At 35.2% G+C, this 72,089-nt stretch overlaps 2 protein-coding genes across 2 annotated transcripts; one reads left to right on the top strand and one right to left on the bottom strand.

The window, feature by feature from the left end:
* The first annotated feature begins 15,492 nt into the window (after nt 1-15,492).
* LOC120081280 (probable protein arginine N-methyltransferase 3) lies at nt 15,493-28,713 on the top strand. The gene is made up of 7 exons (XM_039036017.1): nt 15,493-15,989; nt 16,178-16,660; nt 16,776-16,873; nt 17,128-17,206; nt 17,297-17,557; nt 17,643-17,810; nt 27,948-28,713. The coding sequence occupies exons 1-7, from the start codon at nt 15,672-15,674 to the stop codon at nt 28,404-28,406; spliced, it is 1,866 nt and encodes a 621-aa protein (XP_038891945.1). The 5' UTR covers nt 15,493-15,671; the 3' UTR covers nt 28,407-28,713.
* Nucleotides 28,714-43,369: 14,656 nt separating this feature from the next.
* LOC120081890 (retinoblastoma-related protein) lies at nt 43,370-50,943 on the bottom strand. The gene is made up of 19 exons (XM_039037066.1): nt 50,653-50,943; nt 50,088-50,200; nt 49,857-49,961; nt 49,624-49,766; nt 49,424-49,520; nt 49,265-49,311; nt 48,926-49,124; nt 48,621-48,687; nt 48,371-48,550; nt 48,087-48,280; nt 47,101-47,980; nt 46,672-46,834; nt 46,505-46,577; nt 45,829-46,005; nt 45,625-45,744; nt 45,371-45,515; nt 45,147-45,259; nt 44,161-44,276; nt 43,370-43,786 (listed from the first exon to the last, which is right to left on the bottom strand). Exons 2-19 carry the CDS (start codon nt 50,184-50,186, stop codon nt 43,636-43,638), a joined length of 3,069 nt encoding a protein of 1,022 aa, XP_038892994.1. The 5' UTR covers nt 50,187-50,200; nt 50,653-50,943; the 3' UTR covers nt 43,370-43,635.
* Nucleotides 50,944-72,089: the final 21,146 nt, after the last annotated feature.

Below are 72,089 nucleotides of genomic sequence, written 5' to 3'. Positions count from 1 at the left end.
CACTGTCATAAACATTGGAAAGACAATAATTCAAGTATTTTAACTTGTATCGAGGATCAATCACCATAGCCACAAACATCAATTTATTCATTTTTTCAAGCGAACCCCAATACTTATCAAACTTTGTCTCATATTCATAGCCATCATACTTAGAATAAAGTTGGTATTGTTGCTTCATTTGTTTAAAGCAAACTGAATTTTATTAATTTCCTTATAACCAACATTAGAATTCACATATGAAGATCTACTTATCGTTGTGCTAGTTTCATAAAACCTTTTTAAAAACTTAATAAACACACCTACAGTCAGCCAAACAAATGTACTTGGGGGCCCCAATCTTTTATTTCCACGATCATCTTCCTTGAAGTAATCAACAAAATCTGAGTCATCTTTCTCCTCCTCTAAAGTTCTAAAAGCTTTCTTAAATTTAATTGCATGTTCAAGCATTAAATAAGTAGAATTCCACCTAGTTGCCACATCAACAAACAAGAGCCTTACACTGAATTTTTTCTTGTTTTACACAAGCTTTAAATTTTTTCATTCTCCTAGGTGATGATCGAACATATCTCACAGCATTACGAACACTGGCAATAGAATCATGCATATCTTTTAGTCTGTCATTCACAATAAGATTAATAATGTGGGCACAACACCTCATGTGTAATTGTTCTCCATCTAAAACGACTAATTTTCAACTTTTATGTCTTTTCTTAACATAAGAAATAGCCACATCATTAGAACTTGCATTGTCAACGGTGATGGGAAAAAAAAATCAATCCCCCATTCCAACAAAAAACTCTCAATCATCTTTCCAATAGCCTCCCCCTTTTGATTAGCAACTTGACAAAAACTCGAAATCTTCTTATGCAAAACCCATTAAGAATCAATAAAATGTGCAGTGATGATAATGTAGTTCACATTTTGTAGCGAAGTCTATGTGTCGGTAATAAGACAAACTCTTTGAGAGCTCTTAATAAGAAATGATTTCAACTTTTTTTCTCCTCAAGATAAAGTTGATGTTCTCTAACGATTGTGACTCTCGATCAAACATCAAACTTAGGACACGAAACACTACAAAAGTATCTAAAAGCCTCCATCTCAACAAATTTGAACGACAACTCATTCATAATTATCGTCTTAGCACATGCTAGTCTACACGCTTGTTGGCTAAACAATGTTGTCACAAAATTACAAGTATTGACTTCTTTCCCATCATTCGAAGGTATGAGAGTTAGGGTGGTTTGTCCTTTTTCTTCTTCTTTATATGGGTACTTTTTACATCGATTTCTTAAGTGCTTCCATAAAGTACTAGTTCCACAAGTATTACTATTATATGCGTAATCTTTACCACAATAGTTACACTTGCACCTAGCTCCATCATTAGCACTCGCTTCCATTTTTGTGAAATGATCCCACATAGATGAAGTTAGTTTATTAGGTCTCTTTCTATTGGACTTGGGAGGTAAGGGTGGTATATTTTTAGGAGTTTGACTAACATAGGAGGGCGGGAGGGAGGAGAAGAGGAAATTCATTATTACCGATTCCACTTGCATTACCATTACTGTTGTCCATCTATAAAATAAATGAAACTAGTAAACAACTAATTACACCTACCTATACAATTAAAAAAAAAAAAACACACACACTAGTTTCTCAATTAACTCATAACAACTCATGTATAAAGATCAATCATCAATTACACATAAACAGTAATGTACACAATAAAAATTAAATTATTTTACTCATGATAAAGTTTGAAAATGGTGATTCGGCCATGTCTGATTCCATGTCCGTCGTGACGACTTTGAAGAATCTAACTATTCTCGAGATACTGCGAAGTTGAACAAAAATTAATTTATTAATCAATCTACGTTTGAATGGAATAACGTTTTGTTCGACTAAGGCAAGTTGCTAAAATGCTAACATTTGTGAAATGTTAGTCCCTTATCAATAGCATGTTTAAACAAACTTCATAACACCTCAATAAAAAAAACTTGGATAGCAAAAGAAATGAAACCTCTAATAACATTGCAAATGTTTGACATCGCAAAAAGTTTTCCAAATCTTGTCACAACACAATAATCTATACACCAAATGTCTAAGCAAATTTTAATAGTTTTAACTTCCTTTTTCTAGAATTACCATTTTCTTTACAAAGCAAAGGAATATAAAGACACAAGATCTAACAAAGCAGAAGATTGTTGGACAAAAGAAAAATGCATACCTTCATTGGAAGAAACAGAATCACAAATCCCAAATAAAACACTCAAAATTAAATAGAGAAGCAAAAGTACCCAAAAGAGAGGAAAAGTACTCAAAAGATTATAGATTAAAGAAAGGAAAAGGGGGAATTAAGTGATATTGTGAAGTTAGTTTTTTATTTCAAAAGTACCCAAAAGAGAAAACGTAAATGAAAAGAAAAAACTCCATACCGGAACCGAAAGTGTGAGGCGTGGGCCGGATCGACGAGGGTTTATTGTTTAGACGGCGACTGTGATGGGAGGGAGGGACGAGCACAAGGGGATCGACGAAAGGATTAAGGGAAGGCCAGCAACTGCGAGGGTTCGGACGACTCATGACTGAACGAGCGAGCAGCGAGTGCGGCGACTGACTGAGAATTTTGCGCGAGAGTTACTGCGAGGCTCAATATTCACGAGGGTTTTGGCCTTTCAAGCTTTCTTTGTTTATATATATATATATATGCACAATCGGATGGCGAAGAAAGGATACAACTTTTATATATATATTCGGATCGGGTCAACCCAACCCTAAATGTGAGTAACCCGAGACCTGACCCGAAATTTAAATTTTTAATAATTTTTAACCCAACCCAATGCAAAATAAAATCTAACCCATCCCAACTCTTACGATTTGGGTTGGGTAGTCCGGGTTGGTCGAGTTATCAGGTTTTTTGAACACCCTAGAGAGGGTGGGGCCCTTATTCAAGACTCAGAGTCAGCACTTAAGGAAACAACCTCTTTACTATCCCTGAAAGCGAGTAGGAGTAAATTCTATCTTGTGCCCTATTGCTGGGGGTGATGCCTTAAACTCTCGTTGGGTCCTATAGTTTGTAAACACAATTTTGAACAGACACTTGTGATGTAACAATATATTATATTTTCTTCACTTTTGTCTATGAACATTGGATGTTTTAATTGCTCCACCACAAACCAATAAACTAAGATCCCTGGTTGTCGTTTGTAACTTAAGCATGTATGTGGAGACATACAGGTGGATCATGTCTTAAATGATAAACAAAATGGTCTGCAGTATATGGATATAGAAGGAAAACTTTATCCTGGTCACGCTGCGAATGCGGCCCGCTTTGTAGAATAGTTACAAGTGTTGTGACTTGCTACAGATGGTCTGAACCTAATCATTCATTTGGAGACATGCGAGCGGGGGCGTCCTATACAAAAGAGTTTGTTTAAGACCGGACCACGAAGTGTTATAGTCTTGTTATATAACGCCGTTCATGACAGAGACTAGTCTCGTTATATAACGTCGTTCATGATAGAGACTTCACTTCACTAGGATGACCATAGTAACATGACCTCAATCTTGAGTGAGTTGGGAACTCCTGCCTTTGAAGGCGGTCCTTTGATTTGCATGGGTACGAGTGGCCAAATCGCCGACTCAAACCTACCACTACAAGATTTTGTCTAATTTGGGAGCTGGGATTTCAACTACACAAGATGAAATTCACTCCTTCCCCGAAGCAGGGGTAAGTAGATAGATTACTCCCTTAAGGGTTGATTTCAGGGCTTGAATGATATGGCGCCACATACCTTCTCATGGCCCAGAGGTGTCCAAACATAATAGGACTATGTTGTATTGTTCATTAGAGGGATCAGTGGTATATAAAGAGTTAGATATAACTACAGGGGAAAAAGGGTAAATTGACCCAACTGTATTTACGAGCATCTGTGAAGGGTTATCGTACTGTTGATTAGTTATATCCGATGGACACGGAAATATATCTGTGGTGAGAAGAGTGCAACATTCGTTCTTTAGTGAAATGTTTGGCAATTAACGGATGGTGGATCTCGTGGCTAAAGAGTTTAGTTAGCTATTCACCTACCGTTGGAGCTTCGAGCCATAGACCCATAAAGTCCTCTTGGTAGCTCAATGGATTCAAGTTGAGTATCAGTTTTTGGGTCAGTTTGAAGTGTTAAAATTGACAAGAGGGAGTTCGATTATATATGATATGATTGAACTGGTTAATTATGTATGATATGATTGACATTATGTATGAGATACATTAATTGGAGGAAAATGATATAAATATGATTTATACCTAGTGGAAGAGAAAAATACTATGGTTCATATGTTGCATTTGATGTGATATTAAAACATAGGTTAATGAATATAATATGATTATATTTATTATTTAATTTTGACAATTATAGGTTAATTGTTGCCCCATTTTTTCTCTATAACCGAATGATAGTGAGAGGTTACATTCAAATTTCATAACTGAAGGATAAAATGAAAATCGTTTTCATTTTAGAAGGAATAGACATTCGCTCACGAGTGGTGTATACTACCTATCGCATAGGAAACCGAGAGCCTACATGATAGCTTTACGTTTCTAAACGATCATATACACGTGCGCAGTTTACTAAACAATCGCATATGATTTGCTAAACGATCGTCTAGCTTTTTCCTAAATGATCGCGTGTCCGAGCGTTTACTGAACGATCGCGTACCTCTACCTAAACTATCAAGCATCGTCTATACGATAGACACCCGAATTCTCCCATTTGCTTGTTCGTGGTATATGATTGTGCTTTTCTCCTTCCCTCTACCAAACCCAACAGAATCCACACCTCCTCGATTCTCACACCGAGAATACCGAAGGTTCTAAGTGGTAGTGTATGCCTTTCTGCCGAGTTCATGTGGAGTCTGCTTGTGGGCAGACGATTTGATGGATGATTGCTTGGACATTTCAACGAGAGCGAGAGGAGCAGTCTCTAGACGAGAATGAGTTTTCAGTGAAGAAGGGTTCTTCATCTGGTATATTTATTATCCTTGTTGTTGCTATAGTTTCAAAGCATGCTTGTAATTTGTTGTATATTGCATAACTAGTTTGTTAGATTGTGAATGCGCGTATTCTGTCACAATGAGTTTGGAATGATCTTGCTTCCACTCAGAGGTACTCTTTGATAAGAGTTCCTTCATTTATGTCCCCAACTATCTACCTGGTCTTACCCCCAGAATGGAGGTTTATTGAGTCGGCGCTGTTGAGCCAACCCTTACCTATGCAAATCTTAGGATAATTGTACTCGTGAATTGATGTTTTAAGCATATATGGATAGGGACAATGACGAATGTGAATCATACAAGCTCATGTTGCCGTAAACTTGTAGACTCGTGAATTAATGGAGATGGAGTGTGGATGTTGTGTTATGTTTATTTACAATTTATGCAATACTACTTCTAAATGTATGCGTTATTAATGAAATGCTTGTAGTATGCTATGCGTTGTCACAAGTTTCCTTGCGCTGAAACCAAGTATAATTCCAACGCAAGTTTCTCAGAGTAATCCAAGGTCGAACACAGGGATTGTTGTCGTTAATGTGTTACATTTGTGATATATGTGACCGGTGTTTTTACAATTAATAAAGATTGTGTGTTTGTATAGGAAATTAATTGTGGTAAGTAAAATTGTCCAGATAAACTAAAGTTGCGTTAATAAAATAAATTGCGCTGAAAATAAACCTAAGCTAACGTGATGCAAGATACAAGATACGTGATATACATGATGCTGAGTTCGAGACTGACTGTGAAGTTTATACAAAGGGTTGTGGTATGCAATGGCACGGCTTTATGGATGAATTAGAAGGAGAAAGAATAATAGTACAAATGTCGCAAGGTTGTTAATTGCATTAAAGATATAACTAAGGTTCCGATTTCCCTTGGCATACACCTCTCGGTGATTGGCCGCGTTCTCATATCTTTATGGTGAAACAGGGATGATTGTGGTGAACGCAAGGTTGCTTCCATCTCTATAAGTACTTATTGCTTTAGTTAACGCATTCTTCCAACCCTCTCTCGATAGGTGAAATGGCATCTTCACTTCTGCTCTCACAGGTGAAGATGCCGTCTAGAATGCCTTAACTAAATTATTTCCTTAACCCAATTAATTTAATTGTTTAATTCTTGCTAATTACCCATGGGATTAAGAAAACGTCATGGAGAAAATGGATTGTGGGTGAACGGAAATAGACATAGAAATGATTATGGAAATGATCATAACATTCAATACTAAGATCAAGCGTCTGATACATAGTGTGAATGATAGAGATTAAGAAGATGAATGCAAGTGATGATAAAGAGATAGAAACAAATACAGAAGAGTGTCAACGTCTTGACACAGATCTGGATGGTGGTTTTGCTTGCTGGCGTGTGGAGTGAATGAAATGAAGAGCTTCCCTCTCAGGCTTGCTTTTCTGGTAGAAGTGACCTCGTACAGAGCTTCAATGGCGGGGATCGGAAGGATTCTTTGCCCGGAGACTCACCTCTCGACCTTGCCTCTTAATTATTCCCGGATTTACTCTGATTAGTCGCCCAACCAGTCTCTCTCTCATATCAGTATATACAATTTTCTCTGTATTCAAGCATATCTTTTCAGTGGAATGGTCGGAGCTATTTATAGGCTCAGCTTTGATTCTTTGCATTGTGGTCCCCACTTTATTGTTAAGGCAGTTCTTGAAATGGTGGAGTGAATATTCCTTCTGTTACGCAATCAATCCTGTCAGAAATGCACAACGGTTAGCTATACATGCGTCAGAATTCTCCGCAATTGCGTTGCTCTTTACATCTTCAATCGTTTCCCACATGCGGTGTTGTTTTTTTATTACCGCATGCAGTTGAGATTGCGTTAATCGCTTAGCTCTTGATTGATTGTTGCATGCACCATCATTGCGTTGATCGTCTATTCATTTCTGAATGATGGGCACAATGCGACGTATATGCGTTGTTCAGTTTATCTTGAGCCATGAACGCATGCGGTGACTTGATTTCCTACAAAACAGATTTGAAATATTCTTTTTTACCATCGCAATGGTGTCAGTGGGTGTATTGACGACAATTTATAATTCTTGCATTTCTTAGCTAATTTCTATACAATTGACGCAACTTTCCTTTCTTTTGGCAGCAATGTCTAAATAAAATAGTATAAATAACTTGTATTTCTACAAGTTATCAATAATCTCGAATAAAGAAGAGTTCATAATTAGCTCACGATTAAGGTCATGTTACCTAGATCATCACTTTGAAATAGTCAGTATTAAATAGTAAACAACGTTATAAAGTAAAATTGACTGATTTCATGGTCTGATCTTGTACAAACCCTTTGCACAGGACGCCCCCACTTCTCATGTTATAACATGTATGAATTAGGATCACATCGTTTGTAGTATTTTACAACTTCTGTCTTATACACATCTAGATGTGTATAAGAGACAGCTACAGAGTGGGCCGCATCCAATAATGTTACCAGAATAAGGCACCTAACCTCATTCATATACTATAGATGATTTTGACTATTTACTCGAACTTGATCTATTTTTATGTCTCCACACAAAGTTCAAGTACTCATGTAATAGACATGGATCTTTTAGTTTCTTGAATTTATTTCTAATACGAAATAAGCAATTCATATATTCAATAATAACTTATTGAATTTTCAGAATAAGTTTTGTTGTTTACAAACCACAAGTTTTAGGACATAAAACCCAACAGTTAACAGGTTTTATGAGCAATACGTGAGCAGTGTGAGGTTTTAAAACTGGTTTATCACCTAGACATCGTAGGTTAAATCCAAATATAAACGTTATAATTTGATAAAAAAAAACCTAGACTTAGGTTGTTTAATTGGCCGGAACAAGCCTAAGGAAATGTATACCCCATTTAACATTAGAACACTTCAGTGGGAGTTTAATAACATATATGTTATGATATTAGAACACTTTAGTGAAAATAAATAACATATATGATATGTTAGAACGCTTCAGTGGGAGATTAATAAACACATATGATATGATTATTTTTAGCTCTCACGATCAAAATTCATGTTTCACTTTGTGTCACCCTGGGAGTGACCTCCATTCGAAAAATGTTTACATGAATCGAGATTTTGGTGAATAAGGAAACTTGTTCACCATAAAATCAAATGTGATGTTTTGATGTTAATTTTCACGTCCCAAGATGTTTACACTGTGAGGTTTATGCGACATTTCGTGTCACCCTGGGAGTGACCTCCATTCGGAAAGAGTTTGCGTGAATCAATATCAAGGTGAACGAGGGGAAGATGTTCAATGGAAAATCAAATATATGATATATTGATTTCAATTCTCACGTCCCTAGAAAATTCCCACTGTGAGATCCTTACAGCACTTTGTGTCACCCTAGGAGTGACCTCCATTCGCAAAGTGTTCGTCGTGAGGTCAAGATCAAAGTGAATGGGGGAAGTAGTTCATAGTAAGTGGGTGAAGGATATGAGTCGACATATCCTACAGGCTATTCTGTTGGTTTTAGACCGTGAGATTCATATGTTGCACCTGCTTGTCATCTTTAAATTGCTAGTCGTTTAAACGGCTATTATCCACTCTGAGGGTTTTGACATAGAATTCGGAACAACTCAAACTCCAAAGATGGATAGGATTTCTAAAGTCGTTTTCAACTTTGACTTTCTAGATTTGGGAACATCTTTGGGGGCGACTTTTGAGGTCTGAAAATAAAGGGTTATACTTACAGAGTTACTAAAGAGTTAGTAATTTCTGACAAAAAATAGTAACTAAATGACTATCATAATATGAGTTAGTCTAGGGATAGTATTTAGTCAAGAATGTCTTGTTCTACTATCGTTGCAAAAATAATTTTGGGTATATTATTACTTTACTAAAACTTGATTGGGTTTAAAAAGCAATTCATTGATAAAATTTATTTATATTTTTCAGAATGACGAGTTCATTAGTACAATTGTTGGCATCTAATAAAATATTGGGGATAATTATGTCACCTGAAAAACAAACCTAAATACTATATTGGTGATAGGTGATCTACGATTTGTTTTAATAGAGGAGTGTCCTCCCATTTATGGCTTAGATGCAAACCGAACTGTTCGGGATGCATACGATATATGGATTAGGGCAAATGACAAAGCTCGTGCCTATATCCTTTTCATCATATCTAATGTCTTGGCGAAGAAACACGAGAGTATGGGTATTGCCAAAGAGATTATGGAATCTCTACATGGGATGTTTGGACAACCGTCCTTCTCCCTGACGCATTGTGCTGTTAAATACGTTTACAACTGCCGTATGAAAGAAGGGCCTCTGTTAGAGAACATGTCCTGGACATGATAGTCCATTTCAATGTAGCTGAAGTAAATAGGGTTGTCGTTGAGGAGAAAAGTCAAGTTGGTTTTATTCTATAATCTCTTTCCAAGAGTTTCCTGCAGTTCGCACGAATACCCTCATGAATAAAATAGAATATAACTTAACCACTGTACTCAATGAGCTACAGGCTTACCAAACTATGATGAAAGCAAAAGGTTTGGAACCAGAAGTAAATGTTACTACCGCTAAGAAGAGAGGAACGTCCTCCAAAAACCTGATATTGCTGCTTCTTCACAAACTAAAAGTATTCCAAGTAAGAAGAACAAAGGGAAAGGGAAGAAGAAACCCGTTGTAGAAGAGGCAAGGCTAACACTGCAGACAAAGGAAAATGTTTCCACTGTAATGAAGAAGGGCACTGAAAGAGAAACTGCCGTCAGTAACTTGTAGAGAAAAGAGTAGAGAAAGCAAAACAGGCAAACTAGTTCTTGAAGATTGCTTGCTATACTTCGGTTGACCAGTGGGAGATGTTGCTGTCTGAAGATGATCTTATCTACTTTTGTTATTGTGATAAAAGTTAGTTTATCTTGTTGTAAATAACAAATTGTATAAATTTTTGTTGTAAATGGAATGTTCATTAGTAAAAGTTATGCTTGTTCTACTGCAAAGCAACTTCTATTAGAAACAACCTAGTTAAAAGTCATTTACAAATATTTACATATTTAAAACGACTAGAAATCAATAAAGACAAGTAGTTATTTAACCTAAGTGATAAGTTTAGAACACTTGAAGAGTTCAATGCGTACAAAATTTGTTAGGTATAATAAAACCGAAATATTTCGATTGGATCAAAGTATAGAAAATTTGAGATTTCTAGGACTATTTGATAGCACATGAAATCCAGTGAAAACTTTCTACACCTAGTTCCCTTAATTATTTTTTTTAACATCGTTCCAATTTTAAGGTATTTCTAAAATCCGTATGAGATATGGAACAACTCATAAAGTTGTTTATGATATGTAAAAGATGTTTACATAGTTCAGAAATCTGAAGAGATCGATATAAGTGTTAATGTCGAACTCTTAAGTGTTGGAATATTGTTTGAGATCACCATGTATTATTTGTTTCCATAAAAGCTTGCATGTTCAAACGAGAGTTATTGACTAAAACTGACACTGTAAACAAAAGGTTGTTCAGACAAGTCAGATGCGTCTTACTCAAAGAGTTGAGAGTACTTCAATGTAGTGGGAGGAATGTATGACTTCCTAGCCATTATTGAGTAACAAGTGTTGTGAAAATAAGATGCATTCCTCATATAGTTTAATAAGAGATCCATTGTATATTAACATGTTTATAGTGATTATCTCGGCTAAAGTGTTTGAGAATCTTCTAGTAAGACTAGGACTACCAAGTATATAACTTAGGGCAAGTGGGAGAAAAATCGGGTATGTGATACCAAATAGTAAACCATAGGTATGTGATGCCCTAGTTTATTGTATTTCTCTGTAAAAACTCAAAAACTCAGTATTATATATTTAGATATATATGTTATCACTGGAGTTTTAGTCCATGTGGGAGTTTGTTGGGTTTCATGTCCTAAAACTCATGGTTTGTAAACAATAAAACTTATTCTGAAAATTCAATAAATTGTTAATTGAATATATGAATTGCTTATTTCGTTTTAGAAATAAATCCAATAAACTAAAAAATCCATGACTACTACATGAGTACTTGAACTTTATGTGGAGACATAAAAGTGGATCATGTTCGAGTAAATAATCAAAATGGTCTATAGTATATGAATAAGGTTGGGTGCCTTATTATGGTAGCACTATTGGATGCAACCCACTATGTAGTTGTTACAAGGAGTTGTATAGTGCTATAGACGAAGTGATCCTAATTCATACATGTCATGACATGAGGAGTGAAGACGTCCCGTACAATGAGTTTGCACAAGATCGAACCACAAAATAAGTCACTCTTACTTTATAATGCTGTTTACTGTTTAAGACTAACTATTTTAAAGAGATAACCTAGGTAACTTGACCTTAATCTTGAGCTAACTATGAACTCTTATTTATTTGGGATTATCCTTAGATTTGCATAGATGAGGGCTGACTCAACAACGCCGGCTTAATGAACCTCCATTTCAGGGGTAAGACCGGGTAGATAGTTGGGGACATAGGTGCAAGATGAAATCCATTCCTACCCGCTTTCAGGGATAGTAAAGAGGTTGTTCTCTTAAGTACTGACTCCAGATCTTGAACAAGAGGCCTCACCCTCTTATTGGCTCGAAAGGGACTCGGTTTGTTGATCAGATCACAAACCAATTGTTCATTAGAGGATCGGTGGGACTTAAGAAACAAAAGGTAATCTCGAGGGTAAGACAACCATTTGACCCAACCGTTATTACGAACAACTTGTGAAAGTTTAACTTATTAATCATGGTTATATCGAGTGGACATAATATATCTACAGTGAGGGGAGTGCAACTTCGGACTTTGGTGGAGTGACCTAGTAGTTAACGAATGAGGTTAATTCAGTGTAAATAGTTTAGCCAATTAATCTCGAATCGTTGGAGCCCATGATCTATAGGTCCATGAGGTTTCTCTACTAGCTCACAAATAGATCAGTCTTAGAATAGCGTGATAAGTTAATTTGAAACATTCAAATTAGAATTAAGGGGATTAGTAATTATATGTGATATAGTTACATGTCTAATTTTAGAATTAAACAAAATTAGAGAATCAATTCGTGAATAGAGATTCATGATGGTGGAATTAGTGTTAAATTAATTTAATATTTGATATTGAATTAATTATAATTAATTAAATTGTTTAATAAATAATTTATTATTAATTTNGAATTAGTGTTAAATTAATTTAATATTTGATATTGAATTAATTATAATTAATTAAATTGTTTAATAAATAATTTATTATTAATTTTATTAGAAAATTAACTAATGAATTGATTTTGTAAAATTAATAAAATTTTCATTTTTGAAAAATTGATTTTAGAAATCAATTGCAAAATCAAAATTAAAAAGAGATGGAACGTGGAAAATCCCAAAAGTGGGATTTTTATTCTTTCAACCAACTTGCTCACACATTCTCCATCATTTTCTTGAGTCAATCTTCCAAGTATGAGGTGCAATTCATACAACAATTCTCTCTGCATGAAAGTCATACAATAAATATATAAGATTGAAGTGGAAATCGGGCATGCAACTGAAAGTTTTTGCTGAAAAACTTGAGGTTGAAGAAGGTCTTCAGCTATGGTGATACAGTAACCTCATCTTCAAATTCCCTTAATCCAGGCTTATTTTGAATCCCACAACTCAATCTAAGGCACCAAGAGGATAGTAGGGAAGGTTTTGAGGTGGTTCACAAGTTGACCTAGAGAAGATTTTCAGTTGAAATTTGAGTTTTAAGTAGTTCTTCAAAGGTATGTCATGAAACCCTCTTATTAGTTTATAAGCATGCTTGGTTTAAAGCTAAAATTAATGAATTAGAATGCTTTTCGATCCATTTAACTTTCGCTTTGTGTTTTCTAACTCTAACAATAAGAGGTTAGATAGGTTTGCGATTTGTTGTCTATAATGAACAGTATTGTTCCCATTGACCAAGGGAAAACTTTATTGAATGTTTGGTTAGACGATGAAAACTAAATATTCCTCATAGCGTAAGCTTTAGAGCATAATGTTGTTAGGTAAATGTGTTTAGTATGGATTCATCTAACATGTTTAACTAATTAGGCATTTAGGACTATTGGTTGGATATCCAATCAGTTGGGCTAGGCATAATTAAGAACCACAAGATTGCATTCGAATAATTCGATGAACAAGATTAATTGAATCATTCTGATATTCATCCTCTGAGCTAGAGCATATTTGTTAATTGCATTTCTATATTTTATTTTTCTTGCAATTCGACTTATTCAAACCACCCCCCTTTCCCCCTTCAATTTTACCACTTTAACCAAAAATGCGCTTCGAGGAACTAATCTTCCGCGCTTCCCTGTGGTTCGATCCCGAACTTGCCGCTTGTACTACTAGTTACTATACGTAGCTTGTTTGGTGATTTATAAATATTATTTTTCTAGTAAGGGTTTATGTGCGACGATAAATTCCGAGCTTAGCAATTTTATAAAACAAAATCTAGAGACCAATACATCCAATTGCTTCTGCTATGGGGAATTCCAATCCCTTCAAATCAATGATATCGATTGCTATTTGATTTCCATTTAATTGTTATTTGATACTGAGTACTTTGTGATTACTATTTGATCATCATGCAACTTCTATTTGATCTCCGAAGCTATAATTGGGATAGTTGATAAAATAATTATTTGATGCAATTTGATATGAGATTTGATAATTGAGGATTTGGAGAATTCGAAAGATTTGAAACTTAGGCATTTAGAATTGAATTGGAAAATTTTAATTCATTGGTTTTAATATGAAATTTGAAGTTTTAAACAATATACATATACATATATATAAAAGAAGAAAAAGGATCAAAGCACACATTTTTAGAATTGTTACACTTAGAATATCGTGCTTATAAAATGAAATACACATGTGTTATTTTAAAATAAGTTACTGATTGAATGTTGATTGATATTAGATATATTGGCGACACATTTGAAATGTTGATTATTGTAAGATATACTATTAATATGTCACATTTTAAGTGAAATACACATGCTTTACTTAAAAATAATATATTAAATGCACATTGATTGTTGTTGGATATACTAAAATTGAGAAAGTGGATAAAAAAGAAATGAAGATTTGCCATCTCCCAAATATGATTTATGTACCAAACATATTGTTATAACATTATTCTTTGGTTTCAGGTACACATGTAAATCTTATTATTATTTTTCTTTCATTTGTTCTCCTAATTGTATATTTAAATTTAAAAATTCACATTATGAAAAAAAGACGATGATCAAAAAAGAGAACAAAATCGCAAGGAATTCAGAGAAAAAGAAAGGGCAAGCCAAATTAAAAATCACACCAAATTGAGAGAAGAGCAAAATACGATTCACACATGATCAGAGGAGAGAAGAGCAAAAATCAAGCGAGAGAAATTCACAATGACAATTAAAAAGAAAAAAGATAAAAAAGAAACCTCACACAAAAGAAATAAAAAATATTCACTCGCAACATTGTAAAAAATAAAAAGAAAAAGAAAATGATAAAAAAAAAGAGAGAAAGATTTATTGAAAAGAAAAAGAAAAACGCAAAAAAGCAACAAAAAGAAAGAGATAAAAAAGAAGAAAATACGCAAGTGATAACAATGAGAAAAAAAATCTGGCTTTTAAAAACCTTTTTTTATTTACTATAGATGCAAAAGTTTAAAAACTCAAGCTATAATTACAATACACGATTATATTTGACTACTCATTACAATCTTCCTGGATCTTTTCCAATTGACTTCTTGACACAAGCTAAAGTCTTGAGAAGGAAGAAATTTACATTGAAATCAAAGAGGTCAAAGTAGTAATTTCATATGATGTTGACATAATCAGAAGCCCAACTCTATAAATTTGAGGCTAACTTTCAGCTGGTTTGCAATTTTCTTGAATACTACTCATGAAAGAAAAACCTCGAGAAATTTGCATGGATGACCCCTGTTTAGGAGTCTACTCGAAATTTGACCTCACTTTTACAAACAAATGAATTTTGACCATTTGTTGACATCATCATGCTGTAAATTTACCACGTTAATATTATTTCTTATCCATCATTTCTTTTGCAACACTTTTATTACTCTTCTTTTATTTCAATTTTCGTTTCCGACGATTTATTTCGTTTACGCTGCCATTTAGGCGATTTTCCTTTTTTTTTCTCCAACGATTTCTATTTATGTCGCCCAATTTTTTTTTTGTTTTTTTCTCTTTATTCTTCTTCATATAATTTTTTCTCGAAGAAAAAAGGTGTTTGATGAAGAATAAGACAAAGGAATGGGGAGCGGGAGCAAGGAAATGAGATGAAGAATCTGAACAAATAAAAAGAAAAATGGGAGAAAATTATTGTTGTGTCTCATGAGAATCAAGACAAAGGAGTTAGAAGCATGAGTGGGAGTGAGAAGCTAGAAATAGGCCCTCGAAGCTAAAAATAGACCCTCAAAATGGATACTTCCATATGTGAATAATGTTAGGTCAAATTTCGAGTGTTTTTAAAAAAATGAATCAAATTTCGAGTGACCCTAAATAGGGTCATCATGCAAATTCCCCAAGAACCCCTGGCGACTCTTCTTGGTTTATAGGGTTTAAGCATCGCCGGCAACTACTGCTCTGTTTACTCTCTCGACATACACCATGGATCAATTTTCCGAAGATCTCGACAAGGAATTCTGCAACACGAAGAAATTTGAGAGAGAAGAAGAAGATGACGACGACGAGGAGCAAGAAGATGGACAAGACGACTGGGACGATTGGAATGCAGACGAGGAAGAAGGAGATGAAGCATTTGATTCGAATTTTCTGTGTCTTTTCTGCAACTCAAACTACAATGACTGTGACACTCTGTTCAACCATTGCAACTCTGTCCACTATTTCGATTTTCACAGCATCAGAAGGGCCCTGGGTTTGGACTTCTATGGTTCCTTCAAAATTATCAACTACATACGATCTCAGGTTAGATATGTTTGTCTGAGGGTTTTTTTTTAAATATATATTTTTTAAAATTATTATAAATTTTGTGAGTATCGCGTTTGTTGGATATTGTTGACAAATGGTCTACGAGGATTTGAAGGTTTTAGTTTACAATTATCGTTTGCTACTGTACAAGCGTTAACTCGTTATTTACCATTTATGGTACTCAGGTAGCAGAGAATAGGTGCTGGAGCTGTGGTCTCTCTTGTAAATCAAACCAGGATTTACAGAATCATTTACACAAAATTTTAAATCTCAATGACATAAAGGTTCTTTGGGATGATGATAAATATCTAAAACCCTTCAGGCAAGATGATCCCCTCCTGTACAGTTTTACAGAAGACGAAGAGGATGATGAAGAAATGACTAGAGAAAATCTTCCAATTCATCCAAACCAAAACAAAGAAAATGGAATGGAAGATTGTAGTTCTACTTCACATGGTTATTTGAATACTCCAAGCAACTTAGAGGCTGAGATTGAGAAAACTGTGAAAACCACGGAGACTTTGGGGTTGAAAGATGAGATGCAGGAAGACAATCAATTTAAAATAGCCAGACGAAATTTTGATAGAAAGGATATAAAAAATGCAAATGAAAATTACTTTGGTTCATATAGCTCTTTTGGCATACACAGAGAGATGTTAAGCGACAAGGTGCTACACTACCTCTCTGTCTGCTTTTGAATTGAACATCATAAACTGATTTATATTATAGAGGGGGATATTTAATTTTTGAAGTAATACATCACCAACATTACCTTTTATGCAGGTCAGAATGGAAGCTTATATGGAGGCTATTTTGCGAAATCCGTCTCTCTTCCACAATGCTACTGTGATGGATGTAGGCTGTGGAACAGGCATACTTAGGTGAGGTGGGAATAAGTTGGCGTAGTTTCATTTGTGCTTTTGCATTTGCTACTCGTTTCTAGAAGATTTCGACGTTTACACTTTAATCAGGTGCAATAACTACAAACAGTTGCTTTAAGCTATTTGTGTGTATAGATATTCATCCCGACCTGTTATGTTTTTCAATCAGGTTTGGTCGATGTTGACAAACCATACACTCTTCATTGTTCATTTAATTACAAGGTTTATGTAATCTTCATCCTCTTCCTTTCTAGTCTCTTTGCTGCAAAAGCGGGTGCATCAAGAGTTATTGCAGTTGAAGCGAGTGAAAAGATGGCAGCAGTGGCCACCCAAGTAGTGAATCAATTTCAGTATAGTCAGTTAGTTTCCTTATTTCTTAGATGATTTGTTTTACGGTAGCTCCTTTACTCAACTTGGCTACAGATTGCAAAAGACAATGGCCTCTGGTGGAACAGGAAACAAACTGGAGATTGTGGTGTGTCAAGTGGGACTATAGAAGTGGTTCATGGTATGGTAGAAGAACTTGATAAGAACATAGAGATCAAGCCTCATAGTGTTGACGTATTATTGAGTGAATGGATGGGCTATTGCTTGTTGTATGAATCAATGCTCAGCTCAGTTCTCTTTGCAAGGGATCGTTGGTTGAAGCCTGGAGGTGCAATCTTACCAGATACTGCGACGATTGTAAGTCTGCATTATTTTGTTTCACCTTGTGGAAGGTCTAATCTTGAAATTACATTTCACTCAATAATTTCTATCTACTTTTCAGCTTGTTGCTGGATGTGGAGTTGGTGGAACTAGTCTTCCATTTTGGGAAAATGTGTATGGTTTCAAAATGTCTTGTGTTGGCAAGGAACTTGTAAAAGATGCTGCCAACGCTCCTATTGTTGACATTGTGGATGCTAATGATTTAGTAACTAGTCCTGCAATCCTCCATGTAAGTACTACCAAACAAAATTTTCATTTATTGTGAATGCATTGTACTCTACTACCACAGTTTGGTGAAAAGTTCTCTCCACGGCTTTTAGAATCACAGGTGTTCTGACCTAAGTATGCTTGGAAAATAACGTGATTACTGGGGCAAAAACATTTTATCGTACTTTTACTACATAGTTTGTGAATACTGTTTTTCTATTTAGGAAGGCTATTTCTTGGATCCTTTATCTTAGAAAATCAGATTAATATTTTAGTTATGCTCACATCACTGCGTACTAGTGCGATTCGTGGTTTTCATTACTAATGTATTTTTGAGAAGATCATTGGGTGGGGGAGAAACCCCTGTGTGGGGCATTTCCTCGGTTATACCATTTGTCCTCGTTTAAAAATCATTTGTGGCCAACTTTCTTGTGTAGATAGGGAGTTCTTGTTCATTTTCCTTAAGGTTCTGTCGTGCTCTTTCCAATAGGGAAACAACGGATGTGGTTGCCCTCCTCTCTCTCCTCGAGAGTCATCCTCATCCCTTTTGTCTTGGGAGGCGAGATGGGAGAGTTTGGAGCCCTAATCCTTTGGATGGGATCTGGTGCAAGTCTTTCTTTCAGTGTTTGGTTAATCCTTCACCTTTGAGTGAGTATGTTTTTTCGTCCTTGTGGAGAATTAAGATCCCTAGAAAGATTAGATTCTTTACTTGGCAGGTTCTTCACGGGTGTATTAGTACTTTGGATAGACTTGTTAGGAATATGCCTTTGTTGGTTGGCCCCTTTTGGTGTATTCTTTGCCGAAAGGTGGAGGAAGACTTGGATCATATTCTTTGGCGCTGTGAGTTTGTGAGCCTTGTTTGAGGCTACTTTTTCCATACTTTCGGTTGGGTGTGTGCTTGTCATAGAGGTTTTAGAGAGTTGATCAAGGAGTTCCTCCTCAATATGCCATTTGGGGAGAGAGGGCGTTTTCTCTGGCTTGCTAGTGTTTGTGCTATTGTTTGGGTTTTGTGGAGCGAGAAGAATAATAGGGTGTTTAAGTGGCTTGAGAGGGATGCTAGGGAGAGTTGATCTCTTGTTTGCTTTCATGTGTCTCACTGAGCTTCGATTTTGAAGGTTTTTTGTAATTATTCGATTGACATGATCTTGTTTAGTTGGAGTCCCTTCTTGTAGTGGGATTTCTCTTTTTTGTGGGCTGGTTTTTTGTATGTCCGTGTATTCTTTCATTTCTTCTCAATGAAAGTTGTTCTTATTAAAAAAAAAATGTAGACTTCTTTTTCAGCTATTTTCAAATTGATCCATTGTGCTATGTTGAAAGGTTTCATAAAGTTTTTGTCCTTGTTTGTTTGATTAAGTTTCCTCTATTTTACTAATGCTCGAAATGCTCGCAAGTCTTGAGCCGTCTCTTCAGTTACTAGACTAGCGTTGATTTTTGTATCATTTTAAGAATATCATATGCATGATTTAGGATGATCTGAGCATATTCTAGGGGCAGACGGGTGAGCAACCTGTAAAGTATTTCCTTACAATGGTATTGATTCAGTAAATGCAAAGTAGCTCGAAGGCAGTTACAAGGTTCTCCCCTTCACTCTCTCTCAAGAATTCAATAAAAAATAGACTAACCTTTAAATAGTAAAAAAAAGAAAAAAAACAGATTAACTTCCTCTACTGACCAACCACTTATTTACATACCCTCGCTCATTACAAAGATCACTATTCTGATCTGTAAATGGTCCCCACTCATAACAACCACACACACTCCCGCTTACATAACATTCCCTGTGCTAACAGACTCACCACCAATTCCCCGCCCCCCACCAACATACTGTAATACAATTGGTGACCTAGCCTTACTCTCTGCTTCTAAATTCACCTTGCTCTTACGGTGAAACTCAGGAAACTACCGTTGAAAGTCATCAAGCTTGTAATGACCCAACTCTCTAATGCTTATTGGAGGGACGTTACTACATGCATGCATAACTTGAAAATAGGTCTTTTGTAAATTTAAGGAAAAGAAACAAAACTCGTTTCATTAAATAAAGCTTTGAAGAGTGAAAACATAAAATCACTGTTCAGGGTACCCCTGAACTCTAATTTAAAATAAATTAAATAAATAATGAAACAGAACAGAACAATCAAAGAATTTTAAATGTCTAACTCCTAAACCAAAACATAGAAATTTGAGAAAACATATGCGAAAGCGGTGCCAAGTCCCAAAGCCTCGGTCACAGATTCTTCATATTATTCGTTGATTTGTTCTTTCCTTTACCTGAAAAACATGTAGAGAAAAGGGAGAGTATAAAAATACTCAGTGAGTGACCCACTATTGCGTCCACTAGGTGATATTGTTAACTTTCCTATCGAGACATAGGTGCACATCATGTATCATAGGCATAAGTATAAGGGTGAACCCGAAGGCACATTTTCATTAGTAGTGATCCCAGGGGTCACAATCATAAGCATAGGTGGCGATCTCATAGGGACGCCGAAATATGAACGTAAGAAGTGGACTCGAAGATTCACAATCAGGAGATGTACACAGCCTGATAGGAGCGCTAACAATCACCATCAGTCTAACATGCAACAAACAATATCCAAATTTCGTATCTAACCATAAACATGTATAGCAACATAACTCAGATTTTCAGAACACCTCAACAGGCCATCCATTAGCAAATCATAGCAAATCACAATAATATCATACTTTCATGTGTATACAAAATCTTAACATCAACTTGGTTAGGGTGCCTAGTTCGTGGGTGAATAGGTAGTAAACCACTTACTTTGATATTAAGCCCAACCAAATAACAATTTAATCTTCGTGAAATCCTTGAATCTTGAGTCAAGCCTATACATAAACCAAGTTTTAAAATTAATAACCAAGGCCAAGTTCCAAACACCTAAACATTGCTACATAACTCCCAAATTCCATCATTTTAAACCATTCCAAAAACTCAAGGCTCAATACTCATCGAAACCGATCTTCTAAACTCTGGACAACCCACTGAGCCCCTCCAACTTTGCCTAAAGTCAAAATAAAGTGGGTAAACAAGTGTAATCCAAATAATTTAATGGGTATATCTCCTCAACCTAAAAGTTCTATTGAAACTCCAACTCACCAATTTGTAACAATTTCCGCCAAACTACGATTGAATCCCTTTAGTGACCTCGAACCAAAATCTCTCGAATTCAACAGTGGTGACTCTCTCCAAAGATGGTCAGTTGACGAAAATCAGATATGAGAAGGAAAGATATCAGTGACAGAAATCGATTAGAGAGGGAGAGACATCGAAGGTGGGAGGAATTGAAGATGAGAGATATCGTTACCCAAAACTGGCGATTGACGACAGTGACTGCCTGGACGTAAAACCCCTCCCACGTGCGGCCACTAGCATTTGAACGTCGATTGTCAAACCAAGACGGGCTGGAACGACTGAATAGAAGAGACTTGCCTGCGGTTGGTCGATTGACGACTGACAGCGAGCACTGCGGTAACACGACGGTTGTCAAGGTGGTGGGAGGTGAGAGAGAAGGTTGTTGGTGCTGAAGGTGCACCGAAGAAGAAGAGGAAGATGAAGAAGTCTACTCACGCGTCACGAGGAGAGTAAAAACTAATTATTTTTTCTCTTCTCTCTCTTTTAATCCTCTAAAACCTTAAGCGCACATATATAAATAAGCCCAATTCCTTATTTAACAGGGTAAACCCCAATGCCAATATGCATATTCTTTTCCTTATTTCCTTCCAAAATTTCCTTAAACAAAATCCAAATATTTTAATTATTAACCCAAAATTTCAAATCTCCTCCAAAATTTCTATTCTTTTCTCACTTAAAAAAAATCAATTTGAATTAACTTAACATATTAATTCAATTTTGGCCTCAAAATTCTAAAATCTAACTAAAATAGTTTAAGAAAAAAATTAAATAGGATTTACCTGAAAATTTGGGATGTTGTATTCTACCTTCCTTAAGAAACTTTCGTTATAGAAAGTTCTAATCTTGAAAGAGTTCTAGGTATTGTGTTCTCATCTCGTCTCCTTGTTTCCATGTTGCCTCTTTGAACTGGTGATTCTGCCATAAAACTTTTACTAGTGCTATCTCTTGGTTACGCTGACACTTTCACTTTCATTGTCAAGATTTGAGTAGGTTTCTCCTTATAGCTCAGGTTCTCCTTAAAGGGCTCGCACTTGAAGTCTATCACATGAGACGGATCTGTCACATACCTCCTCAACATCGACACATGAAAAACGTTGTGAACTGCTGAAAGAGATGGTGACAATGTAACTGATAAGCCACAAGGCCAATTCGTTCCAAGACCTCATTAAGTTTATCAGAAGCCAATAACTGAATTAATGTGCAAGTCATTATGAAAATGTAAACAAAATCTATTAGTGAATTGCTTTTAAACCCAATCATAGAGGCCCAATAAAATGTAGACTTAGCTTTCCCTTTCTACCAAACCTTAGAACACCTTTCTTAGATGCCACTTTCAAAATACTTTATCACCCATTTCAAATTCCAAGTCTTTACGCCTAACATCAACGCAACTTTTCTGTCTACTCTGAGCTGTTTGCATTTGCACTCTAATCTTATATGTTGCTTCATTTGTAGCCTGCACTAACTTCGGTCCCAACAATTTTCGCTCACTAACCTCACCCCAACAAACGGGAGACCTGCAACTCTTCCCATATAGGACATCAAACGGCGCCATACCAATAGTAGCCTAATAACTATTATTATAAGCAAACTCCATCAAATGCAAGTGAGAGTCCCAACTCCTTGAAAATTCCAATCTACAAGCATGCAACATATCCTCCAATGTTTGGTTCAAACGCTTCGTTTGACTAGTTTGTGGGTGAAAAGTTGTGCCGAAATCTAACCAAAGTACCCAACACTGTTTAGAGGCTCTTCCAAAAGCTAGATGTAAAGCGGTCGTCTCTGTCAGACACTGGCACTCCATGTAATTTGACCACCTCTTTCATATACAACTACACTGACATATTCACCGAATACGTAAACCTTCTTGGAATAAAGTGCGTTAACTTAGTGAGTCTGTCCACTACAACCCATATCACCGTATAGCTTTTTGTTGTTCTTAGCAAGCCTGGAATGAAATCCATAGACACATTCTCCCACTTCCACTCTGGTACACTCAAGGGCTGCAACAAGCTTACTTGCTTCTATCTCGGGGCCTTCACTTATTGACACACTAAGTACTTATTGACAAACTTAGCTATCTCTCTTTTCATATCATACCACCAGTAATACCGTTTTAGGTCCTGATACATCTTGCTGCCGCGATGATGTATCGAGAATGGGGAGCTATAAGCTTATGTCAATAATTCATTCTTAAGATCATTGTCTGCAGGTACACATAAATGTCCATGGTAATAGAGACCATTATCTGGGGATAATGAGAACTCACTATCCCATTCTGTCTCTACTTGGTGAAATTTCTCAACAAGGTAAGGGTCATCCTTGTGCATCAATAATCTTCTGTTTAAAGGTTAGTTGTACTGTAAACTCTACCAGTTGAGAAGTGACTTCGAACTGCTATTGCAATTTCAGCCCATTCAAAATCCTTGCATAAATGTATCTGTCTGATAATTAAAGCTGCTAAATGGGCTGTCTTTCTACTCAGAGTATCCGCTACCATATTCTCCTTGCCTGGATGATACAAAATTTTACAGTCATAATCTTTCACTAACTCTAGCCATTTGTGCTATCTCATATTTAACTCCTTTTGAGTGAAGAAGTATTTTAAGCTCTTGCGGTCTATGAAAATCTGTATTTTCTCTCCATACAAGTAATGTCTCTCCATACAAGTAATGTCTCCAAATTTTCAAGGCAAAAACCACTGCTGTCAACTCTAAGTCATGAGTAGGATAGTTTTGTTCGTGGTTCTTCAACTGGCGGGAGGCATAAGCAACCACTTTATCGTGTTGCATAAGCACACATCCTAGCCCTTTTTTAGAGGCATCACTGTAAATCATAAAACTTCATGATCCATCTGCCACTGCAAGAATTGGAGCAATAACAAGCTTCTGCTTAAAATCCTGAAAACTGTCCTCACAATCTTTACTCCTCACAAAGGAAGCTCTCTTTCTGGTCAACTAGGTCAAAGGAGAGGCTATGCGAGAGAAGTCCTCTACAAACCGACGATAATAACTTGCTAACCTCGGAAAACTACGCACTTCACTGACTGTCGTGGGACAGGGCCAACTCGTAACCGCCTCAATCTTTGCTGGGTCCACTGAAACTCCATCCTTCAACACCACATGTCTTAGAAAGGACACATGGCGTAGCCAAAATTCACACTTGGAGAATTTGACATACAACTTATTCGACCTCAAAGTCTCCAAAACTTTTCGTAAATTTTTCTCATGTTCAGCCTCTGTCCTAGAATAAACCAAGATGTCATATATAAAAACCATCACAAAAGTGTCAAGCAACTCCTTGAACACTCTATTCATTAGGTCTATAAATATTGCAAGGGCATTAGTCAAGCTAAACGACATTACAATGTACTCATAATGTCCATATCTAGATCGAAAAGCAGTCTTAGGAATGCCATTGTCCTTTATCCTCAGTTGATGATACCCTGAATGTAGATTGATCTTGGAGAAACCTGTAGCCCCCTGTAATTGGTCGAACAAGTCATCAATCCTGAGGAGAGGGTACTTGTACTTGATGGCCACCTTGTTCAAATCTCTATAATCAATGCATAAGCATAATGACTCATCCTTCTTCTTTACAAACAACACTGGTGCACCCCAAGGTGACACGTTTGGTCGTATGAAATCCTTATCGAGCAATTCTTGCAATTGAACCTTGAACTCTTTCAACCTTGTTGGGGCTATTCTATACGGAGCCTTCGAGATTGGAGCTATACCTAGCTCTAACTCATAACGAAGTCTATCTCCTGATATGGTGACAAACCTATAAGATCCTTAAAAAAAGCATTTGTATATTCTCTCAACATTCGGTCTGAAGTCATGGCGACCTTAGCTTCTCTGATGTCAACCACATTGGTCAAAATACTCCAAGTACCTTGGTTAAGCAACTTGTTTGCTTTCATAGCTGAAATTACTTTGGACGAAAGGAAAGAATAGAAGAGAAGACTACCATTGGAGGAGGAAAAGGGGTCGGAGAGCTGCGAGAATTACCATTGTAAAACTCCAAGCTTGGAGTTTCGTTGTTTAACATTACGTCAATATTTCACAACTTGTATGATCATATCGTTTGTTTTTTTAGATTTGGTTGCAATGGACGCGTTGATTGAGCTCAGCGACTTGATTGCATAAAATCCAACTTTGTTCTCTAAAAAACTCTCGTAGACTTGTAGTCGATGTCCTCCATCTGAGGCTATTCTTGCTGGATCTCCTACCATTTTGTGTTCTTAGCTCAATGCAATGCTTGCTGTTGCTCGACTTCAAAAAAAAAAAAAAAAAAAAAATAAAAAATAAATACTTTGGGCGTGATCGTAGTCCCGACCCCTTTAAATTTAAAGCTAGCTTCTATAGGAGGGTTAAAATTCACCTCCTTACGGGAACGGTCTATACTGGCATGGTTGACAGCCAACCAATCCATGGCTCATATAACATCAAAATCACGCATGTCCAAGATTATTAAAGTCACATCTAGTGTATGATTTGCTATTACAATCTGACATGTCCTTATCTTTTCATTTATTATCATAGTTTCTCCAAACATAGTAGAAACTGATAAGACATAATGCAAAGGCTCTACTTCTAACATAACATGCTTCACAAATATTAATGATATGAACGTATGGGATGAGCCAGAATCAAACAATACCAATGCATAATATCCCAAGATTGGGAGTGTACTTGTCACCATTGTGTTAGACTTCCGGCCTCTTGTCGAGTGGTAGAATAAATACGGCCCTGTTGTCGCTGACGGTCTGTACCCTCTGATGGGCGTTCAAGGGCTGGTTTTTGCTACTACTAGATTGAAAACCAGAGAATTGATCGTCGTATGCTCCCCCCACTTGCATCTAGAATAAGTGCCTGCGCCAATCAAATGCCGCCCCCAGGGTTGCCTTCCACATGAATTGCAAACGGGCCTGTCTTTCCAATTTGACATAAAGTTCAACACACAGTACAACTCTTCCATTGATGTAAAGTTCATAAAGTTCCTGCTCATAACTCTTTCACTGACGTAATCCCTTGGCTTCAAATTTAGAAATTCAGCCTACTTGTTGTACTGTGTGTTTGCAGGGAAGTATTTTTCATAGAAACGCTCTTTAAACTAGGCCCCCGTTGGTATCAGTCATCTTTTCCGCTAAACGCCACCATATCTTTACGTTATCTCTCAACATAAAAACTGCGCATTGGAGTTTCTGGTCCTCTAGGCACTTCATGTAATGGAAGATTGTTTTGATGGAGGACAACCACATCTCTGCCTTCGTAGGGTCCTTCAGCTACTCGTCGAAGGTACGAGGGTTGTATTTTCTGAAAAGTGTTTAGCTTCAAGGGACAAATCTTGCACGTTCTGGTTCTGGGGCTGAGTTAGTTGCACCTAAATTGGTGGTATTGGTACCTGATGAATCCGATTAGTTTGAGCTACCTGCTTTGCCACTGCACAGCAGACTAGTTCTTGTATCCTCCCCAACAAAGATGATGTAACCATTTCCTCAATTTGCGCTGCCATTGCCTGGCTCCATCCTCCTACACTCTCGACGCGGAAGGGTCTTGGGCCTGAGGATCCCAAACTTGGGGGTCTTGGACTTGTGGATCCTGAACCCCTCCTCTAACCTTCCTTTTTATTTGAGTTTTGATGCCATATTCTCACATTCACACATAGTCAACTTATATCAAACTCTATCCCAACAGAAAAATGACAAATACAACTGTAAATCAAGCAATACTCTATACGTATAATTCTAGACCCCTTTTTTTTAAAAGGATATGTCTGGCAATGACGAAGAATCCATTAATAGCCAATGAGACAATCTGAATTTTCATAATAAGTCAGTCTACAGAACCTAAAAACTTGGGCGTTGATACCAACTGTAACGACCCAACTCTCTAACACTTACTGGTGGGAGGAATCGAAGATGAGAGAAATCAAATCTAAGAGGGAAAGATATCTGTGGCAGAAATCAATTAGAGAGGGAGACATCAAAGGTGGGAGGAATCGAAGATGAGAGAAATTATTACCCAAAACTGGTGATTGACGACAGCGATTGCCCGGATGCAAAACCCCTCCCACCTGCGGAAGAGACTCACATGCGGTTGGCCAATTGACTATTGACGGTGAGCATTGAGGTGGTGGGAGGTGAGAGAGAAAGCTATCGGTGCTGAAGTTGCACGAAGAAGAGGAAGATGAAGAAGTCTGCACACACATTAGGAGGAAATTAAAACTAATTTATTTTCTCTCTTTTTTCAAATCCTCCAAAACCCTAATTACACATATATAAATAAGCCCAAATCCTTATTTGATTGTCAAAATTCCAATGCCAATATACATATTCGTTTCCTTATTTCCTTCCGAAATTCCCTTAAACAAAATCCAAATCTTTATTAATTAACCCAAAATTTCAAACCTCCAAAATTTCCATTTTTCTCCCACTTTTAAAAAAAATAAAATTGAAAATACTTAACATATCAATTCAATTTTGGCCTGAAAATTCTAAAATAGGATTTACCTGAAAATTTGGGATGTTACAAAGCACCTCTCTATGTGGCCTCATGCTACTGTGCCAACTAATCATCAAAGCTTCCACACCCGTCGCAGTATTCTTTTGATAGGCAAACACCTCCTGTAGAATCGCGATCCATTCATATCGGACAAAGTCTGGAGGCGAAGATTGCACCTCATGTGAGCGGCCCAAAGCATGCTTAAGCTAGGAAGCATGAAACACGGTGTATTGCAGAGCCCTCGGAGTTGTAGCTTATAAGCCATGCGTCCAATTCTCTGTGCCAACAGATTCACCACCAATTCCCTTCTTGCTCCTCCTTTGATATTGTAATATAATTGGTGGCTTAACATTACCCCCTCCCAAGAGAAACTAATAAAGCTGTAGTATATGTGTAATGTAATTGTGAACGTTATCTCACATGCCGTTTTCTTCTTTTTATGTTCTAATTTGGCTTGGCAGTGAATGAAGACATGCCTTCTTTTCTTTTTATTTTTTAGACTTTCGATCTAGCAACTATGCATCCTGATGAAGTAGACTTCACTGCAAGTACCGAGTTGGAACCAAATTCACATGATCCTTCAAACAACTCAAATAGTGTTGAAGTTGAAGCATCTTGGTGTTATGGAGTTGTTCTATGGTTTGAAACTGGTTTTACAAGCAGATTTTGCATGGGATCACCGGCTGTTCTGTCTACATCTCCATATACTCCCAAAACTCACTGGTCTCAGACCATATTAACCTTCAGAGAACCGGTTGCTATAACATCTAGAAAATCGACATCCAACATATCAGCACCAGTAGGTAGCCATGCCTGCCCTGCTGTCAAAGTTCATGTGCGTCTAAGCATTGTCCGTGCGCCTGAACATCGAAGCATTGACATTTCACTAGAGACTACTGGAATCGCTGGTGATGGTAGGAAGCGCCTCTGGCCTGTACAACTTTTCACACTAAGATAGAGTATGCAAACGTAAATGACAGATGCTTGGATCCTGAATCAGCAATTTCAGACAAAAAACTGGTCGTTCCGTTTGTGTTCAGAAGATTCATCTATGGAGTTCGTCAATTTTGACTCTTAATCTTTTATATGTAAGTTATATTAATAGGCATTGAGAATGTAAGCGAGTTAAGCTAGTTAACTTTAGAATGATATTGCTCTCTGTCTCTAATATCATAGTGGTTGTTGAGGCTATTAGTTTTGTTTTTATTGTTGTATTCTATTGTGTGTAGTTTCATAACACAACAATGAATTTGGTTTTTTAGGAATTTACAATTCTGCCTTTACAATTGCGTTGGATAATGGGCCTTGATGCAAGAATTTGATATAATTTTGGATTTTAATGATTTTTTGACTAAAATCCAAGGCTTTTTTGTACGCAATTCGACTAGGCAAGAGGAAAGCAACTAAATATGTTTTGGTTTCTCCATTCTTTTAGGGGGTATTTCTCTTCATTCTTTTAGGGGTGAGACAGAGAATGAAGGTGTCATGGTTTTCATCCATATAAAAAAATTAATACATCATAGAATTGATATTTTTAATTGTGGGATAAAATTGGTGTTTTAGTCATGGGTCACAAACTCCTTGGACCAAACAAGAAGTGAAGTTTACAATTCTACTACTTCAAATTCCAACTCTTTGGATCAAACACCCATGGATAAAAAGGGTAAATGCAATTATGAATGTGGATATTTAAACTTTTTGGGGCGCATAGTAGGTTATTATAATTTGTAGGTAATAAACGGTTTGTTTTTATAGTATGTGTTTGGGGTGCAGACTATTATAGTTTGGTTTATAATAGGTTATTATAGTATGAATTATAACAATTTGTAATTTAAATGAAGATTATTGTAGATCGTGCGTCACTTTTTTTGCTACCATATTTTATAATACTAATAGTTATGCATATAAAGTATCATATTTTGAAAATATAATTAAAATTATATGTTTCACCAATTTATACAAAATTAATTGGATATTAATTTATGTTAAAAGCTAACCATTTTTTTTTTGTCATTTTGGGAGGTACCTTGGTTAATATAAAAAAAAAAAAAAAAAAAAGTATATTACTTTGAGATGTAATTCATATGTTTCATATATAAAGCTTTCTTCTTTGGAGGTACAAAAAAATGTAAGACAAAATAAGTAACTCATGATTCATGATCAAATATGACCAACTAGATTTTATATCAAATTTACTACAAACTTAAATGTATAATTGAAACGAAGTAATTATTGTTCATTATCGAAAAGCAGTCCAAAACACGTGTTGATAAAACATTCTCTTGAAGGAGGAGGTTGCAATAGTCCAACTTCAGGGCTATGAGAATGGATAAGAAGCTCACTATATCTTGCACACTACGGAATATAATTGCATAAGCTCCATCCTCTGTTAGTTATGCAATTCCAGAATATTTTGGAGTTGGCTTACGACTTCCGCACGATGTTCGACCTCGGTTGCATGCTTCTCTTTCGGTCATTCTGCAATCACCTTCAATTGGTCATTTACGAAGTCCATGGCATTTTTAACAATGTCTGACGTTTCAGATTGATTTCCACTTCGCTTTCTCTTACTTCCTCTCAAAGCGTTTCCTCCTTTAGTGCTTCGACCAATATGTATTCCATGCATGTCATCCTATGACATGTTCATTCTCTGACTAGACATCGTGGAGATGTTCGAATCCTGTGATTCACTAATAGGAACACCATCATTCATATGGTTTGGCACATTCAACCGGACATCCGCATAGGTCTCCGATCGTCCTCTAGTAGCCCGATCCTTGTGGAAGACGTAGACCAAATCATCATAGTATGGGAATGACTTGTGTAGAAGCCCCTTTGCTGCAAGATGACTCTACATGATGGGCAAAGTGGATTTTATGATTAGGTCACGAATATTCGTAAATCAATTTAGACAAAATTGCACATTCACCCATCCATCGAATAACTCCCGCTTTGTAGTGATGCATTAGGATTCCTTATTCTAGCTGAATCCACCAAGTCGGTCCTTTCATTTCTGTGTTCGCTTGGTAAGTTTTTTTTTTCTCCAGGATTTGACTCACAATCTATAGTCGGCGATCCTTGGATATTATAGTCGGGCAACTTTTCAACTATCATACATTGTAGTTGTGCCAAGTACCCAGGTCGAAATGTCTCATTGTCTAATCTCCATCCCCCAGTGCGACCAACGCCACCAAGCACTCGACTAGCTTCGCTTCTTCCTCTTTAGTCCAAGTGTACTTTGGGGCTCTAGAGGAACTTGACATTCTAGTATACACATGTACACATTTTAATACAATTAAACAATAAATAAAAGTATGGAACATAACTAATAGGTGAAATGAAGTACAAAATATAGTAAACATAATGATATTAAGAGATTCCAAATGAAGTCATTTCATAACACATGACAAAGGAAATAAGTGTTCTAATTGATTAAAGAAGCATAAAGGCACTACATGTTATGCAACTTCCATTCAATAAACATCCGTTGCACCAATTCATCCCTCCATTGGGTCCATTTATTTGAACTCTTAATGTAATTGATCTCATCCTCCCATTTGTAGCAAAGTTTGAATCCACCTCATCCAAATCCTCGACTAGTTCACTATTAGTCAACTCCCTATTGATTAGATTGTGCAAAAGACAACACGCCATGATGGTTCTGAAGGAACTCTTATTCAAGAGTACCTACAAGCGGAAGCAAATCTTTCCAATTACCACATATACATTCAAACATACTTTCATAATGCTAAAGAGGCCAAGAAATTATACCAAATGAAGATTTCTTCTTCACAACAAGTCTAAAGCCCAATCGTCTACCTCGAACAATCACTACTCGGACAGAAGGAAACGGAGAAGACAACACCACTCAGAGCCCTCAGTATTACTGGAGTGAGAATCCAAAGTGTAGGCTTTGTTCGGATCTGGTAGAGGGAAGGAGGAAGAGAAACCGTATACAACGATCAAGCAAGTGGGAGATGCGGTCATCTATTGCATAGACAAGATGCTTGATCATTTAGGTGAAGTATACGATCGTGTAGGAAAAGTAAGCAATCGTCTAAATGATCGTGTAGCAAAAGGTAAACGATCGTGTAGGAAAAAGGGTGAGCGATTGTCCGAACGATCGCGTAGGAAAAACTAAGCGATCGTCTATACGATCGTTTAGTAAATACTAGGAGCTAAACGATCGTTTAGATAATAGCACGTGACGGTATAATTGATATGCGATCGCTTAGCAATATTGTATATGTAAGCGATCGTACAATCACTATCGTATAGGCATTGATTTTCTAAACGATGACACTATCTTTTCACAATGTTCGCGCACACCGAGATCACACACACCGTCTGCTATTTATAATGCACTCATCCGTTATTTAGAACATAAGAGACGCCTTCCCATTTCCTTTATAACCGTCAAATGAATGTGATCTTATTACATTCATAACATATAAATTAATATCATATATTAATTATAATATTTTCCTCTACTAGATACAAATCATATTTATATCCAGTTTCCTCCAAATTAATGTATCTTATACATAAAGTTAATTATATCATATTTAATTAACTCGTTCAATTATATCATATATAATCGAACTCTCTCTTGTCAATTTGAACATTTCAAACTGACCCAAAAACTGAATCTCAATTTGTATCCAAGCTACCAAGGGGACCTTATGGACTTATGGACTTATGGCTTAAAGCTCCAATGGTACGTGAATAGTTGACTAAACTCTTTAATCATGATATCCACCATCCGTTAACTGCCAGACACTCTACTAAAGACCGACAGTTGAACTTTTCTTGCTATAGATATATTTCTATGTCCATTGGATATAACCAATCATCAGTATGATGACCCTTCACAGATGCTCGTAATTACAGCAGGCCAATTTACCGTTTTGCCCCTGTAATTAAATTTTCCTCCTTAAGTACCACTGATCCCTCTAATGAACAATACAACATAGTCCTACTATGTGTGAACACCTCTCGAGCCATGAAAAGGTACGTGGAGCCACATCGTTCAAGCCCTGGAATAAGCCCTTTAGGGAGCTATCTATCTACTTACCCTTGCCTCGGGGAAGGAGTGAATTCCATCTTGTGTAGCTGAGTTCCCAGCTCCCAAATCAGACGAATCCTCAAAATGGTAAGTTTGAGTCGGCGTTCTGGCCACTCGCACCCATGCAAATCAAAGGACCACCCTTAATGGCAGGAGTTCCCAACTCACTCAGGATTGAGGTCATATTATCTATGGTCATCCTAGTGAAGTGAAGTCTCAGTTATGAACGGTGTTATATAACGAGACATTAACACTTTGTGGTCAGGTCGTATATAAACTCTTTGTATAAGACGCCCCCGCTCGCATGTCCCCTACACGAATGATCGGGATTAGACCATCGTGACAAGTCACAACACTTGTGACCATTCCACAAAGCGGGTCGCATTCGTAGTGTTACCAGGATAAGGTTTCTCTCCTATATCCATATACTACAAACTATTTTAGTTATCTCTCAAAACATAATCCACTTGTATGTCACCACATACATGCTTAAGTTATATACAGATAACCAGGGATATTAAGTTTATTAAAATGAAAAACATCTAAATGTGCAAAGTCAAGTAGTGAAGTAAATATCATTTATATTATACATCACAAGTATTCGTACAAAGTTGTTTACAAACTACTAAACGCGAGACTTTAGGGCACAAACCTCAACAGGTTCGACATTGATTTGCACTAAGTAATATGATTTTCCTCGCAAGATTGCCTATCTACCCTTCAACAACCCGAACGTTCTCTCGATGACATTCTGTGCAGAAGAATGCTTCATGTTAAAGAATTCTCATATAGTTGTTGGTGAATTACCTCCTCCACGCCATTCTGAAGATATCTTTTGTTATATGGCGTAAAGAAACCCTATGCATTTGGGTACCCTGTTGGGGTTGATGCCCTAAATCTCGTAGGGTCCTATAGTTTGTAATTGTAATATACAAGCATTTTATTTATGTAATAAAATATGTGATGATTTATTTTAAAATTAGTTGCATTAACCACAAACTCATAAACTAACATCCAAGATTATCTTGTAGCTTAAACATGTATGTAGAGACATACGGGTGGATCATGTTTATGTGATAACCTAAATGGTCTGTAGTAGATGGATAAGGATGGATACCTTATCCTGGTCACACTATGAGTATGATCTGCTTTATTAGATGTTACAAATGCTGTAAAGTGACATAAATGATTTGATCCTGATCATTCATGTGGAGACATGTGAACAGAAATATTCTATACAAAAGAGTTTGTATAAGATCAGACCATGAAATATTTAGTCTCATTATATAACGCCATTTATAATAGACTTACATTTCACCAGGATGACTATAGGTAACATGACCTGAATCCTGAATGAGTTGTGAACTCCTGCCTATGAGGGCGGTCATTTAATTTGTATGGGTGAGAGTGACCAGATCGCCGATCCAACAAGCCTACCATTCTTCGGATTCGTTTGATTGGGGAGCTGGGAACACAGCTACACAAGAAGGAATTCACTCATTCTCCAATGTCGGGGCAAGTGATAAATTGCTCCCTTAAGGGCTGATTCTGGGGCTTGAACAATGTGGTCCATACACTCTCCTGGTCCGAGAGGGGTTTCATCATAGTTGGATTGTTATTTATTGTTCATTAGAGGGATTAGTGGTACTTAAGGAGTTAGATGTAATCATAGGGGTGAAATGGTAATTTTGGTCCAGCCTTACTTACGAGCAATTTGTGAAGGGTCGTCGTACTGTTGATTGGTTATATTCAATGGACACAGAAATATATATGTAGCGCGAAGAGTGCAACTGTCAGTCTTTAGTAGAGTGCCCGACAGTTAACGGATAGTGAATAATTTAATTAAAGAGTTTAATTAATTATTCACGTACCATTGGAGCTTCAAGCTACAGGTCCATGAGGTCCCCTCAGTAGCTTAATGGGATTAAATGAGAATCATTTTTTGGATTAATTTGAATTGTTCAAATTAATTGAGGGAATTAGTTATATATGATATAATTAATTAAATTTTAATTATATGTGTTATAGTTACTATAATGTATTTGATACATTATATTATCAACTATTTATGAGAGAAAATAAATATTTGAATATGATTCAAATATTAAATATATGAATTAGATTCATATAATTAAATTTAATGTAAATGTGATTTATATTAAAAATCATTGTTGAGAAAAAATTTAAACAATAGGCTATATTGTATTTGATGCAATATAAAAACTGTAGGTTATATGTTATATGTGATATAATATATAGTTATGTATATATGTATAATAAATTAATTATTATACACAAATAGTATATTAATTAATTTAAATTAAAATTATTTTTTAAATTAATTATTTTTGTTTTTTGAATTATTGTGAGGTAATTAACTTCCCTCCCCATTTTTTTCTCCACCCACATATTATGTTGGTGGTTGATAGAGAGGGTGGAGAATTAATTTAATTTTCTTCTTCTTCTTCTTGCAAAAGAGAGAAGTAAGACTACACAAGAACAGTTCTATGAAAACAAAATTCGAATCCTCCTTCATCTCTTCCTCACATTTTTCTCCTTCCCTCACCAAAATCACCATAGCACCACACCTTCTGGATTCTCACAAGAGAATACCGAGGTTTCTTTTTTGATTGTGTCCGGTTGGAGATTTGGATTTCTTTTTTGAAGAACTTCTTCAAAGATAAAAGTTTATGAAACTCAAATTTAATTTATTCTTCTGTAATTTTTTAAGCACACTGTAATTGTTGAAATTAAATGCATAATTGTGAATGTTTCTCTGTAAAAATTGAATTCTGTAAAAATAGGGTTTGGGATGATCCTTTTCTTCCGTTCAAAGACCCTTCAATGGGATCCTTCATACCCGACATCACATAGATAATAATACCCCCTTGAACATCCAACCGTTTCAAACCTTATATTAGAAATACAATGAGTAGGGAGAGATAATATGTGGAGCTAGTTACCCTTCGGAATCTTAAGTCCGTTAGGTCATGATATTGCATCTCTGATAACTCGAGAGTCAACTACAGGTCCTTCCTACCCTGATAAGATGAATATGAAGTCACCATTTGTATTGCAAACACAGAGTACATTTGTTGCAATTTCACCATTCCTCATCCTATACATTTGGCGATAAGTTGTACTAACATTTACCTTGATGTACAAGCCACCTAACACACCCAGAAAATTTTGTGGTGGAACAAAATAAGAAATATTCATGTGCATACATTCACCTAACAAATAAGTCACATCGAACTAATATTATTTTAGTTGAACTGTACCTCGAACCATTTCCATCTCTGATCTGTACATGAGTTTGTGATCGACAAAGGTTTTTTTAACAACACGTCGTGTAATCTTAACACCGCTAATAAAACAGTATTGAAATGCCTAGGAACAGACTCACTAGACTGTACAAATTCTTTTTAAACTATCCGGTTCTTAACGTTGTGGGCTAAGATATGTAAGAACATGACAACCATCTCCTCTTCATCTATGATTTCAGTTTTGACTATTCCGCTAGTTGTCTTAAGTAAATGACATAGAATGACAAAACATCTTCTATCCATTCTTGTACTTCAACGACAACATAAGTCAGATTCATCAATGAGTCTAGTTGCCTAATGCGATGTCTACTGTCGTGTGATGTGTTTTCTATCCTCTTATAGTCATTCAGTAATAACTCTGGTGTTAAAAGTAACTGATGTTGTGATGTTGCGAATGCGGTTAGTATCGTAACTAATTCTTTTGGGTCCATTATGTACTAAAAGCTATGGATCTGGTCCTGAAAGAAAAATTTTAGATCATAAAATAATTAGAATACTGGCTTTTTTATGTTCCTCTTCTTATGTTCTCCCTTTACATTCTTTTAAAAACAAATACACAATAGATTAGTACTCTATTTTTTAATTCACGTCTAGCAAACTGATTTTTTATGTTCTTTTTCAATGCCATATTAAACAACATTGTTTTTTAGGTCTCCGTTTTGAATTTTCTTTTAAGTCTAGCAAACTGATTTTTTTTTTTAAAAAAATTATTCCATAGTAAACAATGGAGACTTACAAAACTGATTTTTTAAGTTTTTTTTTATTCCATAGCAAACTATTCTTTTTATTATATTATTGATTGAGACTCTTTTCTTAAAAAAACTGATCTTTATGTTCTTTTTTAATGCCATATTAAACAACATTGTTTTTTAAAGGCATATTTTTATGTTCTTTTGAGCCTAGCAAACTGATTTTTTGAGTTTTTTTTCGTGGACTTAAAAAACTGACTTTTTAATTTTTTTTTTTATTCCATAGCAAACTATTTTTTTGATACACTATTGATTGAGACTATTTTCTTAAAAAATTGATTTTTTATGTTCTTTTTAAATGCCATATGAAACAAATTATTTTTCAAGTCCCTGTTTTTAGGTTCTTTTGAGTCCAGCAAACTAGTTTTTTAGACTTAAAAAACTGATTTTTAACATCGTTTGTTTTCCATAGCAAATTGTTTTTTTTTTTTTTTTAATTACACTATTGATTAAGACTCTTTTCTTAACAAGCTATTTTTTCATGTTCTTTTTTTTCGTGTTATTCTAGAAATGAATGTGCTATAGATTGGTAATCCTTTTTTAATAAATAATATAGCAATATGATTTTTTATATTACTTTTTCATGTCAAATGAGTACACTACAGGTTGGTAATCTTTTTTAAAAAAATTGGTTTTTTGTGTTCTTTTTTTATGCCGTATTAAACAACACAAATTTTTATGTTCTTTAAAAAAAAAATATTGTCATTCCTCCAAACATAGTAACAAGTATAAAGTCATGTTATTCATCTAGATATGAACAAGAATGAAAAATATTCATCTAACTATAAATTCATCCAAACAATTATAAATACGAAACAAACATATATTATTATTTTCATCATACAAATAACTATAAACAAAAATATATGAATATTCATCAAAATTACTATCGGTTCATGTTAACGAATCTCACGCAATGCTCAATTATGCCAATAGTCCACCCTGACAAGAGCACACAAAAAATAAACAAATATAAGAAAGAAAAATGTGTAACCTATCCTTCGAAAAGAATTACATAAACCATAATAATGACACATAGTTATCATCTTAACAAGATATAGTTGGTAAAAAGTGTTTGATGTGGCTGATTCATAACAAGATCAACCCTAAAACAAGTTACAATAAAGAACATTAGTACTACACGAAAGAAGTTACAACAGGGAGGCACTAGTCAACACCCATGATAAAAAAAAAATGTTGGAGAAAGAGGGAAAAGACATACCATTTGCATTTATAAAGTAGATGGAATGTGTTTGTCCTTATAGTTGAAGGCAAGTGAGACCATAATTATAAAGTGCAAAAAAGAAAAAAGAAAAAAGAGTGGAATAAAGTCTAAACTCAGAGTTCTGAAATTCATTCATTGAAACTTGAATTTCATATGATACCATGAATAATGGTAAATAAGAAATCAACAATGTAGATAAAATAACCAACAATTGATTTTAAATCAGAGACAGACAATGATAAATCATTTCATTCAAGGAAGAAGAATTGAAAATCAAAGAGGAACATTAGAGACAATAGAAATCAAAAGATGTGCAGAAGTTCATTGTAATGTGAAATGAAACACAAGATAAAAAAATATTGGAGGCAAGAGAAATGACATGCCAATTGCATTAAGTAAGTAAATGGAATGAGTTTGGGCCAAAGTTGAAGTGAAGTGAGACCCATATATAATAGTTGTGTGAACTATTGGCCCATGAAATTTTTTAGGTGAGATCCATATATAAATAATAGTCAATGATTTTGATAAAAACCTACCCAAGAAATAGTAATGAACAACCACTGTCAATCAATATACAATAAACCATCCTTAAAAATGGGATATGACAATGATGAATATAATAAACAGTATCCTACAACCGCTGTCAATCAATATATAATAAATCATCCTAAAAATAGAGGATATGACAATGATGAATACAACAAATAGTACCTAACAACCACGGTCAATCAATATACAATAAACAATGGACAAACAGAGGGAAAAGTTTCAAAATGGATGAGCAATGGACAAAAGAGACTGAAATAACAAACAGTGGACAAATAGATATCAAAATTTACGAAAATGGTCAACCAATGGACAAATTAAGACCAAAAGTGATAAACAATTGATAGACAGTGACCAAAATGGACAAATGGTAGACCACTGCATAGAGAAAATCCATCTTCCTTCATCAGTAAAAATCATCAAATATCCTATAGACAACACAGTGATAAGTAAGCAGTAACATTAGAATCAACCCAAGAAGCAGCAGCCCAAAACACATATTTCTCCATTTTGCCATAATTTAGAAAATGGACAAATAATGGACAAACAGAGACGATAATGACAAAACAATGAACTTGAAATGAAATTCGGAGCAAAACAATGAATATGAAACGAAATAATGGACAACAGTAGACAAATATAGAGCATAATTTACAAAATTTTGAGCATTGAAAAAAAAAGGGACCCAAGCTCCAGAACTTGTCCTTCACCCTCTACCACTCTCCAAACGGTAACCTCCACCCCCACCAAGCACAATCGTTCCTCAACCAAACAAATTAGGCTGAAACGACAGAGTGAGAAGATTAAATGATGCAGCAAAGGGAATCAAAGGTTTGGAGCGACAAGGGATAGTATTCATTTGGAACGGCAAAGGTAAGAATGAACGAACACGTTTAGAACGACAATGAGAGGAAGGAAATCAAACAAAACCCCAATCAGAGATGAAGAAACACGAATCCAGATATGTAGATTTATAGATCCGTGAAGGGTCTAGAAGAAAACATGCAAGAAGAGTATCACCATAAACATAGATCTATAGATGTGTGAAGAGCTAGACAAAATAAAGTTAGGGGCTAAGGATCTAGATCTAGTTTTGACATCGATGGAACTGATGGAGATGAAAAAAAAGGAAACTAGATCTGAAGACGACACCAAAACCAGATCTAAAGATGGAGAATAAAGAGAGAAGGAAGAACATCATTGATCTAAGCATTTCGTTCGATCGGAGAAGAAAGAAGACAGAAGAGATGAAGGAGAAGAAAAGGGAGATGTTGTAAATAGTGAAAAGGCACACATCGTGGAGTTGGGAACAGTATTCCCTAGGGTTAATTTTGAACATAATTTTAGGGCTCCAACTAACTGTATTCCCTAAGGTTAATTTTGAACATAATATTGGAGCTCCAGCTAGGGCTATTATAACACACCATGTAGAATTAGTATGGCAACCCTAAAAGGAGTGAATATGGTTGAATCAAACTAATTTAAAACTTTTTACTAATGTGGGCCCCATTAAACAAATTAACAAACTTTCAAGCACCCAAATAATTTAAAACAATAAATTCAACTAGCACAGTAATTAAAACCAATACTTTTAAGCACCCAAATTGATTTGAATAAAAAGATTGGTATGAGATATGTGAAGATCAATTCAACCTACCTAAATAAACTTAAACAATTAATTTAAGGAACAAATATTGCAACTAAATTCATGCAATAAAATATAACAACACATTAATTGAAAAATTAAAGTAGGAGAGGGATAGAGAAATTAACATAAAATTTTTTTATTGTGGTTCGACACAACCGACCTACGTCCACTTCTAAGGTTGGCATCGGGGTTAGTGCGGGCTGGACTCCCCGTTCTCGTGGGGGTGTTTCCCCCATCCCGTTTATATATATTGAAAAAATAAAAATTTAATCGGGGACGAGGACAGGGCGGGGATACCCTCCCCATCCCCAACCCGTTCCCGATCGAGGACCCAATTAGGATCCTTGGTCAAGCTGGGGATTCCGCGCCCTGATCGGGGCGGGGACCCAACCCCGTGGGGATTTTTGCAAACTCTATCCACTTCCCAAGCTCCTCTTGGGTACTTCACTAGAAGTCTTTGACTCTTTCCACGACTTAGAGTCGAACTACTACAACATTCTCTTTTTGGGCGCAAAAACAAACCCGATCTTTTCCACGGTTGAGGATCAAACCGTTACAACGACTCTTTTTCCGGGATCAAGAGCAACCCTTATAAAATGTTTGTAAAAATAAAAAAGCACACTTGACACTCTCTACAAGAGTGGGTTTACAAATTTAGCACTCAATGAATCAATCATCACAACATAAAGTATCTCTTTCAATAAGAAGATGAAAAGAAGAAAATTGAATCTTGGAGAGAGAGCAACAATGGTGGCTTAATGAGTTATGAAGGATTGAAAATAATAAAAATTGTTGTTGTGATTTGGAGAAGATGAGTTTAAATAGAGAGGAAAAATTGTTCCAAAACCACATTTAATATGGACAATTGGATCTTGGAAAAGAAAAATCAATGGTGGAGATTTTAAACTCAACTAATCGTTAGACACAAACAAAATATAATATTAAATTCATTTTCTTTTTTTAAAAATCTAACAAAAAGCAAAAACTTATCATGTGTCCAGAACTAGCTGTTAGTCATAAACATAAAATAATATTATAATAATATATATTTTTTAAAAACATTTCTTTTAAATCCCAACAAAAAAGAAATGTCTACATGTGTCCGAAACTAGCTGTAAGACACAAACATTAAATAATATCAAATTCATTTTCTTTTTAAATCAATTTTCTTCTTAAAACTAATCCAAAAATCAAAAGTCCACCAGTGTCACTTCTCTATTGCTCCAAGTGGCATATTCCAATCGGTTCAATTTGATGAAAAAGATTTGCCACGTCATCAAGTCGAAAATTTTCTTTTAAGCTTTTTTTGGCCATATCTTCTTCGTTTGAACTCCAATTTGAGTGATTCAAATTTCGTTGGAATCATTATTCCGAGCTCTACGCAATAAATACTTCAAATATTCAAATCGTTAATGAATAAAAACAGGTTTGTTATAATCAAAATATTAATTAATTAATTAATTTGAGATTAAGGATAAAAAAAGCCAACACACTCTACCCCACTCCACTCTTGAGCCCAAACAAGCCCTTTATAATATACACACGTACACATACACAAAGAATCCTGATTAAGAATGGATTTGACACAAGTTTTTAAAATAAATTAAAATATTTTATTCATAAACTTGATGAAGTTTATTTTCACAGTAGTAGAACTTTCAATTTTATCATTAGCTTTGATACATGTAATTTTAACTTTCAGTTCACCCACCTCCACTTACTTTAACCAAAAGAACACGTTTTATATTTCTTCGAATAGATTGGGAAAACTATTTTTCTCAATGATTCTTTTAGAAAAAATCAATGTAAAAATGGCTGAACACTTATTCAACTTTTAAGTTTTAGTTCAATGTAGGACGGAGAGATTCAAACATCTAACCTCTTGATCGAAATAACATATTTTATCCTAATCAAACTATGTCATTTTAGCTTCAACTTTGAAGCCAAAGGCCGGCAACAATTATCCAAATATAAAATCCAATTCAATGGAATTGAAAGCTCAGGATAAACATTTTCGACTGACTTGGCTTTGCAAGTTAGAGAATATATGACCTGCTATTGTCCACGCTGTCTAAGACGAACTTGGCTTAGCAAAAACAAGGTCCAAATCTTCATGGTTACGAGAAAATGCATAGTAAATTCAAACATCAATGCAATGTCCGAAGTCTGAATCATCTAAAAACAAAATGTGTTTCTCATGATCAAGGAGGTGAAAAGATAATCGAAGATTTTGACATCAATCAATCTAGACAAGAAAATTTCTAATATTATGAAAATACCATATTTTCTTTATTCACACAATATATATTTATCTTTATAAGTATTAGTGGACCCTATATTAGTGTCAATGGTCACCCTTATTCTAAAACATACTGCCACATAATAAATAAAGAAAATATGAAAAACCTTATTAATAAGAATATAACCCAATCAAAACTGTAACGCGCACTAGAATGACTAAAATATTCCATTTCGTTGAGCACTTTCAAACACCCAGTACCTAATTGAAGAATGCCTCTCAACATTCGAGTTTGTGTTCATTAAAATCTGTATTACGAATGGTTGCTTTAAGACTATGAAACTCTCAGGTGCCATTAATTTTTCTAACCATTTTTTAAGTTTAATATCATTTTAGTTCTTAAACTTTCAACTTCATTCTATTTGATCTTTGAACTTCAATAATAATAGCAATAACAATAGTAATCATTTTGGTCTTATTATATTATTCTGTAATCTAATATCTACTACAAATATTTATCTCATCCTACATGAAACATGCTCACATTAACATGCTATTATACATCCTCTAAACTATGTTATTAATCTGTTGAAGTTAAAAGTAACTATGTTATTAATCTGTTAAAGTTAAAAGTAAAAATAAGAACCAACTTAGTTAATTTTAAAAAATTCGACAAACCATTTATATTTAAAAGGGAAATTTTCATATATTAAAAAAATATCAAACTATTTACATAAATAACAAAAAAAAAAAATACCGATAGACACTGATGGACTTCAATCCGTTTTTATCACTGATAGACACGCACAAACTTCTATCAACCTCTATAAAAAAAATTACAATTTTATTATTTTGTGTAAATAGTTTCCCTCATTTTTCTATTTCTAAAAATCTCTATTTAAAAATTAGGCGACTAAACTATAACAAATCTAAAAGCTCAAAAACTAAAATGAACATTTTAAAAGGCGAATGAAATGAAACTTTAAAAATGACTGACCAAAATGTGATTAAACCCCATTTTTTTCATCCAAAATCATGTTTTATATACAACTTTAAAATAAATAAATAAATAAAAAAGAAGAAACTCCTTGTTACATGATACCTTGCCTAAATCATTGGCACATTTGCTAGCAACTCGTAATAAACTATCACAGCTGCAATAAATTAAATTACTTAAATTGAACACATCTGAAATTGAACTAAACTAATTAATTATAGCCAACTACAAATTTCAGATGGATGCCTAAGACAAGGGGAGTGGTGGCGGCTATTCTACACAATAATTCACCGCTCAATACAATACCCCCGTGGTAATACAACTTTAGAGGCAGAGAGAGAGAGAGAGAATATATATTTAGATATATGTACCAGAGTTTGGGAAATTGTAAATTAAAAATCAGGTTGTTCAGATTTAATAGGTGCACCTGAAGATGATCCACAACTTCCATTTTGTAGGTAAAGGCTGTTAGCCACCAGGGAATCACTGACTAAACCAACGTCCGCGTCGTCAAAATTTAGTGTGCCTCGGAGTTTCCGCGTACTACGTGAAGAAATAAATCAAATTAACATATTAATGATGTCATCTTATTCATGAAAAATCCTTAGTTCTAAGTTCTTTTGATAACCATTTCAATTTTTAGTTCAAAGCTTCTATTGAAAACCATTTCAATTTTAGATTTTTTTTAAAAGAAAAGTTATGTAGGTTTATTTACAATTTCTTTATCGAAGTTCTCATCTTTTTCAAAGAAACACATGAATTAGTCCAATTTCAATAATATTAGAAACAGTGTTTCAAAACTAACTTTCTAGTTTTCAAGAATTGACCAATAGAAAATGGATAACAAAATTAATTTTCAAAATAAAAATCAGAAACTAAAGGCCTAAACTCCTAGACGTGTTTGAATTGAAACATACCCATTCAAACGGTTGTTTATGGCAGTAAGGTCTTTCGAAGGGCTTTGAAACGCATGGGTGCTTTCTCCGACGCAAGCATAGTAGCTTTTTGAGCTATGTGAAATCAATGCATCCATCTGCATACATTTTTCAAAATTTGGTTAAATATTACACAAATATATGGTGCTACTACTCATGGTAACTTATCACCATATGATGTGGCTACAGGGAAAAAAACACAAAAGACGAAATCAAAGATATCGCAGAACTATATCCGGATTAAATGTCTCAAAGATAAACAACTTGTGACAATGACATGCCAATACAGAGTGAAATATGAATAAAGCACCATGCTACGGGTCCACTAAAAAGTCCACACCTTTAAAAACAAGTGCCGACTTTGGACCATTAGTTTAGCATGACTTGCTATATGGGATAGGAATCATCTATCAAACGGACAAGGGTATGACAGGAATGAACAAGTTTTTCTTCAAGTCTTATATCAGAATACAGATTATTGCATGTTATTTTAAGGTTAAAAAAGATGCTACAATAGCCAGTGAAACTAGTAGCATGAACACTGAAAATTATAGCCCAAGTTAATTTTTTTTACTCTTTTTGACATGACCAGGTGGGAGATTGAACCTCAAACCTCGAGGTTGATTATGCAAATTTATGCTAGTCGAACTATGTTCAAGTTGGCATCATGCGTTAAGTTAAAAGAAATAACTACAAAAATAAAGTAAATAATTTTTTAGATTATTTACAGACTCAACTGTACAAGATAGGTAGGACAAGATAAAGTTAAAGAGAACATTTAGATGATATAGTGAGCTGATCTATCCATATGATGAAAAATATATATTCCCATCCCCATTCCTCGTAATGGAGGCATGTGTCATATGCCAATTCAGCCAAGTAGTGAGACCAAAAAGAGACAGACAGAGAGAGACAAATCAACTAGCAGTACAAAGATAAATATATTGAATGTATGATTATACAAATACCTTCGATGATCTTAATGGAGAGACATAGACATTATGTGCTGAAGATACTTTCTTTGGAGACATATCGGGAAGACTTGGAAAAGGAGATATCTTGGGTGATCCAGGACACGGTGCTAATCATTAGACAATAGAAAACCAAAAAGCATATTTAGAAATGATATGCAAGATACTAAACTGCAAATAGGACATCATCATTACAGTTAAATAAACTTGATCAGGTGTACCGTCGCTGTTGTTGTTGACTTGAGGAACCCTATCAGTTTTCATGGTTGATCCAGCCGGGCCAATCTCAACAAGCAAAGGTTTTACAGAAGGAATAAATATTTCATTGTAGAAGGTAATTATATCCACATGATCCTGTCCTGATTTCTGAATCCAGAGCATTCAAGGAGTTAGACTTGCCGTTCCACTATGCATTTATTCATTAAACTCTGTTTAAATATAATAGATCAAAAAATAAAAATAAAAAACAGCCTACCCCATTACGACGTGCTGAAGACCAGTCAACAAACACATTGCGGAAGACTTGTGGTTTACATTGTGGTTGCTTCCTGTAGTTGTATATGATTTCCCTAAACGTGAGGCTCAATTGAGATATCTGCAACATTGTTTGTGTTAAGATAAAATAAATAAAATGAACCGAAAGGCATCAAAATCTCTTCCAACATCCTTTAGAGCAAACCTTTGCAACACCATAGAAACAACAAAGGATGATCTGGTCGATGTGACGATTAAATAATAGTGGTGTCTTCTGACTGAGTATCTGTTGGAAAAGGCAGTAGACATTCTCCCTGATCTGATGAGATAACTGCAACCTTTCCACCATACCGTTGACTCTTACGGCAGCCAACTTGATGATCTAAAAGTAGAAAATAATATGAGGCACTTATTACCAAATGGTTAAAGGAAGACAGGACAAATAATAATAATAATCACAGATAATGGTGATGGGAAGGGGAAACAGAAAAGTAAAAGAAGTTATGAAAGTAATGTTGAAGATGACCATCATAACTTTTGTCACCAGGCTGAGCGATCTCACATTTTCAACATATGAATAACAAATGCAGGTTACACACACACAAGTCATTTACTCCCCAAATTTCAATCACATTGAGTAATAAGTCAAAGTAAGTTGATCGACTCATCATGTTTCTTACATTGTCATCTTACTATTCTTTAGAAATCACGAATTAGAATGTCCTAAAATGTTTTTATTTGCTTTTATTCTCTTTATACCACAGTAGCGAGAAGTACACATCCTTAACCTTCTCACATATTTAAAATATCTTAAACAATCATATATGTTAACGACTGACCACTACATTTCCAATCAAAATCCAGAAGATCATGTTTTATACCTTGCTAAAGAAAATGTTAATTCCAGTTTCAGCACACGTTTCTCCACCACCTCCAGGATTAGGCCGAGTAGGACTGAAAATAAAGTTATAACGCATGGAAATAATAGTTAGGGAGTAGTCAAAAGATTGACATTTAAGCAGTAGCACTTAAAAGATGCTGATTATACCTTGCAAATGCCGACTGTAAAGGAGGTGGCAGAAGCTTGGACTTAATACTACTGAAAGCCACGAGTCGGTCCTTTACTGGAGAAGTAAAGGAATTCCGCTCCACTAGCACACTTCTTAAATCTGTGCACAATCTTTTGGGTGACCTTATATCCCCATTCTGACCTGAAGGATAATCATATAAATCCATGTTCATAACTGAGGGAAAGGAGAGAAACATATTTGATAAATTAAACGCAAGCTTTTGGACTCAGAAAAACTCTGGGCAGTCAAAGACATTTCAATCTATCTAGAATAAAACACAAAATTTGATTATTTCAGTAAACGTTAAAATGACAACTAGATTGTTTTCTGCTAATGCTGGATTTTACTGTTAAATAATTGTATTTTAATGACATAAACCAAATATGAAAACAAGAGTATTCACTTACCCGGCAAACTCTCATGCTTTTGCAAATTAGGCATGGTTGATACACCAATACCAGAAAAGTTAATTTGAACAGCAATGGCATCCAAAGACGGCATGGGTTCAGCTAATAAACCCAGACGATTAATTTCGGCAGCAAGGGCAGGTTTAGCAACAATCAGGGAGTTATACATTGATGAACCTTTTTCCCATACCATGCTCTCTAATAGCCGTTCTTCCAAAGAATTAAGATGTCGCCTCAATTCTCTAGGTAGCGATTCTTCATGTCTAATGAAACTTTCTATCACCTTACTAAGGTCAAAAGCTGTTATGCCAGTTCTTTCCAATACTGCAGGGAACAACATTGTAACAGTTTTATGAGTTGCCAAAACCAATTCGGCAGAACAAGCCAGCATACATCTGTGGAACCTCTCATTAGTCAGCAAAGAGGTCAAATTAGTCACATGCAGCATCTGAGACTCTGCTCTGCACATTGCTTCCAGAACTCTATAATATAACTTCAGTGCTTCTAGTCGTCGCTGTTCTGCCCAGATGTTATCCATGAGGTTTGCACTTGGTAAATTTCCAGCGATACAGCGCTCTCCTAGAGCACTATTTGGAAATATGGCCTCAAGTATAATATGCGCCCTGCGGACTACATCATTAGTTACATCCCTATCACATGAAGCCAAAAAGCGCTCCATTTCTGCTGAAGGTTTTGCGGGAAGTGGGGAAATAACAGTTCTGAGCCACTTTGCCGTTGTCATGGCTGTGCTAACAGGCGTGGCAGCAAGTTTGGCGTTACCACTATTTAGAGTGCCATTGGCATGTGAAGCAGGAGAGCGAAGTGGAGACATTGGACTGGTTATTGTCCTTGCAGGTGAGCACATTGAGTCAAACTTCCTCTGAAGAGATTAGAACCAAAATCATAATCCAATAGGAATAAAAGAAAATAAACACTGATGTCGGTTGCAATGGGGTACAAAAATTTGCAAACTCAAAAGAAAATACCTTGATGCCACCCATTGTAACAGCACCTGCTGACAAGCTACCTGACCCAAGTAAACTGTCCTCGTCATTAACAAATACCCGCTCATCAAGCTCACCTTTATTACAAATTGCATCTTCATAGTCCTTTTCAAGAATTTCTAAACTGGATGAAAGAGATGACTCCTCCATTAAGCCACCAAAGTATATCAAACCCTCTGCATTAAAATGCAAAAGGAAAAAAAATGAAATTTTATGAAGGGCGTAGAGTGCAACTAATTCATCAAATGAAGCACACTGTAACTGACCAGTGTCAATATTCTCCAAGCTTTTACTGTTACACTCAGAAGCCAAACGAGGCTTCTTCTTCAAAATATCTTCTATCAAACTATTTGCCTTCTCCATAACTTCCCTCAGTTCTTCCTCTGAGGTGTCATAGACATTACATAGTGATCCAAGGAGATCCACTCCTTTTACACCTTTCTTAACTGGACAAAATATAAACACGGTAAGCAACTTCAAGAAAATATGAGAAAACAAATACAGATAGAATATTACCAAAGCGTTCAGAGTCAAGAATGCTGAAGTTTCTGAAACGAACTGGAACATGAAGAATTAAAATAGCCTGTAAGAGAGTTTGCTACTTGTAAGGTTGGGCAGACATTTGTACATATATTCAACATTACATTACATAAATCTGATATGATTCTACGGTACCATAATTTTAGCCCCCTAATTATTGTGTACAAGTTTTAACAATGGAAATAACAACTTAAGAACAGCAGTGACCCATTTATGCCAATTAGACCATTCCTTTATCCCTAACTACTATGGTCATAGATTCATAGAGGAACAAAACTCACCAAAATGGAAACCAAACCATTAGTGCAAGTCACCAAGTCCTTAAAACGACTGAAAGCATGTACACGAAGTGCCAAAAACAATAACCATCCAAAACGATGGTAATCAGATAAGTAACCAGCAGGGCAGGATATAGCTGACTGCTTTTCAACATTAGCATCATTGGTGGAGAAGAACTCTCGGTAGACACGCTTATAATACCTTGAAACATAGGTGTGATATAAAAATTTGTACAATGCAAACAAACAAAAAGACGCTATGACCAAAGAACTAATTTAGAGGCCCTAACAAATCTTACAAATCACAGAGAAAAAATAATAATAATAATAATGATAACTAACTTGCTTAAGAGGCTCAAATGCACGAAGTTAGCCTGCAACTCCTTTGCCTGCTTAAATGAACATATACGAGAAAAACCATAAGTGACAACTGAAAGAAAATACATTCTTGATTAAAAAATACATAATGCCCCTCAAAATATATGCCAAAAATTACTGTACCTCTAGTCTATTCTCCCAGTCTGCACCATAGAGATTACTCAATACTGGACCAGCTTTAACAACAAACTGAGGCAGCTCTTTAAAAAATTCTACAATGCTGTATGATAAGCAGGACAAGAATAAATAAATAAATAATAAGGTCTACAAAAATTGAAGCTACTAAGAAGTGAGGAGGGGAAAAAGGATCCATGACAATGTACTTCAGCTTGCAAACTCTCAATATGTGGCATAAAGTGAAGCTGTTGTTCTCAGATCCCTGATGTGAACTCTCTGAATTCTTATCTCTCAGCCTCTTCACAGAATATAAAACAAAGGCAGACCAAAAACGTTCGGCTTCTTCAGGCTGTTAAAGTAAAACTTGATTAGATTTCAGGGAAATTTCATCAAAAAGAAGAAAAAAAAATCATCCTCGAAGTTGCTAAAAGAAATATACAAGTCCACTCCCAATTGCTGATATATTTGCAACCAAAAGGTGCTTCGTCTCTCTAAATAACTTCAATGCTTGATTAAAACAATTCTCATCCAGATGTAGTCCATTCTGCAGCAAACATTGAATTATAATAAAAATTGACGTAAATGAATTGACTTGGATAAATCTACAAATGACGTGATCCTAGAAACACAGATTAATCACGACTAGGAAGACATTTGGGGGAAAAAACACCTGACACAATCCTGAAAATTGAACGTCAGCAGTGTCTGTTCCACCATCTGTATGACAACTATTTGTAGCTGATGGCTTCGTTTTCTCCACGTTTTCCATGAGTAAAGTCCTAGCTGATAAATACAATCCATTCAGTCAATTAAGAAATAAAATTTAAAACCGTAAGAACAGATATTGCGAAGCTAGTAATTTGGGCGCCAATAACAGTTCAAAAATACAAAGACTGCAAGTAAAAACCAATCGTCTAGCACATAAACCCCCCGACATTCATCAAACGAGTAGGCTAATTCACACAAAAAAAGGAACCCCCCCCCCCCCAAAAAAAAAAAAAAGAACACAAACTGATTACTAAACAAGCTATTTCCTACAAAAGTAGAAATACAGGAAGTTCCATGCTCATTTTCTCAGCAAATCCGCAACCAATTTCCCAAATCACCTCTATTTCCTCCAGAACGCCCATAATAAAAGTTTGGAAATTAGTTTATATCAGGACTGACAAGTAACCAAGGAATTCATAGTACGAAAAGCACCACAGCATTCGACAGCAGAGGGAGCATAAGCGCACCTTAAAACCCACGAGAAAAAAAGAGAAGCAAAATTTCTTGCCACGGGCTTCGGAAATTGACAGAAATCGGTCGGATCTCTAATTGAACTTCCACCAACTTGCAGATCCAGTAAAGAAACCCGTCCAGTGGCCGGCTTTCTCCGTGGAAACTGAATCAAATGAGGATTCTTGAAGGGCGAAACTATGAACCCTATCTTCTCACTCTATCGCTTGCTCTCTCAAAATTTCCCTCGTTCCCTTCTCTCTCTAAAATTTTGGGGTTTCTCTCTCTTCCAGGAAAACCCTTTAGAGTGGCCTCGCGCGGGAAAAACAACAACATGTCATGATACCATGCCCGACATACATACATACATATCTACCCAATTAGAGAGCGACGCGTGGAATACGTTAGGTTCTTTTACCGCCAAAAATTCCCACCGTTACGGGATTCGCTGAGAGACACTGGGGTATGAAGAGCCAGGTAAACGCCGTTATGGGCAGACGACCGAATTTACATTTTTGTACTTTTTACATGCGCTAAATTACCAAACTTTGCTACAAATTTTTAGGTTACAAATTTGGTCCAAAGTTATAAGTCCATGTGGTTTTTAGATTAGAATTTCATCTTTATAATTTATAGGTAATTTACTAAAAGTCTTTATGACTTGAGCAAATTCTCATAAATAGTATGATTATTTATAAGAGTTGTATCGAATTCTATTCTTAGAATTTTAGAAATTTAAATTTAAATTTAGAGTTAGATTAGAGCTTTTGTATCAAATTTGATTTTATGGCGTAGTCATACCATTTTTATTTTTATTTTTTTTTTTACAAAGGATGATTTAGTTCAACCTCATAATTCTTTTTCCGTTACTATATTGACATTTTTATTTATGTGATGATGAACTAGTATTTTTTATTTTGTTAATTGTGATAATTAAAGACCGAGTACAAGTATAAATAAATACAACCATTTTGAAGCTTAGGATAGGTCAGAACAAAATTTGAAGTCATAAAAACTAGGGTTCTAACTAGTAACATTTTCTTTTTTAGTCTTACGTATATATATTTTTAATTTAATGTTTGCTTCCTCTCAAATTTTTAATTATAATTTCTACATTTCTTAAATCAATAATTGAGATTGCGAACAAAATACATATATAAAAATCATTGAAATTGTGAATTACCTTAATAACTGATGCATAAAAGGACGACTTAAAAAGTATTTGTTATGTTCGATTTTATTATTTAACCTTTTTTCTTTATACTTAAGTCATTTTACCTCAAGTAAAAGGTAATAAATCAATGGTAATCCAAAAAGTGGGTCTCATTTTAATGCATTTGTAGTTGTTGGTTATCTAAAATGAAATCGTGCAGACTGATTGAGGAATTAAAAGGTGCTCAATCTAATTGGGTTTGAAAATGAAATGAGAGCCACTTTCTGTTTAAAGATAATTTTTAATGACTTCCCAATTTTTGTCCTCACATGTCGTCAATCATGGTTCTATCATTGAGATTGATTGGCAATGGTCAGATATGCCATTTTATCGTTCGTTTATTTTTAAACGATTATCGATCTATCGTTGTATACTGTCGCTAATCATAGTGATAAATTTTGTCTGCCTTATTTTTTTGTCTCTTACTCATCTCCTTACATTATTGCATTGCATTAATTTGTTCAATACGTGTAGGCTTTGGAAAATTTACGTAATAAAAGAGGGAAGAGGTTGACCGAACAAAAAAAAAAACAAAACAAAAAACAAGTACAAGAAGAATAATAAACACTACTCCAAGTCACTGGATATGATCACTAACGCACGTCTAATCCTATTCTCACATTTCTTCGTGTCGTTGGGTCCTTCGACGACACAACGTCTTTTCTGAAGGGATCGATTCCCGCAGCGGAAGCGTCTTGTATGAGATCGTCTTGCATTATGTAATTCGATTTTTATAATAAACAAAATCGTTGTACTAGACGGAATAGATAAGCACGTAAATTAGCATGCTATTAGGGAAAGAATTAGAACAGTTGTTACTTTTGTACATTCTCCAAGTGCCACAAACAATCCTCTCCAAGGTTCCAATGAACGAATCTCCAAACAATCTTGATCACGAACAACTCCTTAAGCAATCTCGAACACTACCACGAAAGTTATCTCGTTATTCTTTAGGATTCCAACAGAGTGATAGGTGGTATCCAATTATTGGGAGAGGGAGAGGAGGAGAAGGTTTTGGAGAGTAGAGATGATTTATGGCTTATAAAAGATTTTGCATAATAATACTAAGGAGTTGTGTATTGTCAAAATTTCTCTGCCAAAGAATTGTGTATTTAGTGGTGTGTATTCCCAAAGGGCCATGGAGAGTTTTTATATAGAGAATGGTCAAACATCTTTCCCAACATATTTCTTTTATATCATTAATTAAATTACGTTTTTAATTATTTAGCTTGTTTAATTAAATAACACTTATTCAATTAATTAGTCTAATTAAATAATACTTATTTAATTTGCACAAATAAATAATACTTATTTAATTTTAATTTACATAATAATTAAATAATTATTTATACATTAAACCAAATTTAATGTATATATTTAATTATCATATACATCCAATATATATGTGCAAAACCTCTCTATTAATTAATTATTTGTGATCTAATTCACTTGAATTAATTAATTTGAGTCTTTTCAAATATTGCTTTCCAATTTGATTATAGATCATATCCATGATTAATTATATATCAATTACGTTAATATATGGTTTCCTCAAATTAATTTAAGCAATTCAAATTATCATTTTTAAGTATCTTCTAGTGAGCTAACGAAGGGATCTGGTGTTGAGAATGTCTTAAAACTCGCAGTTCGTAAATTTCGTGTTAAACATTTTATTTATCAATAAAATATTATTGAGTATTTTATTCAATAAAGTTGTTGATAATACATTCTATTATGAAAATTCAATAAACAAATATGTGGCTATATTATGAATACTTTAACTTTATGTAGTGACAGAAATAGGATCAAGTTATAGTATATATCCTAAATGGTCTATAAATATATGGATGAAAAAATGTATCTCATGCTGGTAACACTATTGGATGCGGCCCATTTTGTATGCTGATACAAATGATGTGATCCACATATCATTCATGTAAAGACACATGAGTGTGGCATCCTATGCAATGAGTTTGCATAAGACTGGACCTCGAAATAGCCATTTTGCTTTATAATGACCGTTTTCTATTAAAACTGACTATTTCATACTAAAATAACCTAGGATAACTCGATCTTAATCCTGAACTAGCTATGAACTCTTGTTTATTCGGGGTTATTCTTTGAACTGCATATGTGAGAGTAGTCCAACAACACTGCTCAATAAGCTTCCCATTTTGGGGATAAGACCAGATAGATAGTTGGGGACATAGCCTTGCAAGATGGAATTCACTCATACCCGTCATAGGGTTAGCAGATAGGTTGTTCTATTAAGTGTTGATTCTTGATCTTGAACAACGGGGCCTCGCCCTCTCTTGATAAAGAGACACATGATTCATAAGTGATATTATGAATCAATATGTTCAAATAGAGGATCAGTGGGAGCTTAAGGAGCAAAATGTATTCACAGGGGTAAAATGGTGATTTTGACTCAGATATAAATACAAACGACCTGTGAAGGATCGACTTACCAATTATGATTAAAATGGACATAAATACATCTACATTGAGAATAGTGTAACTATTGAGCTATAGTGGTATGTCTTGATAATTAACGAATAGTAATCAATTCGGTTTTAAGAGTTTAACCAATTAATTACAAATCGTTGGAGCTCATGATATATAGGTTCATTAGATCCCTCTACTTGCTCATAAATTGGATAAATAAATTGAGTATTGTTGGATGAAATTTGAAGTTTGGGTTATGAATTTGAAATGTTTAAATTCAATTTAGGGGTTTTCAATTGATTGTACACGATACAATTAAAACGTTTAATTTAGTCTAAATTAAACAAAATTAGAGAATTAATTAATATTTAAATTATGATTTAATATCATTTATATGAAATTGAATCATAATTGCTAGAAGGTGTTTTATTAATTTAATATTAAGATATTCAACTACTAATTTAATTATAAAGTTTAATTAAAAAATTGAGATTAGTTTTATTTGAAACTAATATGAATCAATTTATAAAACTAAAATTTAAATAAATAGTTTATTTAAATACAAAGTCATACTTTAATCAAATATGATTAGATTAAGTTTGAGTGGGTTTTCCCCAAATTTTGGAAAAATCCACTTTGTAATTTAATGGTTAATCACCAAATTCCACTTGGATCATATTAAATTGGTGAAGCTAGAGCTGACCTCCATGCGAACACCTTCTCTATGTAGCTTTTCAACTTATAAATTAGAAGTGCATGCAGAGAATTGTGAAAAGAAGTTGTGTTCTTTTACCTGAAATACTGCTGCTGTAGAAACCCTAAAAACCCACCAAAGTTCATCCAAAATTCAACTCAATTTGAGTGTTTCCACCACACAATCCTTATTGAGATTAGTAGAGAAGATCTTGATGGCGGTCTATTTGTAGATTCAAGCTCAAATTCGTGGATATTATGCTGAGTTCATGAAGGGTTCTTCAAAGGTAATGTGTAACTCAAACCTTCTTATAAACTTGTTATGAGTAGCATGTTTTGAACTCAAATTAAAAGTAGTTAGAGTACTTATTAATTATGAATTCTTCCATTGCATGTTATATAACTCCTTCAATTGGTATCAGAGTATGATCTAAGCATTCAATTGTCGTTAATTTGAGTTTGGTGGGTGAATTTCTAAACATGTTTGAGTTTGTGACTTATATGGTATAAATACAACTTTGACATTTTTTTTTCTCTTTGATTTCTTTGTTAAATTTGTAGTTGGCTCTTGTTTGATGATCTTATATGTGTGCTCAAGAGTTTATAATTTATTTGGAGTCATTAGAGTTGAAATTAAGTTGTAATCGAAGAAAGAAGTGAAGAAGGTCGAGCTGCAGAATTATGACATTGAGCTTATGTCTAGGCGCATTGCAATGCTGCTCATATTTTTATCAAGGATTGAGTTTCAATCGAGCGTCGACGAGCGAGTTTCAAACCAGTCGAGCAGCGTGCATCGAGTTTGAACCGGTTTGACGAGTTTTGACCAGCGAGTTTGAACCAGCCAACTGTCGAGCAACGAGTTTTCAACCGAGGACCGAGCGAGGAAGAGTGAGACCAGCCGATTCGACCAGTTTTCCTTAGGATCTATCCGGTTCGGCCTCAAATGATTTTTGGTTGGTCCGATTCAAGCAGTTTGGGTTCGGTGTGGGTCGATTTGAGCGGTTCTTTCCCAAATTTGAAGCTGTTTTTTATACAATTTTATAATAATTTAGTATTTTTGATTACTTAGAATGCCAAAGTTGAACCATATTAGTATTATTTAATTATTTTATGCATGTGATGTGTATTATTTTTTAATTAAACATGTCTGTGCATATCGTATGCCATATAGATTTAAAATCCCATCATAGGTAAATATGTAACATGCATTATTGTATGTTATAATTAGTTATAATATATAATATGCATGTTTTAGGGTTTGTTAAAAATTGATGTAATTGTTATATTAATTTTGAATACTTTTGAAGCATGTTATGGTTTAATAGAGCATGTTTATTTTATAAGTTTGTTATAAAATGGAATTAGACTTTAAAATCCATAACAAAGATAAACAACATGCCCACTTAGGTTAACAACTTGTTTTAATAGTTAAGATAGATTGTTACCTTATAAAATTTGGTTACAGACTCAAAACAATTCATAAACCTGTCTACGGCTGGGGATATTTAGATTGACAGTTTACGTAACACCTCCTACCTGGGGATTATGGCCGAAGTGTTGAGCGTTGTTGACTGATTTTATGAGCTTGCGTGAGCGGTGTGAGGTTTAAAACTAGTTTAAACGCTTAGACATCGTAGGTTAATATCCAAATATAAATGATATACTTGGATAAAAATCACATAGATTTAGGTTGTTTAATGTTAGCCATATTAAACCTAAGTAAATAAATACCCAAATATTTAGAACACTTTAGTGGGAGATTAACAATATATTTGATATATAGCTATTAGCTCTCACGTCCCCAAGAGTTCACGTCGTGAGATCCGTACTCGGCTTTGTGTCGCTTTTACCGCAATTACTCCATTCGGAAAGTGTTTGCATGGATCAATAACAAGGTGAATGGGAGAAGTAGTACATAGTAAGTGGGTGAAGGAAATATGTTAACATTGTTCTACGGTCTCCTCCATTATTTTGAACCGTGAGATTTCTATATTGCGTCTGCTGTCATTTTTAGGTGGCACTAGCTAGTTGTTAACCATGACGATCCCTACGAAGGGTTGTAACATAGGATTCAGAACAACCCAAGCTTCAGAAATGAATAAGGTCTTATAGTTCCGTCTTGGATATCGTCTTCCAACTTGGGGACATATTCATACCATTCTATAAGATTTGAAAATGGTGGGACACACTTACAAGAATTACTAATTGTTAGTAAAGATCTTGACCGAAAACAGTAACCAAATGAAGTATAAGAATAAGAGTTATTTTGGATATAGTATTTGGTTGAGATTGTCTTGCTTCGGTGAAGGAATTTTTTGACTGCCCTGCGGTAGCAACTATTCTAAATCACTAAAGTATTGTTGCAAAATAAATAAAGGAAAATAGGTACTTTATTTCTTTGCTAAAATTAGATTTAGATGCATAAAGTTTAATAGAATTTATTTAAATTTTTTTTTCAGCAATGTCGAATTCAATAATACAACTACTCGCTTCTGATAAGTTTAATGGAGAAGGATATCCAAACTGGAAATCCAATATAAACACGATATTAGTTGTGGATGGTCTGAGGTTTGTGTTAATGGAGGAATGTCCTTCGATTCCTAATTCAATAATGAATTGAAATATTCGGGACATCTATGATCGGTGGGTTAGGGCTAACAAAAAAGTTAGGGCTTATATCTTAACAAGTATATCTGATGTATTTAATAAGAAACATGAAGTAGTGCCGACTGCCCGTGGGATAATGGCATCGCTCTAGAAGATATTCGGGCAACCGTCATCCTCTGTTTGACATGAAGCCATTAAATATGTTTATAATACACACATGAAAGATGGTACCAACATCAGAGAACATGTTCTCGATATGATGGTCCATCTTAATGTTGCTGAGGCTCATAGGGTGACAATAGATGTAATACCCCGCACATTTTTTAGTAATAATATAATTTTAGTAACTTTATTATTTGAAATTTTAGTAATTGTTATTAGTTGGAGGGCATTTTTGGAATTTTGGACTTCAAGTGTAAGTGCGGGAATTTAATTGTTGGCGTGAAATTATTCAAATTGGAAATTAATGGCAGGAATTAATTTTATTTTGAAACGGAAGGGAATTTAATAGTAAAACGGAAAGGAATTAAATGTAATGGAATTTAATAGTAAAATAGAAAGGAATTAAATGTAATTATACTTAATTCCTTTATTATTATTGTTTTTTTTAAAAAAAAAAATCAAACCCCACCTCCCATCTGTTAGTTTTCTCCTTTCAATGAACAACGACAATGCCCACGATCTCCAACCAATGTCCTTTGCTGCCGTAGCATACAACTTCAACTGCCACAACGCTTGCGACTTCTAGCAACTTTAAGCAGCATCTCGCATGATCAAAACACCCTAACAATAACGTTTTTCCCCTTTTTGACAATTGTTCGATAGTTTCCTGTTCTATTTCGACATTAGATTTGAGTTGCCCACTTCTTAATGTTTGTTTGATTCTAAGTTCCATTGGGCAAGGAAGAGGTTGAGCTTTTAGTTTCTAGAGTTTGCGATTAGAGGCAAGTAATCTTACTACTGGAACTGCCCACGGGCCACATAGTAGATGTATACTAGCATGATAAATGAATGATATGGCAGGATGATAGCATGATAGACTGATAGTATAATATGATCAAAATATGTTATGGTACGAGATTTGAATTATTTATTTATGCACATAGACACTTGAATGCTAGCATGAGATGGTATGTGATTCCATATGGTTGTATTTGATATGTTGACGTTGAGGATTGTAAGACTAGTTACAAGGATAATCTTGACTATTCTAAGATTTAATAGACTGTTTAGAAAAGATACATGAGCATGTGATAATATGACTGAAGCACGTTAATGTATGAGCATGATTTAGAATTTTATGAAATATATTAAAAGGACGATTGGGCATGACCCTAAATTATGAGTTAAGCGACACCACTACGGAAATGTTTTAAAGTTAGGTGAAAGTTGGAGCATTTTGTTGATGTGCTTATTGATGTGATTATTATGAAAGTAACGTAAGTTATATGATGTATTATGAAATTTCAAATGTTGATTGTTACATGAGTTAGTGCGTGAAAGTGATGTACTAGAGTGGATCCATTAATACTAGATTAATTACATATGTCGAGGTTAACTAGCCCGACCTTGATCAGGAGATTTTATAGGATTCATGATTAGGTGAATGTTATATGTAATATGAAGTTAGATGCAATCTCTTTTCCTTTCCAGACTATGTGACTGCATGAAAGTGATGCACGTCCAAAGGTGCAAGTACATGAAAGAGATGTATTTGAGCTGGTGTGTACGAAAGTGATACATATCCAGAGGGTACTGGGGTGTACGAAAGAGGTACATACTCAGTGGGTTATGTGTATATGAAAGAGGTGTATGCCTAACCATGTGTACGAAAGAGGTACGCATCCCTACCTTTATAGAAAGGATCTAGGGTGTACGAAAGAGGTACAGAGGATCTAGGGTGTACGAAAGAGGTACAGAGGATCTAGGGTGTACGGAAGAGGTACATATTCAGTGGGTTATATGTATACGAAAGAGGTGTATACATAACTAGATGTACGAAAGAGGTACATATTCAGTGGGTTATGTGTATACGAAAGAGGTGTATACGTAACCATGTGTACGAAAGAAGTACACATTAAGTGGGTTATGTGTATATAAAAAAGGTGTATGCATAACCATGCATATGTAAGAGATTGTGTTTCCTTCGAGATTCATCAGAGGTTGTGGATCCTACGGAACTTACTAGAGGTAGTGGACATAATTAACTACAGTATGATAGAAATAAGTTTTTCATGCATGTATGAGTCCCATGAGGACTAGAACAGTTTATATGTTTCACCAAAGGTGGGTATCTAGAGGACATAGATGCCTAGCCTGACCTCATTAGTGGGGTTACTTACTGAGTATTTTATACTCATTCTTTCTCATGTTGTTGTTTCAAGTAAGGGTAGAGATGCACTGGCGATGGACAAGTGGAATTCGTGATCGAGCCACTGAGACTAGTTTTTACGCTTCTGCATCATGAGATTTAGAGTTCTTTTCATGTCTCTCTTAATTTTTAGTTTTGATGTTTAAAACTTACATTTAAGAATCGTTTTTCAGACTTATTTATTATCCATTATGATTTATGGGTACCATACTATTGATTTAATATTTGAATTTAATGAAAGACTTTTGAACTTACCTTATTTAATTAGCATTTATTTCTCCATAATCGAGTGTCGTTTTGAGTTCCATGCATGCATGTATTTAGTAACGGCCTAACTTAAGTCCTAGGGGGTCGGATCATTATAATAGATGAAACCAGTCAAGTCAGTATGATATTAAAATCTCTTCCGAAGGGTTATCTAACTTTCCAAACTAATGTTGTTATGAATAAGATTAGTTACAATTCGACAACACTGTTGAACGAACTGCAGACTTATCAGTTTATGATGAAACTTAAAGAAAGTGAAGTAAATATTATTTCATGACCTAAAAAGTTTCTCAAGGGTTCTTCGTCTAGAACAAAACCCGCTGATAAAAAGAAGTTTATTCCCTCTTCTTCAAAAGACAAAAAGTGTACAAATGAAGAAGAAGAGTAAAGGGAATAAGAAAACCACTGCAAAGGGAAATGTTTCTTGCGGAGAAGATAGGCACTGGAAACATAACTACCCAAAGTATTTAGCTGAAAAGAAAGTGGAAAAGGCAAACCAAGGTAAATCAGATTTACTAGTAGTTGAAACATGTCTAGTGGAGAATACTCACTTAACCTGGATATTAGATTCGGGTGCCGCTAATCATGTTTGCACTTTTCTACAGGAAACTAGTTCTTGGAAACATCTTTCTAAACAAGAAATGACTTTCAAGGTGGGAACAGGAGAAGTCATTTCGGCTGAAGCAGTGGGAGATGTCAAGCTATTTTTTGGAGAATCTTTCATCTTACTTAAAAATGTGTTTATGTACCTAAGATGAAAAGAAACTTAATCTCCATTTCCTGCCTACTAGAAAATATGTATAGAGTATCTTTTGAATTTAATGAAGTGTTTGTTTTTTCAAGAGGTGTTCATATTTGTTTTGCAAGACTCGAAAATAACTTGTACATATTAAAACCAACTAAAGCAAAGGTCATTCTAAATATAGAGATGTTTAAAACGGTTGAGACTCAAAATAAAAGATGGAAAATTTCTCCTAACACCTATCTTTGGCATCTCGGATTTGGTCACAATAATCTCAACAAGATTGAGAGATTGGTTAAAAACGGTCATATAAATTAGTTAGAAGAAAGTTCTTTACCTCCATGTGAATCATGTTTTGGGGGAAAAATAACGAAAAGATCTTTTTCTGAAAAAGGTCTTCGTGCCAAAGAACCTCTCAAACTTATACCTTCAGACCTCTGTGATCCGATAAATGTAAAAGCATGAGGTGGATATCAGTATTTTGTCAGTTTCATTGATGATTACTCTAGATATGACTACATTTACTTGATAAGTCACAAGTCTAGAATTCTTGAAAAGTTCAAAGAATTTAAGACCGAGACAGAAAACTTGTTAGGTAAAAAAATTAAAACACTTCGATCTGATCTAGGCAGTGAGTATATGGATTTGCAATTCCATAACTATTTAGTAGATCATGGAATTCAATCCCAACTCACAGCAGTTGGAACACCACAATAAAACGGTGTCGCAAAAAGAAGAAATCGAACCTTGTTGGACATGATCCGATCAATGATGAGTTATGCTTAGTTACCTCAATCCTTTTGGGGGTATGCAGTACAAACTGCGGTATATATTGTGAACGCCGTTCCCTAAAAAAGTGTTTTAGAAAAACTGCATGAGTTATGGAAAGAACGCAAAAGTAGTTTATGTCATTTCCGGATCTGGGGATGTCTAACACATGTGTTGGTACAAAATCCTAAGAAACTGGAAACACGTTCGAAATTATGCCTCTTTGTAGGATACCTAAAAGAAACAAAAGGAAGATTGTTATGATCCCTAAGAAGATAATATGTTTGTATTGACAAATTCTACATTATTGGAGGAAGATCATATTAAAAACCATCAATCTCACAGTAAACTAATATTTCAAGAAATGACCAAAGATACTGCAGAAAAATCAACAAAAGTTGTTGATCAAGCTGGTCCATCAACAACTGTTGTCGCCTCGTCAAGTCCTTCTCAAGAGTTGAGTATGCCTCGGCGTAGTGGGAGGGTCATTTAGCAATTTGAATGCTATATGGGTTTGCCAGAAACTCAAAACATCATATATGACGACGGATTAGAGGATCCATTGACCTTTAAATAGGCAATGGAAGATGTTGATAGGGAACATTGGATAAAAGCCATGGACGTAGAAATGGAGTCAATGTACTTCAATTCTGTAGGGGAACTTGTAGATCAACCAAATGGGGTTAACCTATAGGTTGCACATGAACCTACAAAAGAAAACTAGACCAAATTGGCAAGGTGCAAACCTACAAAGGCAGACTTGTGGCAAAAGGTTTTACCTAAAGAGAAGGGGTTGATTATGAAGAAACATTTTCTACTGTTGCCATGATAAAATCTATAAGAATACTTATATCCATTGTCACATATTATGACTTGAAATATGGCAAATGGATGTCAAGACAGCTTTTCTGAATGGTCATCTTGATGAATGTATTTTTATGTCTCAACCAGAAGGGTTCATTGAACAGGGACAGGAACAGAAAGTCTGTAAGTTTAAAAGATCCATTTATGGATTGAAACAAGCTTCAAGATCCTGGAATATAAGATTTGACACTGCGATAAAATCTTATAGCTTTAAACAAAATGTTGATGAACCTTGTGTATACAAGAAAATAGTCAACAAAACTGTAGCATTCTTGGTGCTTTATGTTGATGATATCTTGCTCATTGGGAATGAGACAAGTTTCCTTGCTGACGTAAAGAGATGGTTAGCATCACAGTTCCAAATGAAAGTTTTGGGGGATGCTCAATATGTTCTAGGGATTCAAATTTTTTGAAATCAAAAGACTAGATCCCTAGCACTATCACAAGCATCTTATATTGACAAGTTGTTGTCAAGATATAATATGCAAAATTCCAAAAAAGGTATGTTACCTTTTAGACATGGAATTTATTTGTCAAAGGAACAATGTCCTAAGACGCCTTAAGAAGTTGAGGAGATGAAAAGAATTCCATATGCATATGTAGTTGGGAGTTTGATGTACGCAATGTTATGTACATGTCCTGACATATGCTTTGTAGTTAGAATCGTCGTAGGTTCCAATCCGATCCAAGACACAGTCATCGGAATGCTATAAAAAACATCCTCAAGTATCTAGGGAGAACGAGCGATTATGCGCTTATGTATGGACCTAAGGATTTGATCCTTACTAGATACATCGATTCTGATTTTCAGACTCATATAGATTCTTGAAAATCTACTTTAGGATCAGTTTTCACTCTCAACGGAGGAGCTATAGTTTGGAGAAGCATTAAATAGAGTTGTATCGCTGACTCCACGATGGAAGCAGAATGCGTAGCTGCATGTAAAGCCATTAAATAAGCAGTATGGCTACACAAATTCTTGGCAGATTTGGAAGTAGTTCTAGATATGCACCTACCCATCATTTTGTATTGTGACAATAGTGGTGTAGTTGCCAACTCCAAAGAACCAAGGAGTCACAAACGTGGAAAACATATTGAAAGAAAGTACCATTTCATTAGTGAGATAGTATACCTAGGAGACATGATCGTCACGAAGATAGCCTTAAAAGACAATCTTGTTGATCCATTTACGAAGGCCCTCTCAGCTAAAGTGTTCGAGGGCTACCTGGTTGGACTAGGACTACAAGCAACATAATCTAGGGCAAGTGGGAGAATATCTACGGTATTATAGCTGCCCTAGTTTATGTATTTTCCCTCTATGTTTCTCAACATTATAAACATTGTATATATTTGTATATTTATTCTCACTGGAGTTTTAGTCCAAGTGGGAGATTGTTGGGAATGTCCTAGAACTCGCAGTTCGTAAATTTCGTGTTAAACATTCTATTTATCAATAAAATATTATTGAGTATTTTATTCAATTAAGTTGTTAATATTGCATTCTATTATGAAAATTCAATAAACAAATCCGTGGCTATAGTATGAATACTTAACTTTATGTGGTGACATAAATAGGATCGAGTTATAGTATATAGCCTAAATGGTCTATAAGTATATGGATGAAAAAGAGTATCTCATCCTGGTAACACTATTGGATGCAACCCATTTTTTTATGCTGATACAAATGATGTAATCCACAAATTATTCATGTAGAGACATATGAGTGGGGGTATCCTATGCAATGAGTTTGCATAAGATTGGACCTCGAAATAGTCATTTTTCTTTATAACGACCGTTTACTGCTAAAACTGACTATTTCATACTAAAATAACCTAGGATCACTTGATTACTTAATCCTGAGCTAGCTATGAACTCCTCTTTATTCGGGGTTATCTTTTGATCTACAAAGGTGAGAGTAGTCCAACAACACTGCTAAATAAGCCTCCCATTTTGGGATAAGACCGGATAAATAACTGGGGACATAACCTTGCAAGATGGAATTCACTCATACCTGTCGTGGGGTTAGCAGATAAGTTGTTCTCTTAAGTGCTGATTCATGGTCTTGAACAACAGGGCCCCATCCTCTCTTGGTAAAAAGGGACATGATTCGTAAGTGGTATTATGAATCTGTATGTTCAAATAGAGGGTCCGTGGGAGCTAAAAAGCAATATGTATTCACAGGGGTAAAATGGTGATTTTGACCTAGTTGTAAATACGAACGACCTGTGAAGGATTGACTTACCGATTATGGTTACAATAGATAGAAATATATCTATAGTGAGGATAGTGCAACTATCGAGCTATAGTGGTATGTCTTGCTAGTTAACGAATAGTAATCAATTTGGTTTAAAGAGTTTAACCAATTAATTACAAATCGTTAGAGCTCATGATCTATAGGTCCATTAGGTCCCTCTACTAGCTCATAAATTGGATTAATAAATTGAGTATTGTTGGATGAAATTTGAAATTTGGGTTATGAATTTGAAATGTTCAAATTCAATTTAGGGTTTTCAATTGATTGTATACGATACAACTAATACGTTTAATTTAGTCAAAATTAAATGAAATTGGAGAATCAATTAATATTTAAATTATAATTTAAATATTATTTACATGAAATTGAATCTTAATTGGTAGAATTGGTGTTTTATTAATATAATATCAAGATATTTAATTAAAATGTTTAATTAAAAAATTGAAATTAGTTTTATTTGAAATTAATATGAATTAATTTATAAAATTAAAATTTAAATAAATAGTTTATTTAAATACAAAGTCATACTTTAGTCAAATATGATTAGATTAAGTTTGAGTGGATTTTTCCCAAATTTTGGAAAAATCCACTTTGTAATTTAATGGTTAATCACCAAATTCCACTTGAATCACATTAAATTGTTGAAGCTGGAGCTGGCGTCCATGCAAACACCTTCTCTATGCAACTTTTCAACTTTATAAATAAGAGGTGCATGCTAAGAATTGGGAGAAGAAGCTGTGTTCTTTAACCTGATATACTGTTGCTCTAAAAATCCTCAAAACCCACCAAAGTTCATCTAAAATTTAGCTCAGTGTTTCCACTATACAATCCTTCTTGAGATTAGTAGAGAAGATCTTGATAGTGGTTTGTAGATTCAAGCTCAAATTCGTGGATATTCTACTGAGTTTGTGGAGGGTTCTTCAAAGGTAACCTGTAATTCAAACCCTCTTATAAACTTGTTATGAGTAGCATGTTTTGAACTGAAATTAAAATTAGTTAGAGTGCCTATTGATTCTGAATTCTTCCATTGCATGTTATATAACTTCTTCACCTGGTGCACTTGTAGATTAGAAGCTCAAGTGATATGAGATTAATTGGTTAAATTCATTAACCAAGTTAATCAATATTCGTTAACTGTGTGTACAGTCCACTAAAGACCCACAGCTGCACTCTTTTCACTACAGATATATTTATGTGTTCACGGTATAGACCAATACCAGCAAGTTCACAATTGTTCATAACTCTAACTGGGTCAAAATACCGTTTTAGCCTTGGATTACCTCTAGTTCTTTAAGTACCAGGCCCATCTAATGAACAATCTATTTATGGTCCAACCAATAAATAGAAACCCTTCTCGGGCCAATGAGAGGGTAGGACCCTTTGTTCAAGTCCCGAAGACACCACTTAAAGGAAGACTCATCTACTTACTCTATAGGAAGGAATGAGTGAATTCCATCTTGTATTATCATATTCTTAGCTCTCTATTGGATATCGTCCCCAAAATTGTAGGCTAATTGGGTCATTAATCTGGCCACCCTCACTCATACAAATCAAAGAATAATCCCTCGTGAACAGGAGTTCATAATATACTTAGGATTAAGGCTAAGCCGCCTAGGCTAAGCCGCCTAGGTCATCCTATTGAAATAGAAACCTAACTAGTCAACAATGTTACATCTAGTGGTTACTATTTCGCGGTCCAATCTTATGCAAACTCATTGCATAGGATACCTCCACTTATGTGTCACCTACACAAACGCATTGGATCATTATGTTTGTATCAAATACAAAGTGGGTCGTATCGATAGTGTTACCAGGATAAGGTACCCAACTTTATCCCTATACTATAGATGCTTTAGGTTGTATCTTGAACATTGATCCATGTATGTCTCCATATACAATTCAAAACCCATACGACAACCTTGGATGTTAGTTTAATGGATTTAAGGTTATTTGGAAAAAATAGACAACAAACAATAACATTTATTGATTTAATATCTACAACTCTTTATTGATGATAGTCAAATAATATTTATTATCTACGAGTTTTATGGTATAAAACCCAACAAACTCCCACTTTAACAAAAACTCTATTCAGTGGGTTGTGCACAATCTAAAAGGTGGGATCATGCTAAATACAATAAACTAAAACATCCATATACCTATTACACATTTCCCACTTGCCCTAGATTATCCAATGTACATTTCTCGTAGACCTAGACTGTCTAGATGACCCTCATACACTTTAGCTGAGAGAGAGCCTTTTTAAATAGATCAGTAATGGCTACTGCCCTACTATTGTCACAGTATAAGGTGACGGGCAAGTCCATGTTTGGAACCACTTCCAAATCACTTAGGAACTTTCTGAGCCAAACTTCTTCATTTTCTGCTTCACAAGAAGCCACATACTCAGATTCCTTAATGGAATTTGCAATACATCCTTACTTGGTGCTATACCACACTACAGCTCCCCCGTTCAGGGTAAATACTAATTCTAACATGGATTTCTTAGATTCCTTGTCAGTTTGAAAATTAGAGTCGGTGTATCCTACAAGGATCAAATCCTTAGCTTCATACACTAGCTTGTAGTCCCTCGTTCTCCTAAGATACTTGGGGATGTTCTTAACTGCTGTCCAATGGTCTAACCCTAGATTGGACTGGTACCTACTGACAATTACCACTACATAACAAATGTCTGGCCTAGTGTAGAGCATAGAATACATTAAGCTACCCACATTTGAGGCATAGGGAATACGTCTCATGCCCTCAACTTCTTGAGGTGTCTTAGGACACTTTTTCTAAGTGTCAGTATGGTACCCTACATCATTCCCAATGAGTAGGATATCGTCTACTTAAAGTACTAGAAAAGCTACTTTATCTTTGATGATTTTCTTGTAGATACAAGGTTCACCAATGTTTTGATCAAAACCAAAAGACTTGATCGTTGTTTCAAATCTAATGTTTCGAGATCTAGATGCCTGTTTCAACCCATAAATGGATCGATTCAGCTTGAAAACTTTTTGCTCCTGACCTTAGGCAACAAACCCCTCGGGTTGAGGCATAAAGATATTCTCCTTAAAGATTGTTGATAACGGGTAGAAATTCATGTTATCATTATGCTAAGTTCTTAAACAATGTTTGATTGCGTTGATGAAATATGTTAAATTGCGTCCATTAAGCATAAAATCTATAATACTGCGGTCGTATGCGTCCTACGCATTAGAACAGTTGATGTTTATATTTTCGTGCAGAATATGCGTTAACGCAATACAAAGATGGCGATCATAGGAATTCACTGGTCGAGCGCAACTTCACTACAAGACTTTGCGTTGATCGTGCTTGCAAACATTCGCCCAAGAAGAATCACCGCAACTTGGTCAGCGCAACATGGTGGGCACATCCGGGTGAAAGGATAATTAAGAGCGATGAGACAGAAAACTAATGACAGTCAGATCCAAATTAAGTGGATAGCTGATAACAGTCACAAAGTAATTCAGCTTTACTGGTGATAATTATTCGACGTGTCAATCAGGAATTAAAGCTGTCCATCTGTACAGCCGGGAGAGAGAAGTCGCCTTTCACCATGGAAGCTCTATAAATACCAAGTGCATTCTTCAGAGAAGGGGTTAAGCAGTCGATTAATTCATCACTTTACAAGTTTACGCCTCTGTCCATAGATTTCTTTCATTTTAAGGCGGACACGAGGAAGAAGGTGTGCCGATAGATCATTCCGGTAAGCTTGGGAAAGCACCGGAAGCTCCAAGACAGAGAGAGGGCCGACGCTTGTTGAAGCGGGAACATTTGTAGATCATAACAGAGATTCAGTATAAAAAGCCTCGGTCAGTAAGGAATTGATAACAGGCTCTCTACCTTTACTTTCCATTGTCATTTTGTACTCAACTCAGTTATAAGAATGGAATTTCTTTCTCTATATCTGTTCACTCTCTGTTATTCATGCATGAGTAGCTAAATTAGTTGAATGGGTTGAGAAGCAGTTAGCTAGCATAACGAGGGAATCTTCATTCTTTGCGATTATCTTGTTTATGTATGTTGCATTCGTCTATTAGAGATACTTAGGAGGGTAATCTAAGGACAGGATCTAGGCTTGGGAAGGTCATGTTAGAATCTAGGTTTGAAAGAACCAGGTTAGAACCCATAAACGAGAGATAGGTGCTTAGGAATGAGCATTATTTGTTATTAACGCATCGGCATCTTAGCGATAAGATATGATTGTATGCGGTCACCTTGCTTTCATGCATTTTACATCAACGCATAGGACAAGAGTAGAGACTTAGGGATAAGCTCTATGGACATTTTGCATTCAACACATGCATCCTAGACTTAGGAGCATCGCATTTACATTGGGAAATGACTTGCTGTGCATAGTTGTCAAATGATCGCAAAGTTTGATGCATTCCCGAGTAACGCTAACTAAAGATCTTCTCAACCCGTTCATTGCATACTCATTGCATCTATCAATGCAACTATCTTTCTCAAATCCGCCACCTTTATTTACTTCTTTTTCATCAGCGCAACAACACACCCAACACTTTATTTATTTACTTGGTTACCACAGAGTTTTCATAAACATTATCAACGCAACTATTTTCACAAGTCCATGTGTTCGACCCTGGACTTACCAGAAAACTCAGGGAAATTTACACTTGAATTCCGCTGGGGAAACTTGAGTGCACAAAACAATCCATCAACGTATATCATCCATATTTCCATTCAATAAAATAACGCATCAAGTTTTTGGCGCCGTTGCCGAGGACTTCGGCAAAATAGTTGTTAACGGTAATTTTTGTGATTTCTTTGCAGAACTCTCAATCTCTGGCGAACTACAACCCGGAGATTGAAAGAACATTTCGAAGGAGACTACGAAACCGCTAACAACAACCATAATTCGATAAAGAAGAGATGGCGGAGCAATTAAAAAAAGTAGTCTTGACATCCATTTTCCATATCTCATAGTCATGATATGTTGCTATAGACAAGAGAATTCTTATAGACTTAAGTATAAAATCAAGGGAAAAATTTTCCTCATAGTCAACCCATTACCTTAGGGTATAGCCCTTTTCTACAAGTCTAGCTTTGAAGGTATGTACCTTTCCAACTACAACTCTATTTCTTTTGTAGATCCATTTACACCCTATGGGTTTGACCCCTTCAGGTAAATCTATAAGTTCCCATACTGATTTGGAGTACATAGATTCCATTTCAAGGTCCTTGTCTATTCCATTCATCGCCTGTTTATGGGATAATGGATTCAACACCATCATCTGGTATGACAACCTGAGTTTCAGTTAAACCTAAGTAGAGGTCAGATTGTATCACAATCCTCCCATTGCGTCGAGGCACTCTCAACGATTGCGAAGGACAAAACTGACTCGAAGTGGTGGCTCCTTCATTAACTCATGATGAAAGACTAACTTTATCAACAACCTTTGTTGATTCTTCAGTAGTTTCATTTAATACTATTTTACTACGTGGTTGATGATCTCTCATATGGTCTTCCTTTAAAAATGTAGCTTTTGTCGATACAAACCCTTTATTTTCTGGAGGATCATAGAATATATCACCTCTCATCTCCTTAGGGTAACAAACAAATTGGCACAATCTTGAACAAGCTTCCAACCTCTTAGGACTTGTCACTAACACATGTGCAAGACAACCCCAGATTCTGAAGTAATGTAAGCTCGGTTTACGCCCCCTCCATAACTTGAAAGGTGTTTCAGAAACACTCTTCGTGGGAGCATTGTTCAAGATGTGAACTATAGTCTCTTCTGTATACCCCTCAGAACGAGTAAGGCAATTTAGCATAGTTCATCATAAAACGAATGATATCTAATAAGGTTCTACTTCTCCTTTTTGATACACCATTCTGTTGAAGTGTACCAGGTGCTAAGAGTTGGGATTGAATTATATGTTTTACCAAATAGTTTTGAAATTCTAAATTCATATACTCTCCACCCCGATCAGATCAAAGTGTTTTAATTTTTTTTACCTAATAGGTTATCAAATTCAGCCTTATACTCTTTGAATTTTTCAAAGGCTCCAGACTTATATTCCATTAGGTATAAGTAACCATACCTTGAATAATCATCTATAAAAGAGATGAAGTATTCATACCCTCCTCTAGCCTTTACATTCATCGATCCACAAAGGTTCAAATGTTGAGCTCTAAGGGCTCTTTGGCTCTATAACCTTTTCCACTAAAAGGTCTTTTAGTCATTTTTCCTTCGAGATAAGATTCATATGGAGGTAATGAATCATCTTCTAACTTACTTAGAAGTTCATTCTTTACCAATCTCCCGATCCTATCGAGATTTATGTAGCCTAATCTCAAATGCCAAAGGTATGTAGCATTGTTACTTGGAGAAATTCTATGCCTTTTAGTTTGAGTATTAGCAATTTTAAACATCTCATAATTTAAAAGTTATTTTGATTCATTATGTCTTAACATATATAAATTATCTTCTAGTTTAGCTGAACAAATAATCACACCATTTTTCATAACGAATGCTTTATTCAAATTAAAAGAAACTGAATATGATTGCTCAATTAAACAGGAAATAGAAACAAGGTTCCTCTTCATCTTGGGAACAATGTATAAGTTTTTAAAAACAAAGATCTATTTCCAAAAGACAACTTAGAAGCTCCCACTATACGAGCTGAAATGGCGTTTCCCATTCCAACCCTAGGCGTCATTTCACTCTATTTTAACTGCTGAAAAGAACTAATTCCCTGTAAAGAAGAACAAATATGATTAGTGGCTCATGAATCAAGTATCCAGACATCATAGTCATTCGCCACTAAACAACTTTTCAGAATTAGTAAATAATATTTACTTTCCTTCTCTTTCTTCTTTTCAGCAAGGTACTTGGGGCAATTGCTTTTCCAATGACCATCCACATTACAGTGGAAGTATTTTCCCTTGTCAGCATTAGCTTTGCCCTTGCCTTTACCAGCAGTGGGAGCCTTCCCTTTTCCTCCTTATTTTTTTTTTATCTAGATCCTCTTAGTGCCAGAAGTTGAAGAAATAGACTTAGTTCCAGAGGATGAACCCTCATAGAACTTTTTTGGAATGGGAAATATTTGTCTCTTCTTCTACTAGTCCCTTATCTTTCATAAGAGACTAAAAAGTTTATAACTTGTTCAGAAGGATAGTCAGATTGTCCTTTATTTTGTTCATTACTGCATTGTTGCGGAACTGAAGAAAACTCTTCGAAA

This window comes from Benincasa hispida, chromosome 7 (assembly GCF_009727055.1).
Source record: "Benincasa hispida cultivar B227 chromosome 7, ASM972705v1, whole genome shotgun sequence".
Taxonomy (NCBI): Eukaryota; Viridiplantae; Streptophyta; class Magnoliopsida; order Cucurbitales; family Cucurbitaceae; genus Benincasa; species Benincasa hispida.
Note: the sequence above shows the minus strand (reverse complement) of the source record. Positions and strands in the feature narration are given on the sequence as shown.

What these genes read in the sequence shown, in the direction of transcription:
- LOC120081280 (XM_039036017.1), top strand. Translation starts at nt 15,672, where the DNA reads ATGGATCAATTTTCCGAAGATCTCGACAAGGAATTCTGCAACACGAAG. An exon ending in TGTGGAACAGGCATACTTAG is followed by an intron (nt 16,874 to 17,127) that starts GTGAGGTGGGAA and finishes CTTCCTTTCTAG; the next exon opens with TCTCTTTGCTGCAAAAGCGG. An exon ending in TGGCAGCAGTGGCCACCCAA is followed by an intron (nt 17,207 to 17,296) that starts GTAGTGAATCAA and finishes ACTTGGCTACAG; the next exon opens with ATTGCAAAAGACAATGGCCT.
- LOC120081890 (XM_039037066.1), bottom strand. Translation starts at nt 50,186, where the DNA reads ATGGAAAACGTGGAGAAAACGAAGCCATCAGCTACAAATAGTTGTCAT. An exon ending in CAGCAATTGGGAGTGGACTT is followed by an intron (nt 49,767 to 49,856) that starts GTATATTTCTTT and finishes TTACTTTAACAG; the next exon opens with CCTGAAGAAGCCGAACGTTT. An exon ending in AAAGCATGAGAGTTTGCCGG is followed by an intron (nt 46,835 to 47,100) that starts GTAAGTGAATAC and finishes ATTATCCTTCAG; the next exon opens with GTCAGAATGGGGATATAAGG.